This window comes from Vigna unguiculata, chromosome 5, assembly GCF_004118075.2.
Source record: "Vigna unguiculata cultivar IT97K-499-35 chromosome 5, ASM411807v1, whole genome shotgun sequence".
Lineage (NCBI taxonomy): Eukaryota > Viridiplantae > Streptophyta > Magnoliopsida > Fabales > Fabaceae > Vigna > Vigna unguiculata.
Window position 1 is genome coordinate 15,185,154 of NC_040283.1, and position 72,089 is coordinate 15,257,242.

The following is a 72,089-nucleotide window of genomic DNA, read 5'->3' on the forward strand; positions in this document are numbered from 1 at the left end:
TTCTCGAATATTCTCCTCTGAATCTTAGCTTCCTATAGGGAGGTCAGTCCTAGGGTGACATCCTCACAAATCTTGAACCATCAACCAACTACCCTCAATGGCGTCAGTCCTAGGGAGACATCCTTCTGGATTCTTGTAATGACCTCGACTAAGTGGAGTGTAACATCCCCTCAAGATATTACTGATTTAGAATATATAAAACAATTAAAAAATATAATATTGCCGCATTTATGAATAACCTCATTTCCCAAAAACGCGGGAAATTTAAAATTTATTAAATGATCGGATAAAGTTTATAAACATCCACTCCATAAACCAAAATAACAATGTTATAATTTCACCCATTAGGGTTTACAACAGTTTCCAAAAGCAAATAAAGAAAATATAAGAAGTTCCCCCAGTAGAACCCCACTCGCGACTAAGCATCACCGGCTCCACCTGCATCAACATCCTCTGCTCACGTGTACCGCGTACACGATCATCGCCAAACACAAGCAGATAGGGTGAGCTTATGAAAACAACATACATCATAACAGATATCATATAACCAATTAACAGATATAAGCTCCACAAGTATCAAAGTACCATTTCTTCATCAATTCTCTAACGTCTGGCCACAACCAGACCATTCGGGTTCTACCTCTTCTAGTGTTTACCCCAAGGTAATTTGCTGTCAAACCTATCGGCCACAACCGACAGAGCATGTGCGAGAACCAATGCCACGGATCACACACCGTAACGCCAGGTGGAGTTCCCAATTACGAACATAGTCCGTAATGTCTCAAGACTACCAAACTCGTCAGCCACAACCAACACACTCACACCCACAACACTCGCCAACCCGAGCTCAACTCAAGGGTTCCTCGTGTTCATCCGCCATCCCGAGCTCAACTCGAGGGATGCCATTCCGAGCTCAACTCGAGGAATGTACGTGCTTAACCCCTATCCCGAGCTCAACTCAAGGGATACGTTCCGAGATCAACTCAAGGAACCCAACAATCTTACCTTTGAAGCACCACCAAAAGCCTTGTAGAACACCGTATAAAGTCCAATAACTAGGACTTACAACATCCAAATCGCCTAGCAGGGGACACGTACCGCTAGGCGCCACAGCTTCCAGACCTCCTGGCGGGACTTTCCACACCGCCAGGTGGACGCTATTCCAGGAGCCACTGTTCGTGTCGTTATCGCCTGGCGGGACCTTCCCCTCCGCCAGGCGCCTCCTGCACCATCAACCCACTGGTTTCCCGCTGTCGCCTGGCGGACCTAGCTCTGCTGCCAGGCGCCATAACAGTACTTGTACAGTATTGGTTTTGGGTCAGGTATTCTTCGTACCATACTCACAAACCTACTCTCAATCCAATTGCGCTCGTAACTGAGTGCCAAATATCGTATATTGAATGAACATATACAACTATTCCCCTATGCCACACTCCCCACGAAAATTATTCCCCGCCAAGAGACTCCCCAATTGTTGGGGGTCCTCCATATCCTTCCAAACCAATACTCATGTATGTAGTTTATTAAGGTCCTGACAGTATTGGGGTATTTTATGAGCTAACATGCTTTCCATATTTCTAATTACCATTCTCTCACTACTCTATACACCCAATATTCAGTTTATAGATAGATTGTAAATACCCTTACCTTAGTTGGGTCACTATATACTAACGTCCTCAACTCCCCCTTTAACCTTTTCAAATTTTCCATTTCCTTCCCTCACTGAACATCAGAACACCCTAAGCCTAACACCGCAGTAGTGACCACTCAGCACACTGCTGCTGCGATGGCGCCTGGCGGTAGGCACCGTGCCGCCAGGCGGTACAATTATTTCTGGTAGAATTCCCAAACTCGCAGCCCCCGCGATGCTTCCCACACTTCCTTCCGAGATTCCCCATTCATCTATCTCAATCAAAATTTCCAGACACGTGATAAATACGACACACAATTCACCTTAACCTCTCACAAAATCAGCACACAGGGTTTAACACCTATTACAACCAGTTCCATCTAAGAAGCAACCCAATATGAACCCTAAGGTTCACCCGCACTGTTCCATCAATTTTTACTCATCACTTGTACTGGTTTTCAAACGATAAGACTCTATATCATCTCTAAATCATGAACCCTTGACTTCCATCCGATCAGAATCACTCCAGATCACACAAAACCTCAAAACCGAGCCAATTCTAATCGCGTCGCCTGACGGGTATGCCTGACCGCCAAGCAGTTCATCATAAAACCCAGAAACTGGGTACAAGTTTGTAGCGCCTGGCGGTACAGGGGTTCACCGCCAGGCGGTTCCTCATGGAACCCAGAAAATGCAGTAAAATAACATGTGCCGCCTGGCGGCTATGAACAGCCCGCCAGGCGATTTCTGGAAATTTTCTAGAAACCCGAAAATTCATTCAATTTACCCAAAATATACATCCAAAAATTCATGCTTTCACACAAGATAAATTAATACATGCAAAGAATCGGGTTCAGCTCCCCTAACCTGGTTTTTTCTCCGCTTAAAGCTTGATGATTTAGTGTCCTCCCTTCACCAATTGGCTCCTTAGCCTTCTCTCTCAATGCAACCCCAAAGATCACCCTCAAAACTCACAGACACTCCAAATTTCGTGCTCTCTCTCACTGGTGTATTTTCAGCTTGCCAAACCTTTGCTCTTTACCCACTTTTTCCTTTTTAAAGTGTGCCTAAACCTAGGTTATTAACCTAAAACGAAATTACCACTTAATGGTGGTTAATTCCCATTCATTGCCCCTTTATGGTCTGTTTCACAGCCACCCTTATTCTGCCCTTTCACTAGGATGTTCCTCAACTCTTCATATTCAAGCCAAAGAAAAAATATCCAAAAATTAAAGTTTAATATGAGTTCTCCATGACTCGAACCCACAACCATGCAATTCCACAAATCAATATCAAACCACTTAACCAATTCAGATTTCATGCTAACAATCATAATTCAATTGTCATAATTATTACACCACCAGGTTAGGCTATATTAAAATAACAATGAATAATACACAAAATGGCATACATAGGACTTGAACCCAAGCCCTCTCACACAAACCAAAGTACTCTCAACCATATGAGCTAGCACTTTGCCACATCATTCTCCTCATAATTTAATTTCATAATTAATTCTCCCACCCGCATTTATTAATTAATTATTTATTTAATTAATTAAATTTCACGGGTCTTACATGGAGACATGATTTCTGACTTGAATTTTCGCTCGATTCCTTGGCTTATTGAATACCTCGGTTTATTGGAGATCTTCTCCATCCAGGAGGACACAAGTATGTTTAAGTTAGCTTAGAATTTCATAAAACAACAATTAGCACTTAGAGAACTTAACCACTTAGGGAATGTTTTTACTTTTACAAAACGCACTGTGATAATCGATTATCACTTATGTTATGAAAATCGATTATCATAAATACTTTCAGTTTTCACAAAAATCTCTGGAATAATCTATTATCCCAGTGGATAATCAATTATCAGGATAATGTTTTTAGAAAATGCTCTGGAACAATCAATTATTATAAGTGATAATTGATTATCTCTGGTAGTTGTAACTTGTCTTTTCAGCTTCTTGATCTATTTTTCGGAAATCTATTTATAGAGCTCTAATCCAATTTCGAAAACAACTTTTTCGAGTATGAGGATTTTAGTGTTGTGATTGCAAAGAAACTATCTGAGTATTTTTGAAAAGGGGATTTGAAAAACCTAGTGTGGGTAGATGATAACTTTCACCAATTGGGTTCTTGGGAGTTTGAGTTGTTTGTCTTTCAGGAGAGTTATTCATCCTCTCTGTGATTTAGAGGAAGTGTTATTCATCTCTTGTGTCTTCAACAAAGATGTTTTCAAAACCCTTTATCTCTCTTATCTGATTGTACTGTGTGGTTTATTTTAGTTTTTGTTTATGATATTAACAACTAGATGTAAGGTCTTTTGATCTGAACCAATGTAAATAATCGGTGTCAATCTTCTTCATTACTCTCTTTATTAATTTGTAGTTGCTTTAAAGAAAAAATCTTTAATTTTTAAACAGTAAATTTTGAGATGTATTAATTTTTATTAATTAAACCAATTAACCAACTCTTAGTTTTTTTCCACACGATAATATTTCGGCGTGCGATTCTAACATCATACTTCACTTCTTGAAGACCTTTTAACATGTATAGGATATGTAGGCCATAGAATATAAAACAGACAGAGATTTATGGATACGAAATTACATACTTGTTTCAAAGTTGTATATGGAATAGTGATATGTGTGATTTTGTTCTGGGAAACTGTTTTCAATCTCTCATGAGCTGGTTAGAACAAAAATCTGATCATTTTTTCTGTACAACAAAAGAGGAACAACTGTGAAATGGTGCCTTTTGCATCATTCCAACCCACTCTCAAGGTTCTTTAAAGCCTATGATATGACAACTGAGCATGTCCTCTAGCCAGGACTCGATCAAACACACTAAAAAAACTGAACATATGAAACTGTTAGCAAAGACACTCTATCTCTGAAAATATGATTTATTTTACTTGTGTATTTCATATAAGCAAGACACTACAATTTATAGGACTTACATTTGGCTTTTCATCTGCAAGCCATAATGTCTCCAATTATTATAAAAACATAACACTAATCACCATTAACATCCAAAACATAACACATAAAACTTTTGACCTTTCCTCTCCTAAAACATCACAAATTTAACCACTCATAAAGTCTGCTCAATAACTCCTAATTTAAGTTTATCCTAACAAAATTCCCCCGTAAACTTAAATACTTCTTCCATCCTTCATTCCGATTAGATTTTTATAGTTATTGAACAACACAGTTGGCAATGGCTTTGTAAATAAGTCTGCAATTTGATCTCTGCTTCCCACGTGCACCATCTCTACATTACCTTCCTTCACCTGTTCTCGGATGGAATGAAATTTCACATCAATGTGCTTACTCCTTCCATGGTTGACTGGATTCTTTGCCAACTTAATAGCCGACTTGTTATCTACTCGAATTACAGTCCCTCCTTTTTGTTTCATCTCCAGTTTGCTTAGAATATTGCTAAGTCATATTGCATGACATACACTCAAGCCATGTAGACAACGTCACTATAGGTTGCTTCTTTGAGAGCCAAGTAAACGCCGTGTTGCTCATGAAAAATACATACCCGGATGTGCTTTTCCGGTCATCTACATCTCCGCACCAATCACTGTCCGAGTACCCTACTAATCGGTAATCGTCCGACCTAGTGTAGTATAATCTGAGTGATGTTGTTCCCCGCACATACCTCAACATTCTTTTCAGTGCTCTCCAATGTGTGTAGATCGGCTCCTCCATGTATCGACTAACTATACCAACACTTAGTAACAAATCTGGCCTTGTACTCGTCAAGTAACGAAGACTTCCAACCAAGCTTCTGTATTTGTTGGCATCTATGTGATCTCCTCCATCAAACTTTGAAAGTTTTGTACCTGGTTCCATTGGGGTTGAAACCGGGCTGCACCTCACCATCTTGAATTTACTCAGAATGTCCTCGGCATACCTTTCTTGAGACACAAAGATGCCTGTCTCAAGTTGTTTGACTTCCAGCCCGAGAAAGTATCTCATGTGTCCCAAGTCTGTCATTTCAAACTCTTTCTCCATGGTTCTTTTGAACTTCTTGATTAATTCTGCATCATTACCCATGAACACAAGGTCATCAACATAAAGAGCTATAAACATTATCCTACCTCCATGCTTCTTTATATATAGTGCGTGTTCAACCGGGTATTGTTCATATTTATTTTCCACGAAATAAGTGTGGATTCAGTCATTCCACGCCCTTGGAGCTTGTTTCAGGCCATAAAGAGCCTTCTTCAACCTCAACACCTTCTTTTTTTCACCTCTCCTCATGTAGCCGAGTGGTTGCTCAATGTAGACCTCTTCCTTTAACACACCATTTAGAAAAGCCGACTTTACGTCCATTTGGAAAATGGGCCATTTGTTCTGAGCTGCTATAGAAATTAGTAGACGAACAGTCTCCATCCTAGTAACAGGTGCAAACACCTCGGCATAGTCAACTCCTTCCCTCTGTCTATAGCCTTTTGCCACCAATCGAGCTTTATATCACTCTATCTCACCTTGTGCGTTCATTTTCTTCTTGAAAACCCACTTTACTCCAATGGGCCGAGCTCCTTGTGGTAACTTAGATAGTTCCCACGTGTTGTTACGTTCTATAGCAGCAATCTCCTCGTCCATTGCCTTCTTCCATTTCTCATCCACCACGGCTTCTTCAAATCTAACATCTTCCGATTCTGCCAAAAGACACACAACATGTACCTCGTTAGTTGTATTATATATGTCTTGTAGGCTCTGAGTTCTGGGCTGAAATGGTTCTTCTTCCTCGTCAGAGACCTCCTGTTGTCTTGCTGGTACATTGTCCAAATTTCTTCTTTCACTTGTCGAGCTTCCAAAGGTAGTTTCCGAGCTTCCACTTGTCGTTGCTATGCTCTTAACTGTCACTGTCGAGTTGTTCCATTCGTTCTCCTCATCTATTACAACATCTCGACTCACAAGAACTTTGTTTGTTATTGGATTAAACAATTTATAGCCCTTTGTTTTTTCATCATATCCAATAAAAACAAGTTTCTTACTCCTGTCCTCGAGCTTGGTTCTTTGTTGTGCTGGAACATGAGCATATGCTACACTGCCAAATACCTTCAAGTGAGATACACATGGTTTCTTTCCACTCCATGCTTCATGTGGTGTCTGTCCATTGAGTTTTGCATGAGGACACCTATTCTGCACATATACTGCACACTGCACTACTTCAGCCCAAAATTCTTTTGACATATTCTTACCTTTCAACATTGCTCGAACCATGTTGAGAATTGTCTGATTCTTCCTTTCAACAACTCCATTCTGTTGTGGTGAGTATGAAGCTGTCAAAAATCTTCTAATGCCAAGCTCCTCACAGTACCTCATGAACTCGGCTGATGTGTATTCACCTCCTCTATCTGACCGAACAACTTTAATTTTTGTGCCCGTTTCATTCTCAATCATTACTTTAAATTTCTTAAACACTCAAAATACTTCAGATTTCTCCTTCAAAAAATAAACCCATGTCTTTCGAGAGAAATCATCAATAAATGTTAAAAAGTACCTCTTACCACTGAAAGATACAGGAGTAATTGGTCCACAAACATCTGTATGCACCAGACCGAGTTGTTCCTTCACCTGATACTCAACTGTCTTTGGAAACGAGGCTCTCTGGTGCTTGTCGAGTACACAATCTTCACAGAAATTCTTTTTAAATTCTATGTTTGGCAATCCACGCACCATTTCTTCTTGTACTAGCTCAGTCAACCCTCCAAAGTGCAAATGGCTGAATCGAAAATGCCACTTCATTGCTTCATCCTTGACGTCGAGTTTTAAACACCTCAGCTCTAGTTTATACATTCTGTTTTGTTTCATTTCTACTCGGGTAATAAGGTGTCTGAGTTTATCCCTCAACTCCAGCACTCGATCTTTCATGATGACTGAGTACCCCTTTTCCATTAACTGCCACATACTCAATATGTTGGTTTTGAGGTCGGGTACATAGTACACATCCCGAATTGTCCCAATTCGTCCATTCTTTTGAGAAAAACATATCGTACCTCGTCCTTTTACCATCACCTTGGAAGCGTCTCCAAATGACACATGTCCAGCTTCAATTTTGGAGAGCTCATCAAACATATTTTCATCTTCGCACATATGGTTACTAGCTCCAATGTCTAGATACCAGATCGAGTTGTTTTGGACTCGCAAACCAAACTCAGTGTTTGTGCTAGAGTTCGGACCAAGCTCGATATCCGAGCTCCTTGTCAACAACATCTCATCCTCATCAGTTTCCTCCCTTGCCAAATTCTTCATATCATGTGCCGAGCTCGCTTCGCTACTAGCCATCAACAATATTCCAGCTTGTTCTTCAACCTCTTTTGTAAGAAGATTGGTTGATTCATTTCTCCTATTTTGGGACCGACAATCCTTTGCAAAATGACCGGTCTTACCACAGTTATAACACTTGATCGATCTACACTCATTTGCATAGTTACCGGACTTGCCGCACTTGTAGCACTCACCATTGTTTCCTGACCGACCTCCTCAGCCTCCACCTCGACCTCGGCCTCGCCAATTTTGCAGGCTGGGAGCGCCATCTTCGTAATCATCTCGACCTTGACCACTACGTCCTCGACCTCTGCCTCCAGGACCTCGGTTTTGACTCCCATGATCTCTTCCTCCTCTGCCCCGAGTGTTCTGAGTTCCAAACGCCTTTTTCTCCTTGAAATTTGTCCTTGCTTGGAGAGCTTGGCCAAGGTAGTCCTCCTTCGTCTTTCTTCTTCTTTGTTCATAGGCTTCTAGAGACCCAATAAGTTCCTCCACCGTGAGCTTTGAGAGTTCTTTGGATTCCTCTATAGCACACACAATGTTGTCGAAGTCAATTGTCATTGACCTCAAAATTTTCTCCACAACTCAGTTTGCAGGCAACGACTCCCCATTTTTGCCAAGTTGGTTTGCCACAGTCTCCACCCGAGATATGAACTCGGTTACCCCTTCATTCTCCTTCATCAGCAACCTCTCAAACTCTCCTCTAAGAGCTTGAAGACGAACCTGTTTCACACGGTCATCTCCCTTATATGTTTTCTCCAAGATCTCCCACGCCTCTTTTGAAGTCGTAGTGTTTGCTAACTTCTCAAGGCCTGCATCGTCCACAGCTCGGTACAATGCATACATAGCTTTCCTATCTTTGACTCATGTTTTTTTCAACGCAGCAATCTGGGCAACTGTCTGTTTATCAAAATCCTCCGGCTCTTCGAAGCCACCTTGAACTACATCCCACACGTCTTGGGATCCGAGGTAGGCCTTCATCTGCATGCTCCACTTATCGTAGTCGGATTTTTGTGTCAGCTGGGGTAAGGACATATTGTTGGCCATCACTCACACTTTTTCCACTCTCAGACACTCAAGCTAACTGGCTCTGATACCACTTTGTTAGCAAAGACACTCTATCTCTGAAAATATGATTTATTTTACTTGTGTATTTCATATAAGCAAGACACTACAATTTATAGGACTTACATTTGGCTTTTCATCTACAAGCCATAATGTCTCCAATTATTATAAAAACATAACACTAATCACCATTAACATCCAAAACATAACACATAAAACTTTTGACCTTTCCTCTCCTAAAACATCACAAATGTAACCACTCATAAAGTCTGCTCAATAACTCCTAATTTAAGTTTATCCTAACAGAAACTACTAAAACCAAGTAACAGACTCTGAAATAATTCAAAAGGATAACAATAGTAGCAGCATTCATATGCACAACAGCTAGCAAAAAGTCAACTTCTGCTTTGAAACTGCAAGTCATGATATTTAGAAGGCATTTACAAAATTCAACATCAAAGGTTTGAGGATGCTAGTGTCTCTATACTATATATATAAGCTTATAGAAGGCACGCAATAGAAGCCATTTAGAAGAAGGCATGAAGATAGGAATTTGATTTCATTTGTTGGTGATCAATGAATGCATATGTAAACAAAGGTGTGATACATATAAGCTTAAAAAAACTGATAGACATTTGTACATTCGTGGTCAAATGAAAATTTTCTTTTCCTATACTATTTTTAATTAGCCAAACTTCTATACTGAAAAGTTCTCTCTAAGTAGCTCTAGCAATGCATACCTTTGGACAAAAAAGCAGGTATACCTACAATATTACAATTTTCAGCTCTGTTTTTAGTACTAACATAATCACCATTTTTCCTCTGTACAACTTTCTGGGAGCTCTTGGTTTTCTATCTGCCATGTATGTCCGAAATACTGATAGAGTTGAGGGAGTTCAAGTCATATCCTCTTACATAGGAAAGTGAACTTAACATATTTTCCCTCAGGATGAATGCAGGTTTCCTTGGAGGAGGAAGATCCGGAATCTCACTGTTTAGCATAGAAATTACAGTAGCCATATTTGGCCTATCTGCTGCATATTCTTGGACACATAGAAGTCCTATATGTATGCACCTATAAAAATATTTATGAAGCTTAGGATCATATATTCCTTGATTTATTAGTGAGGGAACGTTGTCTTCTGTCCACTGTATCCAGGCCTGCAACGAAATTTAAAACATTTGAAAGTTTTATCAGAAGAAGGATACAGAACTCCTATGGTGAACTTCAAAAGAATTTTGCTGACTTACAAATCCTAAAAGGGTAAGATAATTTTCTTCATCATAAAAGCTTGAATTTCGTCTTCCACTAACAATCTCAAGTACCAAAACCCCAAAACTGAACACATCTGATTTTTCAGAGAACAGTCCTTGCATTGCATACTCAGGAGACATATAGCCACTGCATTGAAATGTACCACAATTAATGCAATTCTAAGTGTACGAATATAATCATGAAGAAAGAGGCGTGCTTACTATGTTCCCACGATTCTCTTAGTGTTTGCCTCATCCTCATTCCCACCAAAGATTCTAGCCATACCAAAGTCAGATATCTTTGGATTTAGCTCCACATCCAACAAGATATTACTTGCCTTCAAGTCCCTGTGGATGATTTTTAGCCTGGAGTCTCTGTGAAGATAAAGCATTCCTCGAGCAACTCCTTCTATTATGCTAAAGCGTTTTCTCCAATGAAGAACCTTATCTTTTGATGGATCTAGAGAATTAAATTGAAGAATTGTATGAATTTCTAACAATTGTTGATGGATGCTAGCTAAGGGTATCAAAGAACTAACCAAAGATATATTTGTCCAAACTGTTATTTGGCATGTACTCATAAATCAGCATTTTTTCCTCCCCTTCAATACAACAACCAAGAAGTCTCACAAGATTGCGGTGTTGAAGCTTGGAAATGACTACAACTTCATTCATGAACTCTTCTAAACCTTGTCCAGAGGCTCTAGAAAGTCTTTTAACTGCAATTTCCCTGCCATCGTTCAATTGCCCCTAATGCATAATAATGAGAAAAATGAAACAATTGACAATTTTTTCAGATATATGAGGAAGCCAAATGTTAAGTACCTTGTAGACCGGACCAAAACCACCCTCTCCTAGTTTGTTCGATGCGTGAAATTTGTTTGTGGCGGTTACCAGATTTTCAAATCTAATTGTTAAAAGCTCCTGGAGTTTGACTTGTGAGAGATCACCAAATGCATTGTCATTTATATATTCTTGAGGTGCTCCACCTCCATTAAACTGAAGGAATCTTTTGATGATCTCTACTGATTTATTACAGTGGCACAAATTAGCAACAACATACACAGATATAAGTTAGCAATGATCTAAAATTGTTAATCAAAAAAGAAAAAAAATTGTGAACTCAATTGAGTAATTTAGACGCATAATGATGATAAATTACCGTGGCCAGTAGAAATCCTTTTCCACATGATGTATGCACAAATGAGAATTAAGGTAGTTCCTACTGTCCCTGTAACAATAATGATGATTGTCCTGTTTCTCTCTTTCTCTGCTGCATTTGGGAAAAATGAAAATCGGAAATTTAGTCCTGTCGCTGTAGAAAGGTTTTCAGATCAAGAAAGTTAATACAGATTATTGTGCAGATAACAGCTGGCATTATAGAATGTATACCAAGTTCTGTGTAGGCTACTCGTACATGTAGATCAAGTCCTCCGTTTGAGAATTGTGTTATGTCAATTAGATTCTCAGTCCAAGACATACAACCAATATCAGCATCATATGAGTATGCAATGCATGAACAATTTTCCAAACATCGGCTTCTGCACATGTCTGGTTGAAGTCTGAGGGATGACCCATCTGCAAAATCTGGAACTTTGACCATTTTCATTTCCAAAAATCCATCTTCTGTATGATCTGCACTTTTGTTTTGGTTGCTGTCTCTTTCACACTGCAGAGGTGTTCTCCTGAAACATCCACTAGTCCAGTTTTTTCTATTCCATTCCTCTTTGTTTCTTGGCTCAAACCCTTTCAAACAGCTGCATGTAGGTGAGCTTTCAGAATTACAAACTGCAAAAGGTCCACACACACCATAAACATCACACTCAAATTGATGACTATTCCATGTGACTACCCATTCTTTCCTCTCCCCATCCCACCATCTCTCTTCATAATTGCCCGCTGAATTCACAATATAGATTGTGAAGCCAATCTCTTGTACTCCCTTGTAATGGAATTCAACATTTCCTTCCCCGTCATCTCCAACATGTCCCCCTTCCAGATAATACGTTTTCATATAGGGCATCCCAGTAAAGATCTTTTTATTCCATTGACCCGTGCGCCAGAAGGGACGAGTTTCATTCCACATGAACACTTCAGGTATACTAAGACGTTCAACACTTATAGAAAAGCTACCAGTGGATGGATCAGAAGGGCTTCTCCATGATGTTAGTTTTACTTTTTCACCAGTTACTTTGTTAGTTGAAATCTTCATATTGGTTAACAAAGCATTTGAGGGATGCTGGAAACTCTCCCATATAATTGTTCCTGATGAGTTCTCCCGAAGCACAAGGTTCCCAGAATCCAAGAGTTTAGAAGTAGTGTTGGATCCAACGTTTGACACATTTGTTGACCAAATTACATGATTCTGACCATTCAACACCTCAAGGTCGCCATCTTTAGATATGGTAACAACTCCAGAAGAATCATTCAGTGGTTTGTTTCTGTTAGCCACCCATACGACAGTGAATTTGGGTTGCCACCAAATTCCCACATAACGTTTTGTGGAGTTATGAGGGGTGAAGAATCCCAAGGTGTAGTTGCCACCAGAGGAGGTTATAGTTTCATTGTCCTTGATGAACTGAGATGATGTGATGGTGTCTGTGGCACAAACAATATCTGAAAAAAGAAAACATGTTATGATGAAAGCGAAGAACATGTTTTTGTAGTTGGTGTAATCCATTACAGATAGTGATTATTTCTTGTCCATAAGGTGAATTTTAAGGCATTTGTAAGTGACCTTTCTCTACTTCATTCTTAACTGTCATTTCTTATCATAAAAATCAACACGGTTTGGTGCTACTTTTTGGAGCACTGATTAATCAACAGTCTTGTACGTGTTTTTATTTCTTTCACACATTATGATATTTTTTCTGCATTTCTGGGAAGTTGTCAAATAGCACTTTCGTAATTATTTCTCTTAAGTTGTTTCTGTGGCACTTGCGTGGGCCAGCTTTCTAATTTGTCTTCAAACAAATCAGAGATTAAAAACAAAGGGAACGTCTTCATTGCAAATTCTTAGTATTCTGGTATTGTGACCGTTGGGAAGAAAATAAGGCTATAATAGTAATAACATGTTTAAATGGTTAAGGAAATGACTTTATTTTTATTTTTTTAAATTGTTGAAAATTTGATGGTAATGTCAATGGTGTAATGAATATGATTTAAATATTCTACAGTAAACAGTACACTTTATTATACATTCTTTCTCTTTAAGATGTCTCATATCTCATATATGTCAATTTAAATACATTTCAATTATATTTGACAAAATATAATGTCAAACTGCATAAATATTAATATTAAATGAAAATCTTTCTTATGAAGTTAAGACATTTTATTTACTCTGTTCTTTATTGAAATTAAAATCATATCACATTAATATAATTAAATTTGTACAAGGAAAATTGTTAGGTATGGAGCTCCCTTTAAGTTTTGAAGCTCACTTAATGTTTCACTTAATTTGGTGAAGAAAGTACGGAAAAGCATGAGAAAGACACATAAAGGAGAGTCGTATTCATTTATGTTGTGTTCACTAGCACCGATTTTATCTCCAAAGAAAATTGCGCTTTTAAATTTCTAAAAATTACGCTTTTAAAATTATGCTGGCTTTTAAAATTATGCTTACAATAATAATTAATACTCAAATTTCTAAATTGTTTACAAAAAAAATTTACAATATGCAAATATATTGTATTTTAATTATGTTTTTAAATAAAATAATTACTTTTTTCAATTTATTTATTTAAATATTTTTTATAAAATAAATCTAACTCATTTAAATACAATTTTAGATTACTTTCAACATCAAGGATAATTTGGTAATCTTTTTTATTCTTTCACATAAACTTAATCTTTAATATATTACATCAATCAAATCACTCACAAACTTCACCTTTAGATCCACTCACTTTCACTTCCAAATCCCATAAAAATAACAACACAAACTTCACTATCTAATCACTTCCAATCCATAATCTCCCTCTCTCCCAAGTCAATCTTCACAAGTGAATACACCATTAGAGAACACTAACACATTGAGAGAGAAGAAGATAGAAAACTATTAAAAATTTTTCACAAAGGTACGACTGTAAAATCAATACTACATATTCGTTCATCATGTTCTTCATTTTGACTGTTCTAATTGTTGATACGAAGTCTAAGTTGGGGGAAATTCAGTTCGCACTACAGTTGTGTATTTAGGTTTTCTTTATTTTCCTTGTTTTCTATTTGTAAACTTTGTTGCTTTGTTATTTTGCTGGGTGTTAGCACTATTTTGTGTAGTTAATTAAGACTCTTTTGTACTCTTTGTTGATCATAATGGAACTATTTATTTGATTTGGACAACTCGTGATTTTACCCTTACTACGAAGGGTTATGTTAAAAATCTTGGTGTCTTTATTGTGATTTTTGTGATTTATTGTTTTTGTTCATTGGTAGTTGTTCCTCATAGATTCTTGCAAGTTAGGAGAAATTATATTCGTTGCATTCCTTGGTATTTTAGTTGTGTTATTGTTTTCCCCATCAAAGTGACATCAGAGCTTTTGGTTTATAGTTATATTTATTTGCTTAAGTGATGGAGACAAATACAAAGATGGTTATCTTAAATGGTAAAAATTATTATTTGTTGAAGGACAAGATGAAATACTTGTTGTTTGTGAAGATATTGCATCTTTCGGTCTTTGCTACACAAAAGTTGGATTTTATGTCTCATGAAGAATGAGCTTTAAGCACCAAAATGTTGTGGTTTTATTCGACAATATGTAAAAGAAAATGTTTATAATCACATTGCAAACGTGATACATTCTAGAACTTTGTAGGAGAAAATTGAGTCATTGTATGCTTCTAAGTAGGCAAATAATAAACTATATTTGTTGAATTGCTTAATAAATTTGAGGTACAAAGAGAATTCTTCCATTTTAGATCATTTGAATGAGTTTCAAGGACTCTTAGATCAATTGTTAAAAATGGATTTGATAATGAAGTTTTGAGACTTTGGCTACTAAATACTCTATCGAAGTTCTAAAAAATATTCTGGGTTTTAATTACAAACTCAACCTCGAATGACATTATTTTTTTCCAAATCAAAAGAACGATGCTCTTATTGAAGAGATAAAAACTAGAAAGAAAACTAAATATTATAAGGATTGGAACCACAAAGTTGCACGTCAAATGTCCGAGATACAGAAAAAAAGAAGAATCTACCGGTGAAGGAAGGAAAACAATAGAGATACTAAAGAGAATTTTTCTTTCATATTAATGACTTTTCTTAATTAAGGTTCGTCAAATCAAATTTTAAGAAACTGCACCCTTAATTTAGAAACTAATAACATTAGAGGTTTAAAATAAGAAGTCAATGGAAATAAATACCACATTGAAATTAATTAAATAAAAATATAGAACAACATAACTAGATAGAAAAATGCCAAATAAACAACCACCTAATAAACCACTTCAATATTCCGGTCTCTATACTCAGAATTGCAGGCAGAAGACAAAGTTTCCTTCGAGTGTTTGGAATGAAATTAATACCAAATTAAAGAAATCAAAGAAACTTGTTTTCATCTTTACACTAGGTTTTTCCAAATCATAAAGAATATTTAACTACAACAAAGTGATTTTGATAAAAGGGACAACAATCAATTTTGCTATACATTCTCGAACTTTATAAATCTAAAAGTATAAATTGGATAAGATAAAAATAGAAATTTGAGGAACATAAAAAAAGAAAAATCATAAAATCATTATTTTAAAATTTTGAATTCAAAATTGTGTCAATATATGTTTATTAATTCGGATTAGATTTATATATAATTTCTCTTTGATAAATTCTTCATAAAAAAACTCATCACATTAATCTCAATACCTCGTCCCACCATTTATTTCGGAGCTAAACTTAATAATATCACATGAACCCAACATCTAAGTGGGTCAGTTATATATATATATATATATATATATATATATATATATATATATATATATATATATATATATATATATATATATATATATATATATATATATATATAAAGTAATTACTGATATAAAATATAAGTATACTAACGTGTTGTAACCCACATCTAAGTAGACCAGTTAGAAGGATCCATTGGTGGACTCAGGTAATTATTGAGAAGTATATAATATCAATTTTCAAGTGCATAAGTATGTTAATTATGTTTTTTTATCCTTATACTTTGAACCGAAATTGAAACTTGCTCTATTAAAAATTTGGATACATTTCAGTTTCGATACTTTAAAAACGAATGATATAACCATTCTAATCTAATTAAATTAAATTAGTGGCTTAATTACTGTTTTAGTCCTCTAATTTGTTAGCAAATTTCAAAATGGTCCTTCTATTATTCAAAGTCTCAATTTAGTCCTCAAGTTTTCAAAAGTGACTCAATTTAGTCTTCAAAGTTAATACCGCGTCAAAATGAATAACAGAACAGTGACATGGTTGTTTTACTCTGTCTCACTTCGAATTACGTGGCCCGTTACACTGTGCTTATGTGGAAGGTGAATTGGGTTGAATGTAATTAGGGTTACTAATATTGGAATTGGGATTAGGGGTGAAAAAGATTTGTCGAGGCATTGTGTTGGTGTGAGGAATTGGGATCAACATCAATTTCGTTCTTGGGGTTATCATCTGTAATCGAAATCGAGGCATTGCGTTGGTGTGAGGAATTGGGATCAACATCAATTTCGTTCTTGGGGTTATCATCTGTAATCGAAATCGTGGAGCATATTCCAGATGAGTTGTGCTTCGAATTTTATGGCTTGTGTTTTAGGGTTTTGTGGATTTTGGGTTTTGGGTACAACAACCTCTCCACATTAACAAATGGGAGACACACCCAACCCTTCCACCCACCACCAAGAGAAGACACACCACGAATTTCATTGTGTGAACAAATGCAAGATTTACAGGAGTTGGCTTCGGACATGTCTCTCAACAACAAAATCTGGGGCCAAAACAATTAGAAGAATGTTGTGCAGCAACGTAGCGGAGGAGAAGAATGAATTTAGGATGTTGGGAAAAATTTAGGGTTTCATGATTCCTATTTCTAAACAAAGTTGAACCTTTTCAACATATGACACTATCAGTACAATTGTGCCACCTCACTACTGTTTGAACGACGTTTGTTTAAATTAAATGGAGAGGACTAAATTGAGTCACTTTTCAAAAGTTGAGGACTAAATTGAGACTCCGAATAATAGTAGGACCATTTTGAAATTTGCTAACAAATTAGAGGACTAAAACAGTAATTAAGCCTAAATTATTTTGATGTGTCAAACGTGTGTTTTTTACATATTAAAACAAAAACGTGTCAAATGATAAAAATAACTCATATTTTAACATAAAATGTATTTGACATATAAAAAAAATTAAATTTAACATAATTGAATTAAAAATACTATATTTATTTATTTTTAAAATTTGAAAACCAAAACATATGAAAATTTAAAAAATAAATGAATTACAATTTTACCTCAAAGTCTATTTTACCTCAAAGTCACGACTAAAAACGTATTTAATTCATTATTTTTTAATATGAAATAAAGAGTTGTTCATAATCTATTACGCTTCATATTTGAAGCTATCTTGTCATTGTTCTATTGTAAATTGTTTAGGATTATCTTTGTGATACTCTTGAACTACTTTTTAAGCTGAAGAAAAAAAACACAATTTAGAAAAATAAATTTTCTAGTAACTTGCACTGTAATAGTTCATTAAAAAGAAATCAGTTTGTGAACGGAGAATACTCTCCATGCGACACTTTTATACCTGGGACTACAATTGTAATTCTTTTCAAGTTATCTCTGAATAGATATGCAATATTGACTATTTATATTAACACGCTCAACAAACAAAAAGGAATATCTCCGGCAAAGAAGTATCAATATAGTTTCAGCTATAAAAGCCTAAAGTTTGACAAAGTTATTTAAGCATTTAATTTAATTTTTTTGTTATTTCTCTTTTCTTGTTTTTCTGTATTTTCGTCTTTCAACCCCGGGTCAAATAGATTACTCATCTACAGCAACCATTTAAGATACTTTAATATGAATAAATGAGGAAAAATCTGTTAGCAGCCTTTCATTCTAAACACGTTTCTGTATCCATCTAGAGAATTGGTTGAAAAATAGTTACTGAAAGATTAATATTAGTTTGACAAGTGTCAATTAACTTTCGTGGAAGGATACTTAGTTTAACAGGGAAGAGTCAAACGTTAAAAGGAGGACTGAGTTCATATAATGTGCAGCTCTTATTCTGTAATCGGAATAATGGGTTTCAACAGCCATGCAAACTTGTTCTTTGTTTTGTTCATGCTGTGTTTTTATGTGTTGGACGTTTGTATTGCCATAGACAGCATCACATCATCACAATCCATCAAGGACCCAGAAACTCTAATCTCCCAAGATGGTAACTTCACTTTGGGGTTCTTCATTCCTCCAAACTCCACAAACACTTACGTTGGAATTTGGTGGAAGTCTCAATCCACAGTCGTATGGGTTGCTAACAGAAATCAACCACTCAATGATTCTTCAGGAGTTGTTACCTTTTCTGAAGATGGCAATCTTGTGGTGCTGAATGGACAGAATCAAGTTCTTTGGTCGTCAACATTTGAGTCAAACACATCAACCACCAATACAAGTGCACATATTTCAGACGAGGGGAAGCTAGAACTCACAGAAACCACAACGGGGAACAGCTTATGGGATAGTTTTCAACAACCTTCAGATACATTACTGCCCCAAATGAAAATTTCAAGCAATAGAACAGGTAGGGGAGTAAGACTTACATCATGGAAGAACCCTTCTAATCCCTCTGTTGGGAACTTCTCTTTAGGTGTTGTTGAAAGCGGAAAAATCGTTCAAGTCTTCATCTGGAATGAAACTCGACCATACTGGCGCACTGGGCCCTGGAGTGGTGGGATCTTTACAGGGGTAGAGCAGATGGCTAGTGCATATCTAAATAGTTTTACGGTTGTAGATGGTGAAGTCTCTTATAACCCAAGTGCATCTGAATTCGGAATCTACATTCTGAATTCTCAAGGTCAGTTTGAAGAAAAAAGTTGGGATGATGAGAAGAAAGAACTAGAAGTTTCGTGGACGAGTAAACAATCGGATTGTGATGTTTATGGTGTATGCGGGTCGTTCGCAATCTGCGATGCACAGAGTCAAGGAACAAATGGCTCACCAATATGCAGCTGTTTGAAAGGGTTTGAGCCAAACAACAAAGAGGAATGGGATGCACAAAACTGGACTAGTGGATGTTTCAGGAGTACACCCTTGCAGTGTGAAAGAGCCAAAGGTCAAAACACAACTATGGATACAAATGAAGATGAATTTTTGGAACTGCAAATGGTGAAAGTTCCAGATTTTTCTGAATGGTCTAGTGCTGAGCCAGAGACATGCAGAAACCAATGCTTGGAAAATTGCTCTTGTGTTGCGTATTCTCACGATGATGGGATTGGTTGTATGTCTTGGACTGACAATCTACTAGACATCCAACAACTCTCAAATCGAGGACTTCGTCTATATGTTCGTGTAGACTCTTCTGAACTTGAACACGGTATGCTACGTCTGCTTAAGCATTTTAAACATAGTTTCTTTTGTACGGAATTCCCTATATTTAAGCTTGATATTTTTCCTTAACAGATGAAGGGAAAAAGACAACAATTATCATTTCAGTAACAGTGATAATAGGAATTGTGATCATGGTCACTTGTGCATGTATAATGTGGAGGAGGACTTCCTGTCGGCCAAGTAAGACACCATCTTCAGAATTTAGCCTATAATTTAGTTTTGTTTCTATTCGTAAAGGAGCTAAGCTTACATTTTCTTTATCACTCTAGCTAAAACATGGTACTCCATCAAATCAGCTATGAAAAGGGGCAAGAAAGGTTTTTTATATTTCAAGAATGATGAACCATTCGAACAAACAGGCAACAAAGTATTTGAAGAACTGTCACGAGTTAAACTACAGGAGCTGCTCCTGTTTGATTTCGAAAAGCTTGCAACAGCCACGAACAACTTCCACCAGTCCAACCAGCTTGGGCAGGGTGGTTTTGGTCCTGTGTACAAGGTACCTTTAAACAAAGTTATCATATTTGAATCCATTAGTTGTTTTAAGTTGTGCTCATTGATTTTTTTTTTCTTCAGGGGAAACTGCAAGATGGACAAGAAATAGCAGTTAAAAGACTTTCTAGAGCATCTGGACAAGGTCAAGAAGAATTCATGAATGAAGTAGTGGTCATTTCCAAGCTTCAACACCGTAATCTTGTAAGACTTTTTGGCTGCTGCATTGAAGGTGACGAAAAGATGTTGATCTATGAATACTTGCCAAATAAAAGCTTGGATGTGTTAATCTTTGGTTAGTATTTTTCTAATAACTAATTCCATACTAATTGTTTCTGTTTACTTAGGACACAATTGTTTAAGATATAAACATTCATTTCATAACTAGGGAGTTTTCTTTGCAAGCATGCTAATCCAGGGCCTTTAAAAGACTCAGCTTCATTACTTCCATTTCTAAGATTGTGTTCTTAACAGTATAATTCTACCATAATCTTTTAGATCCATCAAAAAGTAAACTCGTAGATTGGAGGAAGCGGTGCAGCATAATAGAAGGAATAGCTCGAGGATTGCTATATCTTCACAGGGACTCCAGACTAAGAATCATACACAGAGATTTGAAGACAAGTAATATCTTGTTAGATGAAGACCTAAATCCAAAAATATCAGACTTTGGTATGGCTAGAATCTTTGGAGGAACAGAAGATCACGCTAATACTAATAGGATTGTTGGGACATAGTAAGTATATTTTCTTTATCCATTATTTGAAGAAAATTATTGGAGAATCACGGTTGACATTTTAATGCAGTGGCTACATGTCCCCTGAATATGCAATGCAAGGACTGTTTTCAGAGAAATCGGATGTGTTTAGCTTTGGTGTTTTGCTGCTAGAGATTGTTAGTGGAAGAAGAAACTCAAGCTTTTATGATGATGAGCATTCTCTTACCCTTTTAGGATTTGTAAGTCAACAATTTCTAACTCAATTATAGGAATCTTTGCGAAAAGCTAATTGTTTTTGTTTTCATTTCAGACCTGGGCACAGTGGAAAGAAGGCAATATATTATCTTTAATAGATTCAGAAATATATGATCCTAATGATGATGAAGATATGTTAAGGGTCACTCACATAGGACTTTTATGTGTACAAGAAGTTGCTTCAGACAGACCCACAATGGCAACAGTAGTTTCTATGCTTAACAGTGATGTTGTGTTTCTTCCTCCTCCAAGTCAACCTGCATTCATCCGGGTGCAAAATGTGGTTAATTCAGAGCCGTCTGAAGAAAATCAAAGAGTTTGTTCCATGAATATTATTAGTATTACCGAAATCCGTGGTAGGTAGCAAAAGAAGACTATGAAAGATAACTCTTGAAATTGATTACGTGACAGAGAAGATTATGTGACTATGCAGATAAGTAGTACGTCAGCCATGCAGAGATTAACAAGGATTGTATAATGTTGGGTTACATTATAATTTATTTGCCATTATTTGGATAAGTTTTTAATAAATTGTTTGACACCATAGTCTCTCAATTGGATCTACCAACACATAATGTTCTTAGATGTTTTCTTGGAGGATTAAAGCATGACATTCAAGTGTTAGTGAGAAAGTTCCAACCTACTACTACAATGATGGCATTTTGACTTCCCAAATCAAAATGGTGGTCCAGCTAAGCCTAATCCTTTTAAGGTATCTCATACCTTCATCATCCAATTATCATATTTCCATTATGAAATCAATAATGGATTTCACAAAGAGGAAGGTGAAGGAAAATTAACACCTACTTATATTAATGAAAGAAGGGGACTTATGTTATTTTGTGATTGCACTTATGATCATAGGTTAACTCATAAGAAAATTCAGTTACAGAAGATGATGAGGAGGGTGAAGAGACTTTACAACCAGAGACATTAACTACTAGTGATCACAAGCTTAAGAATCATGAGAGTCGTTGGTAGCTACAAAGTGAAAAATTTTGCGTATACTTATTGGCAGAGGCAATACACATAATTTCTTAGGTATTCAAGTAGCTAAGAAATTAGGTTATAAAATGGAAGCTTTTGAATTCTTTACAAGTTAGTATGGCTAATGGATAAACTCTTAAGATTGAAACCAATGTAAGAAAATTTAATTGGACTCTACAACACAACAATTTTCAAGCGAATATACACATTGATTCCTTTGGGATATTGTGACATGTTAGGGATTAATATGGACTATAAACTGTGATAATGATTCAAATAACATGACATTAGATCTGAGAGATAAAGTGTCTTTCACGTTCAACTAATATAATCCTTAAACCAGTAACGGAGACTTAGAAGATAAAAACATCGAATAAGGGTAGGCAAAAAATCCAATTTTCATGATTCAATCCATTTTTTTCTGATCCAATCCATGTAATATCCATTTTATTAAAAATTCAATCCATTTAAAATCCATTTTATTGGATCCGGATATCAATCTGATCTACATCTTATATATTTTATGGACTGGATATCCATTCTCTAAATCTAGATTTTCAAAATGGATAATCCAAAATATCCAATCCAAATTTTCAATTTATATTTTTTGTTAGGTTAGGCTAAAGGTTGAGACGGACTAGCTCAAATTTAGTTGTATTTGACTGAGTTGGCATGACCCTATACAAAATTTGTCCGAATTTGGCCGAATTTAGTCAAGTCGGTCTCGATTGAAATTTGGTCCAGCCGGTCCTGGACAAAATTTAGAAGTATTCGATCGAGTTGACCCCGACCCAAATTTGACTGCATTGGGCTGAGTCGACCCAGACAAAATTTGACTGTATTCAGTCGAGACAACCACGACAAAAATTTGGTTGTATTCAACCTAGTTGGCTCCGGTCAAAATTTGGTCGAATTCAATCAAGTTGGCCTCGATTGCGATTTGGCCAAGTTGGCCTTGGCCCAAGTTTGGCCGTATTCGACTAAGACAACCTAGGATGAAATTTGGTCGTATTCAAATGAGTCAGTCACGATCGAAATTTGGTCGTATTCAAACGAGTCAACCACAACCAAAATTTAGCCGAATTCAGTCGAGTCAGTTTTGGTCAAAATTCGATCGTGTTGGCCTCGATCAAAATTTGGACGATTTAGTCCTGACTCGAAGTTGGTAGTATTCAGCAGAGTCGATCACGACCGAAATTTGGTCGTATTCAGACGAGTCGGTCCAGACCTAAATTTGGCTTAATTCAGTCGAGTTGGCCATGACCAAAATTTGGTTGAGTCGGTTCTAGCTCAAATTTAGCCGTATTCGATCGAGTAAGTCCCAAACGAAATTTGACTATATTCAATTGAGTCGGTCGTGATCGAAAATTGGTCATATTAAGCCGAGTTGGTCCCGGCCGACGAATTTAGTGGAGTCAACCCTGACCGAAATATGATTGATCAGACACTAGCCCAAATGTGGCCATATTTGGCCAAGTCGGCTTTGGCCAAAATTTGTTCGTATTAGGCAAAATCGACCCTGGCCAAAATTCGACCGAATCCAGTTAAGTCGATCTCGACTAAAATTTTGCCGAGTCGACCTTGACCCAAATTTGGTCACGTAGTCCCCGACTGAAATTCGTTCGAATTTGGTCGAGTTGACCCCGGCCAAAATTTGGCCGAATTCGACCAAGTCAAGCTCGACCAAAATTGGGATCGACCAAAATTTGGTCGGCCCCGACCAAAAGTCAGCCCCCATGTTGAAATTTGGTCTCGTTGGCCCCGACAAAAAATCTATCAAATTCTATGGTGTCGGCCCTATGGACGCAAGTTTTAGAAAATTCAATTTAAATTTATTTTATGAAAAATGGATTTTGAATTTTGAACTTGATCCAAATATTTGGATCTGAATTTAAACGTGATCCAAATATTTGGATCTAGATTTTAAAAGAATCCAATTTACTTTTTCTGAAAAAAATGGATTTGGATCAAAAATCTAATCTAATTATTTGGATCCAAAATGAATGTAGATTGGATCATTAAAAATTCAATCCATGATCACCTCTGTCGGAGATTTATCATGGATAAAATGATAAAATGACAAACAGACTGTGTAGTACGCATATCAACCCAAAAAGGTTATGGGATTGCTAGCATTCAAAAAATGTGCAACGAAATTATGCCCCACATCGATTGGGTACCTGTGCAGACCCAACATCTAGTACATAAATATGAAGAAACTGTGTCTCTGTAAACTTGTCTTAAACTAATGAGTAAGGAAAACAAAGCAAGCAGTGGGAGCTGCTTGCAGCACTCATTTTCACGTGCATGAATTTGTTGAGGGGTTATAGGCTGGCCTTGAGCTGATGCTGTTTATTTATGCAGAACTCTCAAAGGTGGGCCTCCCAATTTCAAAATCCCTAGAATAATACCAATTAAAAATGTTATAACATTATTGTGATTATGTGAATTTAATAAATTTCTAGTTATCAATTCTTAATTGTGATAAGTCTAGGAAGCTAAAAGGAATGAGAAAATGAAGGAAAGGGAGGAATGAGAAGATGACGGAAGGGGACAACAAATATGAAGAAATAGGAGGAATTATTTGAATAAAATAAATACATTTCTCTAAGATGACCCAATTCACAAATGATGAAGAAATAGGAGGAATTATTTGAATAAAATAAAGGTATAATTATTCGCAACGTACCCATTTTCGTTCCAATGTGTCCAAATGGTACCCGCTTTTAACTTTGCATCTATTTAGTACCCAAATTAGTTAATTTGCATCAATGTGGTCCATCCCGTTAAATTTTCAAAAACGCCGTTAACAGAACAATGATCTGGCATTGTAGAACGGATACGTGTCAATGAGAATAATTGTACAGTGGCAATGGGTGGGTAACGTGTCATGCCCTATTTCAATTGATTTTCCACACTGAAAAAACCCTAATTTCCCATTCCCATGTTCATCGTCTTCTTCGTTGTTCGATTGGTGCAGTGACCGTGAAGCTTATTTGCTACAATGGTCAAGTCGCTGGCGAATAGGGAAATGTTGCGTGGTTTTAGTCATCCATGGTCGTCTTGTTCGTGTGGGTCACATAATCACAATGTTTCTTCTCCTGGTACTATATCTGGGTCAGTGAGTGGAACACCACATTGCCATTGTAGGGAGATTGCAGTGTTAAGAGTTGCAAGAATAGCGAAGAATTGTGGGAAACAATTTTGGGGGTGCCCTCACTACAAGGTTTGATATGTGACTTTTATTTTCGTTTGGTTTGAGTTTTGTTGTGGAAAATCATGTTTGCTTTGTTTTTTGTTAATAGCGGAGTGTTGGTGAAGATTTCAAAGCCTGCAACTACTTCAAAGAATACGTCAACTAGAGAAAGATTTGATTGATTCCGAGAAGTGGCTGATGTACTTGTTTAGGATAATAGGGTTGTTGGGTTTAATTGTGATCCTTCTTCTGTTTGTATTGTTAAAAAAATAGGATGGTTTAACTTTTTGGTTTGATGTTCTTGTTTTGTTAAATCCGTGAAGGTTTAACTGTTTCAATGGTTAAATATGGTTTGTATTTGGGTATGTACTTTATGTTCGATGAAGTTGTAATGAATGATTATTAAATGAATTGGAAGTGAAATTGTTGGTGATGAAAAGTGTGTTCAAATTGTGGTCATACCTTTTTAAAGTTAATCTCCTGTAAATAATTGGATGAATATACAAGCTGAACCATAACAGTAAAGATGGATGAAAATGCATTCATTAAACTAGAACTGAATATCATGTGCTGAGTACATAACCTGGGCATATCAAAATAATTTGTCTTTCAAAATAAGCCCAATATAAACCAACTAGTCAATTACAAATTACAGTTTAAAAAACAAAAAGAATGTCCAAATTCTTCAAGACAAAACATTCAGTTTCTTGATCATGGCTTCCATACTGGGCCCCTTTTAAAAGCCAATTTTGGTCTCTGATTTGTACGTGGAGGTGGTGCCTGAATTTGTTGTTGTGGTCTAGGAGGAGCTTGTGTTCGGGGCTGAATTGGAGTCTCATTTGGTGCTTCAGCTGTGGACTGACTTGGTTCTTGTGGTCCAGGAGGAGCTTCTGTTGGGGGCTGAATTGGAGTCTCATTTGGTGCTTCAGCTATGGACTGGATTGGGGGTTGCGTTCCAGGACTCTTAGTTAGTGGCTGTGATTGCTGAATTGGTTGTTCTGTTCCAGGTCCTTGTGTTGGTGGCTGTGATTGCTGACTGCTCCCAGTTGGTGGCTGAGTTTGGGGATTAGTTGGTGGTTGACCTCCATCCTCCTCACTTTGAACCTGTACACCCTCATCAACCTCTCCTCCATCATCCTCATTTTGAACCTGGACACCCTCCCTCACATCACCCTCTTCCACAACAGGATGATATTCTAACAGATTCACTACCTCAACTTCATCTACTTTGTGAACCACATACAGATGTACTTGACCATTAAGAGTGGCAATATTCACCATATGACATGCCCCTCGGTCATCAGACAACAACTCCAATCTACCCTCCAAAACAGATCCTCCACCCACTGCATACCACATCTCTTTCACATTTGCATAACCCATCTCCTTCAGAATACCCAAAATCTCGAAATAGCTCCATCTATCTGGGTCACATGCCAAAATACTTAATTGTCCAACATATTGCAGTGACCCATTGCTCTCAAACCTCCCACCATGATGAAAAACAACTTCAAAATGGTCGTCCATACCAACAATAACATATAAATACTACCCTGCGAAATACCATTTTACCCAAACAAAGCAACACAAATTACAATTTCATACCACTATAACACCGACAAAAGCATGAAAATAGACAAAAGCATAATGGGCGACCACTGCTCGTGCCCACAAACACACTTCATGGACCACCACCGTCAAAGGAATCATAAAAAAGGACAACCACCGTCAAACAAATCATAAAAAATTGAAACAACACCGCATAAAATAATTAAATTAATCAAACCCTAAACCCCACCATTCCAAAAACAATTAATTCAATGAAAGACAAATTAAAATCATTCGCGCACTTGGAATCCGAAATACTTGCCACTTTAATGTCAATTACAGCTTCAATTTCCTCCACAACGCTCGAAATCGCCAATTTGAATTGAACCCTAACTTCACGACAACGCCTCTCACTTGAACACCAACTTCTAATTCGTTCCCAAATCGCGTCCCCTTTTAATTTTCAATTTCATTTTTCGAGACACTGTTCCACATCACACACCTGATAATGCCACGTAATATTTTTTTCCCACTTAAGTAGTCAACATGGTCAGACGTTAAGTCATTTAACAGAGTCAACTAAAAGGGACCAAATTGATGCAAATTAACTAATTTGGGTACTAAATAGATGCAAAGTTAAAAGCGGGTACCATTTAGACACATTGGAACGAAACTGGGTACGTTACGAATAATTATACCTAAAATAAATACATTTTTAAGAGGAACAAATTCACAAATGTATCGAGTGTTCTTTGAAATAGGAAGACACTTAAATATTTAAATAATTTTGTATAAATACAAAAAAAGAAATAAAATTTCTTGAGAGTTGTGCATATTCATTCTCACAATCGTCGTCACACATTCTTCAAATATGATATTAACAAACAATGGTGTATTCATAATTAATATCAAACTACAAGGAGGGAAACTAAGCATTGATTAAATTATGTGCCAGAACGAATGACACAATTAGAGTTGTTAACCATCTGGCCTAGTATGACCCACGGGTTGGTCACTTAGTGAGTCATGTAATGTTCCTACTGAAAATTACTTAATTTAAATAAATAATAACAAGATATTTAAGTCTCGCATGAACCTATCTGTTCATGGCACAATATCTCCTGATCCAAGTCTCGCATCACTACGTACAAACAACACACGCAAACCACTGTCTGCAGCGCTATCGTCTGACACTGCCTAAGTATAACATCCTGGTCGGATATTACTATTTTAAATAAAATAAAATGCATTTAATAACCAAAGCTCTTTCCCAAAATGCGGGAAAATTTCAAACTTTATTAAAAGCACTAAAAGACAAAATCAATAAATGTGTTCAACGCCTACAAATATAAAACAATTTATAGTAACTAATTACAAAAGTAATCCATAAAATCCATAAAATAATTTCATGTAAAAATTCCCATGTTGACCCCACTCTGACTCTAAGTATCCATATGCTCACCTGCATCAACATTAGAGATGGCAAATAAACCCGTCCCCGTGGATTATAGGTAACTTAAGGAGAAGCAATTTAAGCATAAGGTGAATTAAATTTAAATGCATACATATTAATATGGTTTTGCTCCCAAACGGTTATATTTGATTAATTTGTTGGCTAATAGCTGAAATGATCATGTATTCATCATTCATCATCAGCAATGGTTTCCCTTTCTACGGGTAAGTGCACCAGTAGTGATGGTCATGCATCCAACAAGAGAATAAGGTCCTGCACTAATCTATCTCAGCCATTTAATCTAAGCATCAGTGATAACTTAAAGCGTTTATATATTATTAAATAAAGTAGGATGATAAAAGGAACAATGTTAATTCCAAATGCTGTCAAAATTAGTGAAAATAAGAAATGAATAGACTCTAATATCTTACGTTAGGTTGTGGCCTATATAGAGAAGTTAGTAGGTCGTTAAACCATGGATCAACAAGATGGAATGCAGTATGAGCCTGAAAAGCAAATTATAAGAAAAGAGATTTGCAAACAATATCAGTTGTTGCCATTATTGATGAGTTACATACTCACCAACCTTGATTTCCTGCAAAATGATTTAGTCCATAAAACTAATCATGCATTTTCACTTTCATATTTACATTTAAGCTTAATGCAAACACTGGTTCAAAACCATTACCTTCTTCATGTACTTTTCTACAAGCCAAGGCACTTGTGATTGACTCTTGAAGCCACCAAAAGTTGTTCCCTTCCATACATGCCTAGTCACCAGCTGGAAAGGCCGAGTACATATTTCCTAACCTGATGTTGCAACCTCCACAATAACTTATGTCCCCCAACCCTGTAATTTTTAAACAACCTTGAACTTAGATCCTTAAACTTAACTTTTTTAATACTTTCTGCTATCAATGTTCAACTAACTTTGTTAATTTTAGATGTTTTAATACTGTCACTAATTTCAGTTTGATAATCTAAAGCTGTAAGCACTAAAATTGTTTCACCAAGCCCAAAATATGTGTCAGAAACATCTTCACTTTTTTAATTTCGGTTAACAACTCTAAAATCAACTTTGATTGTTAGGCAACTATCAGAAGTTATAATCAACAATTTTTTTGTAGTGGAAATGGGCATGCTATAAAATCTTAAAGAACTTTCAATAGAAGGGCAAATGAACAAGAAAAAAGATGTTAGGGACCAACCATCCATGATATGGAACAAGAACTGAGGAATGCCAGATGTGTCCCACCAAGTTGTTCAGCAAAGAGCTGTTTGAAAAGCTTCCATGGCTACTATTCAATGCAGAAAGAAAAACTTTACCATATAGAAAACACAAACATCCTAAACAATGTGTGAGACTCATAACAAAAGTAACACATCCTAAACAATGGACATTAGAACATTGTTAACAATCTTGTTGAAATGTTAGTCAGATAGAAAAATAGAATGTCCATGATCATATTTCGGTTTCCTTATGTTTTACTACATACGAAAATCATCTTGGCCAATAAAAAGTTAAAAGAGAACTAAAACTCTAATTTATCCTACATTTTTATATTGTTAACGTTGAAACATTTTGAGACATACATCATGGGATTTCCCATACAAGATTAAAAGGCATTAAAGATCTAGATTGTGTATCACTTAATTGCCTCAATAAATTGAAACCAAGAAACACAAATACTTAGTCTCCACTGTTGTATCTTGAAATTCATAAATTTATTACAACATAGAATATATAGGACTATACAATATAAGTAAAACAAAAACCATAATCTTTAAAAGACTCTGGATGCAAAATACATTTTGCATCCTAGACTTTAAATTCTGCTGAGGTACTCACCTGATAAATCCAAGAGCTAAATTTTTGATGAACTTCATCAACTAGTGCTCTACAGATTGCCTTGGTGGGCACTTGTGCATCAAATAAATCAAAAAACAAATATAGAGACTATAAATGTAGTATTAGAAATATAAAAATCATAGAAGGAAATTGAAAGGTATGTAGTAAGACAACTAGAAAATAGCAAACCATGATACTTTGTTAGAAATTTTTGTGAATATCTCGTCCATTTAGAGTTCATATAAAGAATTCTATTTTATATAAAACTAATCTCAGATGTTACTAGATTCATGGAAAGAACTTACTGATCTTGAAATGATAGCTGGAGGGGATCCATTAGGCCAGAATACATATGTAGTAGAAGCCTGTGGAAGAAATCACATCATTGACACATACATTGTACTAATTTAATTTGTTATTGGAATGAGTTATATGTGCAAATAAATCACACACCTGATCTAGAATACAGATAGCTTTGCTGAATAGGTATATCAACCTAGGAAAATTTTTAAAATAGCGAAATACTCTCCATCACACCCTTAGAAATATGTCAGGATATGAATAAAACTAAAATATAAGTGAGAAAATATATCAAAGAAACAGCAAAGGATATAAGAAGAACCCCAGTCCATACCCACACTTCAATGGAAGAAAATGGAGATGGCTCTCCATAGGCTCAGCATCTATCAATTCTGTCTTCAGACCTTTCCTCACACCTATAGCTGTCAAACCAGTGACACGACGTGTAGTTAGCCATCCTCCAACTGCACAAGTTCAACAAGTCTCATCTCTCATCATGAAATCGGAACATTTAGACTCTATTTACATAAACTTCTCCATAAAAATTTATAGGTGAAAACATTAATAAGACAAAATGAATTGAGTTCAAAATCAACTTGAGGTGCCACCACTCTGATAGACAATGCGGTGCAACCATCAGAATTATTAATCGAACTTGGCACTGTGTCTATGCATTTCTTCAATTGACTAGATAATAGAGAAAAAAATGTTAGGTCAGATTACTTGAATATCCCCAAGAAGAAAACCCATAATCTCTTCGGTTTCAGTGGACAATACACTAGTGAGGCAACTTAACCACACTTCTTCTGACATTTTCACGCTCATTAAAGACATTTTCGATTCAATTGATTCTTTCTTCTCTTCAATACTTGTAGACCCACCGATTAGATGAAGGAGAGATGCTTGGTGCTGACAGAGGAAGAAGCGCCAATAGACAGATGGTGGTGGTGAAGAGACGAAGTGTTACATAGACAGGAAGGCGATTGTGGTGATGATGGAGGCGATGGTGATGACAACGGAGGCGTTGGTGGTGATGACGGAAGCGGTGGTGGTGACGACGAAGGTACCGAAGAAGGCATTCGGAATTTGAAAGTCTTAGAAAACTTAGAAACATTAAGAGGAGTCAAATTTCGCAAAAGAAAACTAATAAAAAATTAATTTTTTTAGCAGCTTTTAAAGAAAGAAAGAAATATTAGCGGTTTATTTTTCCTGCCACGATCATGTAATTTTGTAACGTTTTTTCGAACCACTAAAAATTAACTACCACTAATGGATTAATTTTTTGTAGTGTAGCTTTTTTTCTTATTGTTTGGAGGTGTTGTTTACTACGAACATGCACGGGTATGTGTGGGTGAAGTGAACCAATGGTGTTGTGGTGTTATTTAATGACATTTTGCATCAGTGTAAGTGAAGTGAACCGGTGTTGGTGAGTGGTTGTGAGGGGTGGCGCACCAGTTATATAACCAGTGCGGTGATGTGTATGTGTGGCACTAGTTACGTAACCGGTGTTGGTGCAATGAAAAGAGTGACACCGGTTATGTAATTGGTGTTGTGTGTGTGGTGATTTTTTTAACTTGTTTCGTGTTCTTGCAGGTTGACCGGAGTTCATTAGGTGCTTCATAGTTGGTCAAGGTGGTGGCCCAGAGTTCATAAGATCCTCCATAGGAGGTAAAGGTGGTGGCCCTTGTTGACAGTGTTCGTTGGTCGTGGATGTCGTTGGAGTCAAGCTTGAAGATTTGCGTAAGTTTGGTAAAGTAAGTTACTTAGTGAAGGTTCTGCGCTAGTAAGATGGAGTGCTTGTGTGTGATGGTTTATGCAATACCTTCTCCATTTTGTGGCTTACATAGGGTGTTTTTGTTCGCACTTGAAAAAATATAAGTGGTTATTGTAATCATGATGGTGTTTCGAGGAGACCAGATTCAAATTATGTTTGTCTTCTCTGTATATTGTTTTGGTTTGCATCTACAATGTTGGGATTCATATACTGCACACCTCATTTAATTTTATAACTTTTTTCCCATTCATACAAAATTAAATTTTTTTATTTTTTTTTTAAATTCGTATTATTTATTTGTAATTATTTTTATAACATCAAATTGCAAAATCATTCTCTTTTTTCATCAAGGATATTTTGGTAACTTTCAAAAACTATCTATTTTCACAATTTATTTGATCTATCACATCAATCAAATCTCTCACTAACTTTCATCAAATTCATCTCCAAATTCACTCACTTTACTTTCTAAATATACTAAAAAAACACATATATGTCCATACAAATTCATCATCACACTCTCCCTCAAATTCATCTACACAAAAGAACGCACCCTAAGTAAGCATAATATATTAGTATCCAAAACGTGTTTGGCTTCAACTAATCCAAACCCTCAATGTGAAGCGCGTATGATTGACAATGAGATTTCACTATTAAAGGAGAACCTAATTGAATAATCAATAAGGCCTTCATCCCAAAAGTCTATTAGTTAATACCATTAAATAAACTTTTGAATAGCAAACAACGTAAAAAACCCACACCATAAAAATCTCTCAACTTAAGAAATCACCTTCCTTAACTCAATTGTGTTGCAACTTTCAACGGTACCATTCGAATGAAACAAATTGTAGCATACTTGCAATTATGCACGACTTCAAAGGGAAAATGAGTTTGTGTGCATGATTGCAGAAGAAACGCACTATGTTTATTATTGAGATGAAAAATAGAGAACATGGGATGCAAATGAAGAGAAGACGAACGAGTAAGAGATGAATAACAAGGGCAAGAAGGAAGGAACGTGAGATGAATAAAATGGGCACAAAATTATTTTTAATGAATAGGTGTAAAATTATTTATTCTTTTAAAATAGGTTTAATTAATCTTTTAATCTTTATTTTTATCCAAAAATACCAAATTTGTCTCTCAATTTTTTTAATTTTAATCTGATCCTGATTTTTTTGAAGAATTAATGCAATGTGGTTCTTTTTATTAAATTTCTTGAAACAAATCAATGATTTTTCATCAAAATTGAAGTTGTTAATAATGATTATTTGTTTTATTGATGTAATTAACATGATCATATTGCCAATTTTGATAAAAAATCATTGATTCGCTTCAAAAAATTTAACAAAAAGAACATAATTACATCATTTTTTTTTAAATCACGACCAAATTGAAACTTAAAAGAAAAGTGGAGGACTAATTTGACACTCTTAAACAAAAATAGGGACCAAAAGAGTAATTAAACCTTTAAAATAATAATAAACAATAGATGGCGTTTTTTACTTACACGCTATCTATGGATATTACAATACATGACACTTAAATCTACAAATGCTCTTTGATGGCCTTCCTAAAATTATTATTTTTTTACAAAATATAAATCAACTATAAATAGTACTTTTCTTGACTGATGAAATGCTATCTGTGTAGTCATTTTTTAGCGCTTATTTCATAAAGCATTTATCTTTTGATTTCGTGTTTTTTATTTAGAGCACTTATTTAATTAAGCGTTATCTAAAGGGTATTGTCTATGTTTATTGATAATTTTGACGTAGTGCGAACTTGGAATGATAGTGAGGAATAAGTTATTGATTGTTAACATGTCAAAAATAGTGTGAGATGGATGAAGTATTTTAATTTCTTAACCTGTTTAGGTTTGTTCTACATAATCGATAGTCTAAACGAGTTAATTATGAAACGAGATGGACTGACTTGTATAGCTCATAACAACAAAAAATTCATAAATTTTAATTTTTAAGTAAGTTAAAACCCTTTTTTTTGTTTTATTGTTCTTTTAACGACTATACCCTTTTAGTAGCTTAAAAAATAATTTATTTTTATATTTCTTTGTTCTTAAAATATTTAACTTAGACAAGTTTATTAGATGTAAATATTAACCTTATGTTTACTTTGTTTATTTCAATTATTATTATTATTATTAATGAGAGACTCGTGGGGTATAACGAATATGCGAAACATTAAAATAAGATTATTGTTGCATCATCTTTATCCACTTTTTTTTCGAAATTTTTCTTATGCGAGTTGGTCCATAGCTCCACAGGTCAATTATTATATGAAATGGGTTAACCTAACCTACTTCTTTTAGTTCAAATGAAATGAGTCAAAATAGGACGAGCCAAAATGGGATGGATAAACATGCATTATCATCCCTATAATTAAAAACCATTTTTGACTTTACCAATTAAATATGGATCCCTTAAAAAACGACTACAAACTAAAATGTGTGTCGGTGGTGAAATATGTGGTGTGGAAACAAATTCAAATATTCAAACTTAATATAAAATAGGTTAAAATCAATTCGAAAGAATTTAGAGCATGATAAAAAAAATTATATTTCAAATCTAATCTAAAAAAATTATTATAGAGGTGTCAAAGTAAGCCAATCTGGCTCACATGAGTTAGGTAATCACATATTGAGCTAAAAATGAGTCAATTAAATTCCATTCATTTTTTGTGAGCCTAAAATTTTATAATACGACTCGACCCACCACAAGTTAGTGGATTAGTAGGTTGACCCACTTAGGTATGTTTTGTTCTTCCAATTTATTTTATATATTTATTATAGAACAATTAAATGTTAGGGATCACAATCATGCACACGAGCAATTATAAGACAAAAGTAAAATAACAAGAATACAAAGGATGTATGTGGTTTAAGTCAAAATTACTTCCAAGACTGCACTAGATGGTATTTCAAATTTGATTAATTAGGTTTACAATTACATGAAAATTTATAAAAATAGAGCAAGTAAATGGGTCAGACTCAATAAACCTTTAAAACTCCACATACTCAACAATCTCCCACTTGCAGACTAATCACATCAACTGCACTCCAAAATAAATTTTGTAAACCTCAAAGACCTCCAAACTAGTGTGATGCCTTCTCAACAATTAACACAAAGGCCAGTGGAAGCTACACAAAGCTTCAACTTCTCAGTAGTAACCACCTTGGTTAACATATCTGTAGGATTCTCTAACCTAGGGATCTTCTCCAAGAACAAAAGGACTATAACTAATTAACCCTCTTATGAAGTGGTATCTCAATTGGATGTTATTTGTCTTTGCATGGGACACAACATTTTAAGCAAGATGAATGACATTCTGACTGTCATAATAGAGAGTACTGATACACTGCATCTTCAACCAAATCATTTCCTTACATGCTTCTGAAATAGCCATGTACCCTTCTTTTGTGGTTGAAAGTGCAACACCTTTTTGAAGTCAAGACATCCAACTAATTGTTGTGCCACCAACTGTGAAAATAAATCTTGTAGTACTCTTCCTTGTGTTTGAACAACCTCTCAAATCTGCATCAAAATATTCTTCAAAAATAACATCATTCTTACTAAAACATAATGTAGTTTTAGAAGTACCTTTCAAGTTGTGTTGCAACCGCTTGACAACTTGTAACATCCCGACTGGATATTACAGGTTTAAATAATAAAATAAAATAAGAAAATAAAATCTCATTAATTATGAATCCATTTCCCAAAAACACGATAAATTTTAATCTTTTATTTCACCATGACAGTAACTGAAATCCAAAACGAGTAAATATCCATTACAAAATTAAGGTCTGATAATGAAAGAGTTTACAAATGACTTAAAATCATAAAACATAAATCCATGATGACATATCCCTAGTCTAGCCCCGCTTCGGCGCTACGCCTCACCAGATCCACCTGCAACATCATTTGCTCACGTATACCGCATATACGATCATTGCCACACACAAACAGATAGGGTGAGCTAACAAAATAAACATATTTACAATACAGTTAGATTATTACAACACAATCATACCAAAGGAATTCCATCCTATGATTTCATAACGCATGGCCACAACCATGTTAACTGTGTTCTACGTCTTCGAGTGAGTACTCCAAGGTGTCTTGCTACCATACCTATCGACCACAACCGATAGAGCACGTGTGAAAAACCATGCTACGGATCATACACCGTAACGCTAGGTGAAGTTCCCAAATACGAACATAGTTCGTAATGTCCCAAGACTACCAAACTCGTTAGTTAATTACTGAGGAAGACAATCTGTAACATCCCTACTGGATATTACGAGTTTAATTAATATAAAAAAAATACATAACTTCATTTAATAAAACATCATTTCCCAAAAACACGGGAAATTTAAAACTTTTATTTACTCCAATAATAATCCATAATCCATGGAATAAAAAAAAATACTATTATAATTATCCAAAGGTCTAGTAATATCAATAGTTACAACTTATTTAAAATCATAAAACAATATAAAAACTCCGAGAAAATTCCCAAGCTAGCCCACGCTCTGAGCCTATGCCTTACCAGAACCACCTGCAATATCATCTACTCTCGTGTACCGCGTACACGATCATCGCCAAACACAAGCAGATAGGGTGAGCTAATATCAAACATGGCCACCTACAATTCCCTTCCTTTATCCCACATGGTCACAACCATGTTTTGATATCATAAGCACATCAAAGGAAAACCACCCTTTGATCTCACATGGCTACAACCATGATTTGATATCCAAAAACATCAAAGGAATCTCATCCTTTCCTTCCACATGGCATGGACCATGTTGACCGTGTTCTACATCTTCTTGTGAGTACACGATCATCGCCAAACACAAACAGATAGGGTAAGCTAATATCAAACATGGCCACCTGCAATTCCCTTCCTTTATCCCACATGGTCACAACCATGTTTTGATATCATAAGCACATCAAAGGAAAACCACCCTTTGATCTCACATGGCCACAACCATGATTTGATATCTAGAAACATCAAAGGAATCTCATTCTTTCCTTCCACATGGCCACGACCATGTTGATCGTGTTCTACATCTTCTTGTGAGTACCTTAAGATGTCTTGCTGCCACACCTATCGGCCACAACCGATAGAGCACGTGCGGGAAACCATGCTACGTGTAAGACCCGTGAAATTTAATTAATTAAATAAATAATTAATTAATAAATGCGGGTAGGCGAATTAATTATGACATTAATTATGAGTGGAATGACGTGGAAAAGTGTTAGCTCATGTGGTTGAGAGCACTTTGATTGTGTGAGAGAACTTGGGTTCGAGTCCTATGTATGCCATTTTGTGTGTTATTCATTGTTATTTTAATATTGCCTAACCCGGTGGTGTAATAATATGACAATTGAATTAGGATTGTTAGCATGAAATCTGAATTGGTTAAGTGGTTTGATATTGATTTGGGGAATTTCATGGTTGTGGGTTTGAGTCTTGGAGAACTCATATTAAACTTTAATTTTTGATATTTTTGGCTTTGGTTTGAATTTGAAGAGTTGAGAAACATCCTAGTGGAAGGGCAGAATAGATGTGGCTGTGAAGCAGACCATAAAGGGACAATGAATGGGAGTTAACCACCATTAAGTGGTAATCTCGTTTTAGGTTAATAACCCAAGCCCACCTTTTTCTAAAATCTCAACGTGGGATAGAGGGGGTTTAGAACCCTCGCGTTAGGCTTTCGAGTTCCCTGTTTGAGAGAGCTCCTTTACCTGGGCTCTCGACGCTTATAGGCTTGTGGTATAGTTCGTACTCGTAGGTTTAGGCACACTTTAAAAAGGAAAAAGTGGGTAAAGAGCAAAGTTTTGGCAACTGAAAATACACCAGTGAGAGAGAGCACGAAATTTGGATTGTCTGTGAGTTTTGAGGGTGATCTTTGGGGTTGCATTGAGAGAGAAGGCTAAGGAGCCAATTGGTGAAGGGAGGACACTAAATCGTCAAGCTTTAAGAGGAGAAAAACCAGGTTAGGGGAGTTTACCGTGATTAAATTGATGTTTGGTGTGAACTGTGTGAAAATAATATTTAAATTATGCATGCACTGTGTTTATTCTGAGCTTCTGTTGAATTATGGAAATTTTCCAGAAACCGCCTGGCAGGCTATGTATAGCCTGCCAGGCGGCTTATCTATTTTTGTGCATATTGTTGTGTTTCTAGGTGCAGCGCCTGGCGGTGAATCCCTGTACCGCCAGGCGACTCAAAGTATGTGACTATTCTGGGTGTTTTTGCATGAATCGCCTGGCGGGATTGGTTGTGACCGCCAGGCGGCGCGGGTTTGATACTCGTTTTAGGGTTTTCCTGTGTGTTTGGCGTGAATTATTCGGAGGGAAAGCAAGGGGTGGGTCTTAGGAGATGATCTGGTGCGAAAATGTCGTGATTTTGAGTGTGATTAAGAGCGAAATTCGATGAAACAGTGATATGGTGGTTTAGGGTTAGATAAATGGAGTTTTGCTGCCGGGAGGCTTACGGGTGTGTAAAAAGGCTTTGGAGACTTTGCTAATGGATGTGTGTGTAAACTGAATGTGGGCATGGGATATTCATTGGCTTGGATAGTGTACATTTGCGAGAATGAGTAATGGATGGAGTTGTTGGTATGGTGGTTCTGGCAAATTACCAGAAGAGTAAGCACCGCCTGGCGGCACGGGGCTTGCCGCCAGGCACCAGTGCAGTGGTGGTACCGCTGCGTGTTTGGGCGACGTGCTCTGGCTTAAGTCTAGTTTCAGACTAATTGGGAGTAGAAGATTGGAGTTGCGCGGCTTGGTAAGGATGGGTGGGAAGGTTCTTGAGCATGAATTAGAGAGGGGTGAGAGTAGTTGGGGAATAAGAGTATTAGTAACTACATGTCTTGCTATTATTATATCATAATATGCACTGGTGCAGAATTCCCATTTTACCTCGCCTTATATGCCTCGGTTGGCCAGGAACCGAAGCATATAATGGCGCGGTGGCATTTTTGCAATTAGCGCCAAGTTTTAGGCCTCGGGTCTCCAAATACCCGGAGCCAAAGAGAGGTATAGGCCGCGGTTCGCTCAAAACCGGTGCCAAAGAAGGGTATAGGCCACGGTCCAGTAGGACCCGAAGCCAAAAAGTGGTTGGAAGTCAAGGTATAGGCCTCGGTCCAAGGAGACCCGGTGCCAAAAGGGGGTCAATGGCTTCGGTTCCTCTAACAACCGAAGCCATAGGGTTTATTTAGGGTTTGAAATTCGCGAACCCTTCTTCCTTCCCGCGCCAGCGCCTCCATAGGGTTCCTCTCTCTGTCGCTCTCTCTCGCGCTCTCTCTCGCGCGGTCTCAATTTTTTTCCGGCAATTGTAGTTCGAGCTCCACCGTTGCAGCGTCGTTCCAGCATTCTTCCGGCGGCATTCCGACAACACCAGCAGCGTTCTGGAAGCGTCCCGACGATGGCAGCAAGGGCCTTAACCCTGGGCCTTCAGAGCGTAAGTCTTCTCACACTCTCTCCATTCCCATTTTGTTTTCCCCAAAAAATAAACCACTGAATTGAATCAATTTTCCCACCAAAAACAGACGCAAAGTTCTTCATTCTCTTCATTCATTCACTCAACTTTTCAATTTCTCCATTGAAATCGTTTCCGCCATGAAATTCAAGGCTTTCGTCACCGACAACGGCGTCGACCGCTGCTGGATCTGATACTTGGGTCTAATACACTGGCAGTCTGGTGATATGCTCTCCAACTTGATTCTCTACCAACATGGTTTAATGCCAATGAAGGCAAATGATCTCTATCCCAAGCATGGAAGCGATTAGGTATAAGAGATTCTTCTGGAAAATTGTGTGCTACAGAACCTGGGATGCATAAATTATAAAAGGGGTTACCTGTGACCAACAAGGAAGGGATGCATAAAAGATCCAGATCTGGGGACCTCTGAAACACCCCTGGTTGGCTTTGACTACCAGCTGATACTGAACGTGAGAAAATATTTATCACTTATGGCCTCGGTCCTAACTGACCCGAGGCAGAAAGCTGTGCATATGGCACCGGTTTTAAAACAACCGAGGCATAAAACTGGGTCTATGGCTTCGGGTGATAACCGAGGCATAAAACTGGGTCTTTTGGCCTCGCCCCAATATGCCTCGGTTCCAGACCCGAGGCAAAATGTGAAAAATAACCGGGGCAGAAAGCCCTTACTGCACTGGTGATGGAATGTGGCTTGGAATGAATTGGGCACCAGAGGATTAAAGACTGGAATAACTGTTGTGAGAGAATATAACTTCAGATTAGTAGGGGAAATGGGAATAAATAAAGAGGGGCTACAATGACTAGAACTAAAGTTGAGTAATTAGCAAGGTGGAAATCATTGTAATGTGGTAGTGCTGAATAAGGTGGAATATGAGAGGAACCAAGTCATACTGTGGGTGGTCAGAAATGAATGAATAGGAGTGAATTGGATAGTAAGTTAGTCACTGTGTAGGTAATACCATAAACTGGAGAAAATAGCTTAATCCATGAGGGTTAATTATTAGTTCCATTGGTGCAGAGTGGTAAGGAAAATCAGTACAATAGCATCACTGGGATGACGCCTGCCGGGGACTGGTAGACCGCCAGGCGAGAGCCACAAGGTTCGCGAGGTCTGGTACGAGTCCGCCTGGCGGTGGATGGAGTTGCGCCAGGCGGTTATGTGGTGTTTTGTGAGGATTGAGCGTGGATGCGCCTGGCGGTGTGGACTGTTTCCACCAGGCGGTGTTTTCAGCTGATGAGGATTTTCAGGCGCTAGGCGATTTGGCTGCTGTAAGTCCTAGTTATTGGACTTTGTAGGGTGTTCTACTAGGCTTTTAGTGGTGCTTTAAAGGTAAGATTGCTGGGTTCCTTGAGTTGAGCTCGGAACGTATCCCTTAAGTTGAGCTCGGGATAGGGGGTAAGCACGTACATTCCTCGAGTTGAGCTCGGAATGGCATCCCTCGAGTTGAGCTCGAGATGGCGGATGAACACGAGGAACCCTTGAGTTGAGCTCGGGTTGGCGAGTGTTGCCGGTGTGAGTGTGCTGGTTGTGGCCAGTACGGATAGGTCCAGTTAGATTACCCTCCTCAGTTATTGACTGACGAGTTTGGTAGTCTTGGGACATTACGGACTATGTTTGTAATTGGGAACTCCACCTGGCGTTACGGTGTGTGATCTGTGGCATTGGTTCCCGCACGTGCTCTGTCGGTTGTGGCCGATAGGTTTGGCAGCAAATTACCTTGAGGTAATCACTAGAAGAGGTAGAACCCGAATGGTCTGGTTGTGGCCAGATGTTAGATAATTGGTTAAGAGATAGTACTTTGATATATGTGGAGCTTATATATGTTAAATTGATTATATGATATCTATGCTGATGTATGTTGTTTTCATAAGCTCACCCTATCTGCTTGTGTTTGGCGATGATCGTGTACGCGGTACACGTGAGCAGAGGATGTTGATGCAGGTGGAGCCGGTGATGCTTAGTCGCGAGTGGGGATTCTACTGGGGAAACTTCTTATATTTACTTTATTTGGTTTTGGAAACTGTTGTAAACCCTGATGGGTGAAACTATAACATTGTTGCTTTGGTTTATGGAATAGATGTTTATAAACTTTATGCGAGCATTTAATAAATTTTAAATTTCCCGCGTTTTTGGGAAATGAGGTTATTCATAAATGCGATGACTTTATATATTTAATTGTTTTATTTATTTAAACCAGTAATATCCTGACGGCATGTTACACTACGGATCACACATCGTAACGCCAAGTGGAGTTCCCAATACGAACATAGTCCGTAACGTTCCAAGACTACCAAACTCAGCAACTATTTACTAAGGAGGGCAATCTATTTGGACCCATCCGTACTGGCCACAACCAGCACACTCTTACTGGCAACACTCGCTAACCCGAGCCACAACTCATGAGTTCCTCGTGTTCATCCGCTATCTCGAGCCACTACTCAAGGGATGTCATTCCGAGCCACAACTTAGAGAATGCCACATGCTTAACCCCTATCTCGAGCCACAACTCAAGGGATACGTTCCAAGCTACAAGTCAAGGAACACCAGCAAGCCCACCTTTGAGATATATTAGAAGCCTTATAGACCACGCATCACAATTCAAACACCAACCAATCCAATACAGCATAATCGATTGTCTTGAAACACACAATTCCTCCATCCTTCGCTTAAGCCTGAAGCCTTTGCCTAAGTACCCAAGCCTACCTCGCTTAAGCTAGGTTACCTCGCCTGAGCGAGCACCTCGCACAAAACAAACCTCGAAATCTCGCTTGGGTGAGCGTTACTCGCCTGGCGCAGCACTTTAGGCGCCAGCCGCATCAGGCCTCCAGACCGCTTGGCGGGGGACGCGTACCTCCAGGCGCTTGGCGCCTCAGAAACACCCACGCTGCAGTTCTCGCCTGGCAAAACCACTCTCACCGCCAGGCGCACGCGGTCCAGGAACCCACTATTTTCGCATCTATTGCCTAGCAGATCCCACTCTGCCGCTAGGCGCTGCATCAGTATAGCAAGGATTTCTGGTTTAGGTTCTCCATCTCTGATGGCACACTTTCAATAGATAATAACAGCAACTATAAACTTTACCAGTTTAACTTATCAACTCCCAAGTGATTTAACCTTACTACCCAATCTTTTTCTTTTACTACCATTTAGATTCAGAACCCACGATTTCAAATAAGGAAACTAACACAAATCTAACCTGACCATATCACAATATACCATTAGAAAGTTTATATCTCATACACTATATTATGTACTCCAATTTTTGCCTAAGTCTCTGCCAACTTCCATACAACATATCCATCATACTTCAACAACATCCACACTACAATTCCAACTAGAGCCAGTCCCCATATCTTACCACTCTACATTTCAGTTTGCCTCCTCACCAACCCAATCTCATGGTTTTATTAACATGAAATCCACTATTATAGCATTCAAACCTGGCCAAGACAATTTATAGCTTAGTGGTCATACATAACCTTGTTGCACTCATTTCCTATACTTTTAGCCTTCAACCATCATATCTAAAATTTCCCCTTGGCACTCACACACACCACTTTACCTCTCCATCTTCCCTGCTCACCGTAACACATGAATCCAATTCTCTAATATGGCGCCTGGCGGCAGCCAAGGTGCCGCCAGGCGGTTCCTATAGTTTCTAGGAACCCTAAATTCCTCCAGGCCTTGTGAACCCTAACCCATGCACACAACTCTGGTTTCAATCAATTTCACAGCTCCATAGCATACGATTCTCATTCCAAATGCATTCATTCACTCTTTCCAATGCGACTAAACTACCAATTTATCATTAGGATAACAAAACCCCAATTTCCAACCCTAAGAATATCTTCCCACTATTCCATTCAATCATGTCCTCAAATATATGAAAGTGAATGTTATTTGACATAAAAAACATCCTTTACAATTACAGTTAGCTTTCCCTCCGATTAGAATTTTCCCAAAACCCAGAAAACCCCAAAATTGTGCCAATATGGCTCGCGTCGCCTGGTGGTTATTCATCACCGCCAGACAGATCAAACAAAAACCCAGAACTGGTGCATCAGTCACGCGTTGCCTGGTAGTTGGGAGTTTACCGCCAAGCGGTTTCTCTTCAGGAACCCTAAATCAACATAAAAATGATGAGTCACCTAGCGGCCATTCATCACTCGCCAGGCGGTTTCTGGAAAAATTCCAAAAATGCGAAATTCACACAAATTTAGACAGTTTATATGCATCCATTCATCATACAGTTCATGCAATTATACAATACATAATAAAAGTACGGTTCCAGCTTCCCTAACCTGGTTTCCTTAGCTTAAATTCAAGTTGTTGTGAATTCCCTCTTGATCACCAATGATCTTCCTTTGACCTTATCCCAAAATAGCTCCTTTCTTCACTCAATCCTCACAGCAACTCTCTAATTTCGTTCTCTGTTCTGCAAGCACAATGGTAGCCACCAAAACAATCTCCCTCTCCCTTAATTGGTCACTAATTGTCGTCTTAATTGGCAATGATGATAAAAAACGAAAATTGGTTTAATGTGGTTGCTAATTGCCATTCAAGGGTTCATTATGAGCAGTTTTTCTAGCCCCTCTTGACTGTTAGGGTTTTCTTTGCCCTTTCCCATTCATGCCAAATGAAATTTTTGCAAAAAATAAAACTCAATTTGATTCTACTAAAGTTTGAACACACAACCAATCAATCTGAAAGCAATTGTATAACATATTCAACCAACTCATGTTTCGTGATAATTCTCATAATTCTATAATTATATTACCACTCCACATGATCAAGCATAACTATAAAAATAATTATAATTTAAATAGCACATAAACGACATACATAGGACTTAAACTCAAGTTCTTTCACACAATGAAGTACTCTCAACCAATTGAGCTAGTACTTTTCCACGTCATACAAGTTAGATTTTAATGTCATAAAGGCTCTCACTACCCACATTTATTAATTATTTATTTATTTAATTAATTAAATTCCACGGGTCTTACACAACTTCCCAATGCTTCCTTCCTAAATTATACATGAATCTGATAACAACTCCAACTAGATGAGCAATGTCTGGTCTAATGCATACCAAGACATACATTAAGCTACCAACTACAAATGCATAAGCAATCTTATCCATTTCTTTGTTGTCTTCATCTATTTTAGGTGATTGATCTTTTTTTAGATTAAAGTGAACTCCCAAAGGTGTACTTATGATCTTGGCATCTTGTATATTGAATTTCTCTAACACTTTCCAATATACTTCTCTTGAGAATATTAGAAAACCATCAAATTTGTTTTTGTTGATGTTCATGCCCAAAATCTATTTTGCAACACCCAAACCTTTCATCTCAAACTCTTTAGCCAAATATGTATTCAATCTATTAATTTCATCCATATTAAAGCCTACAACTAACATGTCATCAACATACAATAATAATATAATATAGGATGGACCAAAATCTTTCATATAACAACATTGATCCATGGCACACATCTTGTGCCATTTCCTATTCAAAAAACTATTAAACTTCAAGTACCACTGTCTTGGTGCTTGCTTCAACCCATACAAACTCTTGGTCAACTTGCAAACCATGTATATGTTCTCATCAAGGTCGCCAAGTGAGAATGTTGTCCTTGTAAGACCCTAGAAAATTAAATAATTATTTAATAAATGCGGGTAGTAGAAGCCTTTATGGCATTTAATGTTATTTATTATGACGTGGAAAAGTACTAGCTTAAATGGTTGGGAGTAATTGATTGTGTGAGAGGACTTGAGTTCGAGTCCTATGTATGCCAATTTTAGGATATTTTATTATGTGCATTATTTTAAGGTTATGATTGAATGTGAGAAGTGATAATGTAATCCTAAAATTTTAGGAATTGTTATGAAACATGAATTGGTTGTGCATAATGGTCTTTGAAAGGCAATTATAGAAATTTAAAAAAGACATTTTCGTTTTTACCATTAACCATAGTTAAGTTCATATAAGAGGGGCAAAATAAGACAATAGAAGGGTTTTTGAGACTAAAAAACCTAGAGTGCTAGAAGGGGTACGGATTTTACAAGAGAGGAGAGTTGGTCTGGGTTGAAAGGAGAGCTATATTTTTTGGGAAAGTCAAGGCGGGTTCCTGGGCATCACGAAGCTAAAGTAAGAGTCAATTGGAGCAAGGATTTTCAGGTTAGGGGAGTTCTTTTGCATGTATTTTACATGATTATTGAGAATTTTCGTGTATTCTGTAATATGCATGATTAAATGTACCTTTGCCATGAAATTTTCATGTCAACATGTTGTGAATTTGGGGGATTGATTATTTTGATATTGTATAAGTAAACCCTTATGAGATTCTATGCAAATAATGGTTTTTTTTGTATTATATGTGGATTTTGGTTCAACTTTGAATTTTGGTAGTCCTTTTGGTGTCCAAATTACGTTTTTATTTGTTTATGCTCTATGAGGGATTGCTTGGTAATGTTGAAAGTCAGAATTGGGCAAATGGTTTGGTGTCTACGTGCAGGACAGAGAGAATGTCTGCTATTCTCGCTCAAGCGAGCAAGGCTCGCCTAGGTGAGAATGGCAAAAACTCAAAGCCCTGGTTTTTGTTTGAGTATCTCACTCAGGCGAGAGCATCTCGCCTAAGCGAGAAATCGAGAAGTTGCAAAGTTGTGCTCGAGGGTCTCGCTCAGGCAAGGAGCTCATGGTTTGGGCGACAGAGCACCTCGCTCAGGCGAGAGGTACTCGCTTGAGCGAGAAATCATGACCTAATGAGTGTGTTTCTGCTAACTCGCCGTCTAGGCGAGAGACCTGGATTTTTTTTAGCGTAGGATAATCTCGCCCAAGCGAGATGGGCTCGCCTAAGCGAGACTTCACAAGTAAGCCATTGTAGCACGCTCACTCAGGCGAGAGAGGTTATCCTAAGTGAGACAGGCTTGGTCGCTTTAGCTAAGGCTTCTAACCCAAGCGAGTTTAGTGCAGTTTGTGTGTAATGTTTGTACGCATTGATGCGGACGTGGATCAGGAGATGTTGTGCCATGAGCGGGTAGGTTCATGGATGATGGTGAACACGTGATGGTATGAGCGAGGAGGTTCATATCCAGTTACTCTCATGTTGGGATACGAGTGAGGTAGGTTCGTATGTTCTGGGCTCACATTTGAGAGATGTTGCGTGCGGGGAAGTACGTAGAGGTAGGACCACGAGCGGACAAGTCCATAGAGTAGGACTATGAGCGGGGAAGTTCATAGAGGTAGGACCACGAGCGGGAAGGTTCGTGTGAGCATCATACATCCTGAGTCCATGGTTAACCTTGTTATGTGAATTGAAGGTTGAAAGACTTGGGGTATTAAGAACTTGGCCAAGGTCTAACTATGATAATATAACTAGGTGTATTTATAGTGTTTAATTGATGTGCTTTCTTTTATTATTGAGCCCACCCTTTTTGTTTGTGCTTGGCGATGATCGTGTAATTCTTTACACGGGAGCAGTTAATGATGTAGGTGATGCTGCCAACACTTGAGACGGAGAGAGGGGCTAGCTTGGGTTGGAGCTAGGGATTTATTATGTTACTGCTATTTTATTGGATTTTAGAAAATTGTAATAACTTTATTTACTATTATTAAATAGCTTTGGCGCGTTTAAAGATATTTTGAATTTTTCCCACGTTTGGGAATAATAAAAGGTTTGACATTTGATGTTCTTTTCTTATTTCTTTATTTTAAATAGGTAATTTCCAGTAGGGATGTTACAGTCTTCACATCTAACTGTTCTAGATGTAGATCCTTTGCAGCCACAATGCTTAACACAAGTATAATGGTAGTCATTTGAACTATAGAGAAAATCTCATTGTATTCAATACATCTTTTCTGTTGAAATCCTTTCACTACTAACCTTGCCTTCTAGCTCTTGCTACCATCATGTTCTTCCTTGACCCTAAACACCCACATGTTCTGCAACGCCTTCTTTCCTATTGGTTGATCTGCTAAACACCAACATGACTCGAATATGACTCGATATCCCTGAACATCCAACATGCCTACAATGATTAACATTCTCTTGAGTCTTGGAACATATCTAACATCCTTTAAGGTCCAGACTATACTAGTAGAAGTTCTAAGATTTTTATCTTCCATGCCTAAAATGCCTAAAGTTTTATCACTTGCTACACGAACTTTGCTAAAATTTTCAGTTTTGAAAATTTTCATTAAGTCTTTCAAGGATAAGCATGGAAAGATGCACTAGAATCCATGATTCAGGATTCAAACTTGCTCTCAACACAACATATCAATGCATTATCCATGTCTTCTTGTGCTGCATTCAACGGGTTCTCATGCTCTTTTCTTTAGTAGAAGTAGGGGCAGTACATTGATTTCTAATGTGACCATTCTGTTGACAATTCCAATAGGTAATATCCTTATGAGTTTTGGACTATCCTCGCTTCTTGGACTTTGATATGTCATGCCTAGAACCTTGCCCTCTTTCGGTGCTTAATAAATTAGTGTAGAGATGACAAATAAACACGTCCCTTTGGATATTACCGAACCCATCCCCATTTTGATAGGAAGTCTCTACATTAATTAGGTGTAGGTATAGGTATAGGTATGAGGAATACACGACTTTTTCAATTAATCAGTTTAAAAAGAAACAATGCAAGTTTTGGAATTTTTCTGTTAATCTTTGAAAATTTCAAAAAGAACTCGTAGTGTACTCCATTAATTATTATCGAGAGATTTTACTAGATTAGGCCTATAAGTTTTCCTCGATATTAAGGTTTTCCTACATTTAAAAGTGTTTCTACTTATTTCTCTCTTTTCTATTTTGAAAATCCTACTATTTTACATATTATTTATATAAGGAAGATTTTATCTTGAGTTTTGTTTCTACTTGTTATTTTTGTTATCTTCCTATTAGATTGATTTCTATCCTCATCGATTAAAATATCATAAATTTATCTTTGCCTATCATATTTTCTAATCTAATATATTTGACTCAAGTTGTAATTGATTTCACTTCCCATATTCAATAAAGTATAAATGGTGATTACATCCACTTGATTTTAATTTAAAACTACTCTTTTATATATATAAAATTTAAGCTACTTTTAAAATACGCAAATCAATTTTATTTAATTTAAACTTATATTTATAAATATATATGTGAAAACAAATACAAAATATCATAATTAAATTTTGATTACTTAATTTTTCTATAAATTAATCAGTCTTTTAGTGTAATGTTATTTTTATCTTCTATTTTTTTCTTATTTTTCTTATGTCATATAATGCTACATTAATATTTATCTTTTTCTCCCATTAACTCCTACTTTGGTAGAGTATTAGGAAAGCAGGGAATTAGAGTTGGTAGTTTAGATTAAGAAAGAGACAAGAAGAAGAAAATTATAGCATCTCCTCCTTATTTCATACCTTTTTTTTTTTATTTGTTTCGTTCTTTCTATCAAATTTTATAATTTTCAAAACATTTTTTCTTAACCTCTACCAAATATTTATACATTTAATTTATTTTTTGTATTTAATCTCTCTTTTCTTTTCTTTTTTTCTGTATTTTCGTCTTTCAACCATTTTAACTATTAATAAATGAGAAGAAATTTGTGAACAACCTCTAATTCTAAACTTGAGTTGAAAAATTGTTTCTTGAAAGATTGACATTAGTTTGAAAGTGTCCATTAACTTTCGTGAAAATAAGCTAGAAATTTCATTTGCTTAAGGAGCATTAAAATATGTTCATACTTGTGGAACATTACGAATTTGAGTCAAATTAGATTACATAAAATCCAGTTTTTAAGTGTAGGTTAAATTGAATCAGTTTACCTAATTTTTCAGTTAAATGAATTCAAATTAGATGAAATGTGAACAATAATTTTTTTATTATAATTATTGTTTATTTGTATGTATTACGTAAATTGATAAATTATTTTTTTAAGAATTAAAATATTATTTAATGATATTTTAATAGTTAAATTTTTAATTAACTTGTTTGTTTAATTATATAAATTGACATTTTAATTTTTAACTATTATATTTATAATAATATTTAATGAAGTAGATGAACATGTTAATCATACTACTACAAATAAATGAGTAAAAAAAAATTTAAAAATAAAAATAAAAATTATACTATAATAAAAGAAATCTATATTTATTATACTATAATAAATGTATAAAAGAAATTAAAAAAAGAAAAAAAAAAACTCATCCATCTTAACTAAGTCGTCTCCGTTACAAAATTGTTTACTTTGACTCATTGGTCCACCTTGACATTTCCGGAGGTGGATAAAGTTTAGTTTAACATGGAAGAGTCAAATCTTAAAAAAGAGGAGTAGCCATTGACTTCATATAACGAGTAGATCTTATTCTATAATGGGAATAATGGGTTTCAGTAGCTACCCAAACCTGTCCTTTGTTTTGTTCATGCTGTGTTCTTATGTGTTGGACGTTGGTATTGCCACACAAATCATCACTTCATCACAATCCATCAAGGACTCAGAAACTCTAAGCTCCAAAGATGGTAACTTCACTTTGGGGTTCTTCACCCCTCCAAACTCCACACACCGCTACGTTGGAATTTGGTGGAAGTCTCAATCCACTGTCGTATGGGTTGCTAACAGAAATCAACCACTCAATGATTCTTCAGGAGTTATTACCTTTTCTGAAGATGGCAATCTTGTGGTGCTGAATGGACAGAATCAAGTTCTTTGGTCCACATTTGTGTCAAACACATCAACAACCAATACAAGTGCACAGATTTCAGACGAGGGGAAGCTAGAACTCACAGAAACCACAACGGGCAAGAGCTTATGGGATAGTTTTCAACAGCCTTCAGATACAATACTTCCCCAACTCAAAATTTCAAGCAATAGAACAGGTAGGGGAGTAAGACTTACATCATGGAAGAACCCTTCTAATCCCTCTGTTGGGAACTTCTCTTTGGGTGTTGTTGAACGCGGGAAAATCGTTGAAGTGTTCATTTGGAATGAAACTCGACCATACTGGCGCAGTGGTCCCTGGAGCGATGGGGTCTTTACAGGGGTAGACCATACGGTTAGTGCGTATCGAAATAGTTTTTCTCTTGTAGATGGTGAAATCTATTATAACCCACAAAGTGTATCTGAATTTGATATCTACGTTCTGAATTCTCAAGGCCAAGGTGAAAAAAAATATTGGGATGATGAGAAGAAAGAGCTACAAGTTTTGTGGACGAGTAAACAATCGGATTGTGATGTTTATGGTGTGTGCGGGTCGTTCGCAATCTGTGATGCAGAGAGTCAAGGAACAAATGGCTCACCGATATGCAGCTGTTTGAAAGGGTTTGTGCCAAACAACAAAGAGGAATGGGATGCACAAAACTGGACTAGTGGATGCTTTAGGAGCACACCTTTGCAGTGTGAAAGAGTGAAAGATCAAAACACAACTATAGATACAAATGAAGATCAATTTTTGGAACTGCAAATGGTGAAAGTTCCAGATTTTTCTGAATGGTCTAGGGGTGAGCCAGAGACATGCAGAAGCCAATGCTTGGAAAATTGCTCTTGTGTTGCGTATTCTCATGATGGTGGGATTGGTTGTATGTCTTGGACTGACAATTTACTAGACATCAAACAACTCTCTGATCGAGGACTTCATATATATGTTCGTCTAGACTCTTCTGAACTTGAACATGGTATGCTTCGTCTGCTCAAGCATTTTAAACATAGTTTCTTTTGTACGGAATTCCCTATATTTTTAGATTAATACTTTTCCTTAACAGATGAAGGGAAAAATACAACAATTATCATTTCAGTAACAGTGATAATAGGAATTGTGATCATTGTCACTTGTGCATGTGTAATGTGGAGGAGGAGTTACTGTCGGCCAAGTAAGACACCATCTTCCGAATTTAGCCTATAATTTAGTTTTGTTTCTATTCGTAAAGGAGCTAAGGCTGCATTTTCTTTATCTATCTAGCTAAAATATGGTCCTCAATCAAGTCAGCAATGAAAAGAGGCAAGAAAGGTTTCTTATGTTTCAAGAATGATGAACCATTAGAACAAACAGGCAACAAAGTATTTGAACAACTGTCACGAGTTAAACTACAGGAGCTGCTCCTGTTTGATTTCGAAAAGCTTGCAAAAGCCACAAACAACTTCCACCAGACAAACAAACTTGGGCAGGGTGGTTTTGGTCCTGTGTACAAGGTACCTTGAAACAATGTTATCATATTTGAATCCATTAATTGTTTATTGTTGTCCTCACAACTTTTTTTTTTTTTTTGCAGGGGAAACTGCAAGATGGACAAGAAATAGCAGTTAAAAGACTTTCTAGAGCCTCTGGACAAGGTCTAGAAGAATTCATGAACGAAATAGTCGTGATTTCCAAGCTTCAGCACCGCAATCTTGTAAGACTTCTTGGCTGCTGTATTGAAGGTGACGAAAAGATGTTACTGTATGAATACATGCCAAACAAAAGTATGGATGTGCTTATTTTTGGTTAGTTCTATGATTCCTTCTCATATATATCAAATTCTGTACTTCTATGATTCTCTTTGTTTAGCACACAAATAATGTAAACAATCATTTCATAACCAACAAGTTTTCTTTAAACCATGCTAATGAGTGGTTTAGATGACCCTGTTATTTCATCTTTTAATGTTATGTTCACAAGAGTATAATGCTGCCATTACTTTTTAGATCCAACAAAACATAAACACCTAGATTGGAGGAAGCGCTGCTCTATAATAGAAGGAATAGCTCGAGGTTTGCTTTATCTTCATAGAGACTCCAGACTAAAAATCATACACAGAGATTTGAAGGCAAGTAATATCTTGTTAGATGATGAACTCAATCCAAAAATATCAGACTTTGGTATGGCTAGAATCTTTGGAAGAACTGAAGATCGCGCTAACACTAATAGGATTGTTGGAACATAGTAAGTATATTTTCTTTATCCATTATCTGAAGAAAAATATTGGAATGTTGCTGCTAGAATTCATGAAATGAATGCAGTGGCTACATGTCCCCTGAATATGCAATGCAAGGACTGTTCTCAGAGAAATCGGATGTGTTTAGCTTTGGTGTTTTGCTGCTAGAGATTGTTAGTGGAAGAAGAAACTCAAGCTTTTACGATGATGAGCATTCTCTTACCCTTTTAGGATTTGTAAGTCACAATAATTTCTAACTCAATAATAGGAATCTTTGCCAAGAGCTAATTGTTTTTGTTTTCATTTCAGACCTGGGCACAGTGGAAAGAAGGCAATACATTATCTTTAATAGATTCAGAAATATATGATCCTAACGATGATGAAGATATGTTAAGGGTCATTCACATAGGACTTTTATGCGTACAAGAACTTGCTTCAGACAGACCCACAATGGCAACAGTAGTTTCTATGCTTAACAGTGATGTTGTCTTTCTTCCTCCTCCAAGTCAACCTGCATTCATTCTGGTGCAAAATGTGGTTAATTCAGAGCCGTCTGAAGAAAATCAAAGACTTTGTTCCGTGAATACAATTAGTATTACAGAAATCTATGGTAGGTAGTTGACACGTTATCGTATATCAATCAATTTTTATTATATATTAAAAGTATTTTATTTAATAGTTTAAATTTTATTTATTTTATTTTATTTCTACTTAAAATAGAATATATTTATTTTAATTAATATATACCTTAAAAAATAAAATTATCATTTCAAATGTGTTCACTTAAATTTATAAGTAAAAGTGAAAATAATATCGTAAAACCAATATAGATGGTTGTACTTTTATATTTTCACATTAATCTAAAAGTGTGTTGTTTAAAATGTATGACCACACTTCTATAAATGTTACTTAAAAGAATAAGCAATACAAAAGTAATTGTTGCATTAAGGAGTTGTCAAAATGTTGCCTATACTATGATAATTTAGGCAACAATTTCTTCATTGTTGCATAATAGGTAAAAGATTTACAATTTCATGGTCTAAAAAAAAAAAAATTAAAATACCTTTTTGGTCCCAATTTTCGTCAAGTTTTTTCAAATAAGTCCTAATTTTGGTTTTGTGTTCAAATAGGTCCCAATTTTCGTCAATTTTGTTCAATTGAGTCCTTTTTTGCTAACACCGTTTAAATCATTAATGGCCATGAACAGTGACTGTCACGTGTCACTTCGTGGTTTTTTCGAATTATTTTTATTTTTATTTTTATTTTATTTTAATTTTTAAATTTTTTTTTTTAAATGTACACGTGTCAACCAAGGAGTGTGCCACATGTCACTTCGTGGTTTTTTTGAATTTTTTTTAAAATTTTTTAAAATTTTTTTTAAATGTCCACATGTCAACCCAATAGCATGCCACGTGTCAAAGTCAATGTTCTAAATTCAATTTGGTTCCTATATTTGTTATTTTTGTTCAATTAGGTCCCAATTTTTGTTAACATTAACCAATTTGGTCTCTCTCCAAATTAAAATGAAATTTAATTTTTATATTAAAATTCACATTTTTTATTAAATATTTTTATATAATATATTAAAATTCACATCATTATAACTTTGATATAAAAATTAAATTTGGTCACATCTTCGATAGGGACTAAATTGGTTAATGTTAACAAAAATCGGGACCTGATTGAACAAAAACAACAAATATAGGGACCAAATTGAATATAGAATATTGACTTTGACACGTGGCACCCTACTAGGTTGACACGTGGACATTTAAAAAAATTCAAAAAAAAATAAAATAAAAAATTCAAAAAAAATCACGAAGTGACACGTGGCACACTCTTGGGTTGACACGTGTACATTTAAAAAAAACCACGAAGTGACACGTGGCAGTTACTGTTCATGGCCGTAAATGATTTAAACGGTGTTAGCAAAAAAGGACCCAATTGAACAAAATTGACGAAAATTGAGACCTATTTGAACACAAAACCAAAATTAGGACTTATTTGAAAAAACTTGACGAAAATTGGGACCAAAAAGGTATTTTAACCAAAAAAAAAATTGTTGTCTATAGTATAGGCCACGACCACTTACGCAATGACTGCTAATTCGTTGTCTAAAGTTTAGACAACGATTTAGTTTAGGCAATGGTTTTTTAGCTTTAGGTCGTAGTTTTTCACTATTGTCTCAAGTCATTTTTGTTGTAGTTTGCACAATATGTTAGTTCAAGAGAAAACCAGACTCAAGAATTTAGAAAATCACTTTGTTCATTATGTGAGGAGTCAAGGAACTGGAAAGAAATTTGTAAAGAAACATGAAAATGGTAAAGGACCATTAAATATTGACGAGTCCTTAACCAAAATCCAGAAGGAAAATGATAAATGACATTTCTACGAAAAGTTTGGACATTTCTAGAAGAACTGCATAAAACGTAGAGCTTGGTTCGAAAAAAAAAAGGTAAGCATAATGGTTAGGTATGTTTTGTATCAAACTTAACTGAAATTCTCCATAATAATTGATGGATTGATTATGGGTGTACATAAAGTTGTTCCCTTGACAAATGTCATTTCTGCGAGAAGTTTGGACATTTCTAAAAGGATTGCATAAAGTGTAGAGTTTGGTTAAAAAAGAAAGATAAGGATAAAACTTACATATGTTTTGTATCAAACTTAACTGAAATTCTCCATAATAATTTATGGATTGATTATGGGTGTATGTAAATTTGTTGTTCCCTATGTTGTAGAATCACACAACAATAAAGAAGAACAACAAATTAAGGATCTCGGAACAATGAGCTGGTAGTAGAATAATCATGTGGTTTATCTACAAGATTCTGAATATGATTTAAGTATTGATAATGATCTAATCATTTTCAAAAGCTATTAATGGTGATAATTCTGATAATGGTTAAATACTATGAAAGATTACCTTAAATCAATGACACAAAATGACATGTGACCTTGTGGAATTGCTAGAAGGATGTAAGAGAGTTCTATGTAAATGAGTCTTTAAGACTAAACGTGACTATCATGGCAATATCGAACATTATAAGGCCTAACTAGTTGCCAAATGTTTTACTCATAAAGATGATATTGACTATAAGGAAACATTTCGCTTGTTTCTAAGAAAGATTCTTTTAGAATTTCATGGCAATAGTAGCTCATTATGATTTTGAGTTGCATCAAATGAATGTTAAAACTGTCTTTCTGAATGAGGATTTAAAAGAGAATGTTTATATGGACCAACTAGTTGGGTTCACTGAAGAAGGAAAGGAATTCATGGTGTGTAAACTTAAGAAATCAATATATGGACTTAAGCAAGCTTTTCAACAATGGTATCTTAAGTTCAATGATATTATAATGTCCTTTGGATTTATGTGACACTACGAGGTTTTTGATGTATAAGTTTCTGAAATTTGTGTTTTCTTCTTTATGTTTATGCTTGCAAATTATGATGAAGAAAACAAATTATGTTACTTTTATTGAAATGATACTATGTTTGAATCTATTATGAACTTCTCATTGTAAAGTCATATTAAGGAGAAAAAGATGATACAATAGTACATGGGTTGGAACATGTCAACTAAATGACGTGCAACCATCATGACTTGTTATTTTTGTATCTTTGATTATGAATAATGACGAAACCAGTTTACATAAAGTCCTTTAATGCACATTATGTTTATGTATTAAATCACCTAATGTTATGACACCATATGAGTCAAATGAGAGAATGTTGGAATTAATTCTATTATGTGACTCATTTTAAATATTATGATGGACTCATATGTGATTTGATAAAATATAAGGACATATCGGTTATTATGGGAAGTTATAGTAAAATAAAATAAATATAAAATAAAGTCTAGTCCAACTTGATGGATTTTGGTTTATAAAAGGAGATTAGGGTTCTATCTTTAACCATAAGATTCTTTCACTATAAGCTATAAAAAAAGAGTGTGTGAGAGGAAAAAGAAAGGTAAAGAGATAGATTGAGAAAAAGATAATGAAGGGAAAGAATAGAGCATTCTCATTGGATCTCTCATAAATCCAGGTTAATATCATATTATGATTTATATGTGTGAATATGTGAGAATCATGAATCTTTAGATCTTACAATAATTTTCTGGAATGATTTATGATCATACGAAAAACTACAAATTAATTTACAGACTAGTCTTAATTGAAGAAAAAATAGTTCTTGAATTGTGTTGACAATATAGACATTTAAATATAAGTTTCCAATGGAAGGCCTCATGGTAAATTGAATGGCTTAGTTAATTTTTCAAAATTTGACCTGAGAGCATGTTATCATCAAGTAAGAATAGACACACATAACAATGCTTTCAAAACTCATAGCGGTCATTACGTGTATTTGGTTATGTTATTTGGGCTTACCAATGCCTCTCTAACTTTCCAAAGATTAATGAATTCTATTTTGATTAAAATTCTAAGAAAATTCTTGTTACTTATTGATGCATTATCTAGACTTGAAGATAATTAATCACTAGGGGCTACCAAACACTTCTCAAGTAATGGATTTCATGTTTCTCAATTAAAGAAATAATTGATGATTCTTGATGTAAAGGAATCAGAATTCATTCTTGACAGAACCTTTGTAAAAAAGAGGGGATAAGTAGTGACAAGTACTGTTGTAGTGGAAAATTCAGTGCTCCAAAGATGCAACTTGGAAGTATTAGTATGATATTCTAAAAAAAATAAAATCACATTTTTGTAATACTTGAGGAAAAAGACTTTTTCAGAGAAAAAATTGTTAAAGTATGCATTTTTAATAGTTAGTTAAGTAGCCATAATTAAATTATTTGACTGATGACAACTAACTATATATATAAATAGTTAAATTGGGCATGAGAAAAAAAGACTTTAACTTTGGATTGACAATTATAATTTTTTTTTCTTTGTATTCTCTATATCAAGAAAGTTTCAAGATCCTTTCTATAATATAGAACTTCCTACAATTTAATGTTCTTTGATTTTTTTTAACTAGCTTTCTATATATTATTTTAGGTTTGATAGACTTTTAGGTGATAATAAATTAACTTTGAATTGTATGTAACTTTTAAGTTGTATCTCTTAAATTACATTTATCCTAATGAGTCGTAAAAAAAAAAAATAGAAACAAGGACTGATAACTTATGTCTGTAATTTGTCAACAGAAAGGGAAAATTAAAATATTACTAGAAAAGAGGAAATAAAAAACATTAAAAATGTGTTATAGCATTAAGACAATGACAACCACATCATTAACTCTGGAAAAAGAAAATAACATGCTAAAGAAAAATGACAATTTCAAGTGACACTTAACCTGTATTATCATAGTTAAGATTGTACAAAGACTGGAATAAATATTTGATGTGTATTGAAATGTAAACTTTTGTCAAAGTATTATATTCTTTTCCTTAATACATCAAAAAATGTAAAATTTGTATATTATTTTGTCTTACTCACCTCTTATTATATTTATAATATATTTATGAACGTACGAGCTCATGCACAAATTAAAATTAATGAGAAAATAATTTAATATTATTATTAACAACTTTTTCATCTCAAACAAATCTGTTAAAAAGACAATAAATTATTGCAAGTAAAATTATACTAATCATTTAAAAAAAAAACTTGAAGATCATTTTTTTCAATTAACTACAAATAAATATAAAAGTTGATTACGCAGAAGAAACAAAAAACAAAAAGCTAAATTTAAACTTGTATTTGCAGGCAAAAAAAAATATAAAAAAATACATAAGATACGAGATTAAAGTTTGGTTTAATTTATTAATAAATTGATCAATCTTTCTACTTTTTTTTTTCACGGTAGTTAATCATTTTGAACCCTCAATAAAAAATATAATAATATAATAGTATATAATAATGATTATTTATTATATAAATAACTACAAATAATAATAAATATTAAAAATAAAAGATGTTTATTGGAGGTTCTATGATAAAACACTATGTGCATTATAGACTGAAGAGTAAAGTACAACCCTATTGTTACGCTTAAAGTCAAAGTCATTGTTTTATCTACAAAATTATATAAGTCACACTTAAAACGCATGTTCCATGTTCAACTTTCTCATGGATCATATATTTTCTTTGACTTAATTATACATATAGTAAGGCACAACAAAGTTTCTTTTAAGGATTAGACTTAAGTATGTATAGTAAATATTTTAATTTGAAATACATTGATTATACACGTGAAATACATTGATTATAAGAAAGAAAGGATGGAAAAAAAAATCTGTTTTGTCTGAACCGATCCATTTGATTTAAACTTATCTATTAAAAGTTCATTTTTTTAAATCTGGATTTTAGGTTAGATCCATATTTCTTAACTTTTCAAAACAGATTTTTTATTTTACTTTTATGAATTTAAAATTTTGAATAGCCTAAATTTATTATTTGGTTCGGACTAAGATCCACACATATCTGAACTACTTCATTTAATAACCAAATTATAAAAACTCTTACCCAATTCAAAATTCTAAAAATTTCGACATCATTTAACGATATATAATTTAATACAACCACCACCATGAAAAAGTACATTAAAGTTTTATTCTTTTTTCTTCTAAAATAAACAAGAATAAATTAAAAAATATTAGCCAATTATGAAATATTCATTATTAATATACAGGTAAATTTCTTTTGCATAATAATCGATATACGTTTCATAATCTAGTAATAGATTTATTTAGGTGATGGAAGTGTGACAATCTTCTTTACTAATTTGAATTCTTCAAATATAAAGATTCGTATAGTTGAGTTTTATTGCCACCAGTAGTTGAATCTTATTATTTAGAAATTTAGGTGTTTCCAATAAAAAATCAATGCTAAATCAAACATTTTATTCACGTGCTCAAATGTGTGGATGTAAGAGATGGCCTTTGATGTGCAAAACATATTTAAATTATTTTAAATCAAGAGCAAGTGTTTTAAGAAAATGAACACTAAAAATCTTTTTTTTTTCTTCTATTCATATAGTATCATAGGCTTTCATTATATGGTAAAGGTTAAATTACTATTTTAGTTCTCTAGTTTGTTAGCTATTTTCAAAATTGTCCTTCAATGTCTCAATTTAGTTCTCATGTTTTTAAAAGTGACTCAATTTAGTCCTTTCCGTTTAAGTTAAACAAATGTCGTTCAAACAGTACTGTGGTGGCAAAATTCTACTGATACGTGTCAACGTTTTTAAGAAGCAGGAGCAATTGACGTGGCATAAGTAGAAAATGAGTAACTTTGTTTAAAAATGTGAATCATGAAACCCTAAATGTTGGCAAGGATCCTTTCTAAATTCATTCTTCCCCTCTGGTTCGTTGTTGCAAAAAATTCTTGTAAAGCATTAAGTCACCAAGATCCTTTAGTTTAAAAGTGTTTTGAAGGTAATTTTTAATAGAATGAATACAATTTATGTTAGGACTAGGAAGAAAAATATCATCCACATATACAAGAATAATAATGAAATTAGTGCCAATTTCTCTTGTAAAAAGAAAATAACCATATTTTTATTGACAAAAACTGAAAGAAATAAGAGTATTGTGAAACTTATGAAACCAATTCCTTGAGACTTGTTTTAAACCATATATAGACTTATGCAAACAACAAACTAAAGGGACATTGGATGTAGGAGTAAAATTATGAATATAACCTAGAGAAATGGTCATAAAAATTTTCTTCATTAAGATTTCCACATAGAAAAGCAATATTAATGTTTAGTAGAGTGAGATGGCAATTAGGAGAAAAGGGAAGGGATAAAGAAGACATAAGGTATTTTTGGCAACAAGAGGAAATGTTTCTTGAAAATCTATTCCATATTGTTAGGTAAACCTGCGAGTCACTAATCTAGCTTTGTGTTTAGCTTTGGTAGCCCATGCTAAAATTCAATGGAGACACCCTCCCCGAAATTCGGCAGAGTCGCCTTAGACCAAAATTCGATCAAGTCCGCCCTGACCGAAATTTGACTGAGTTTTCCTTGGCCGAAATTCAATCAAGTCAATGTTGCTGTCGAAATTCGACTGAGGCGGTCTAAGCCAAAATTTGACTAACTCAGCCTTGGCCGAAATTTGACAAAGTCGGCCTAAAAAAAATCATTTAACTCAATCCAGACCTAAATTCGACCATGTTAGTATCATCCAAAATTTGGCAAAGACGGCCTAGGTAAAAATTTGGCTGACTCGACCCCGGTAGAAAGTCATCCAAGTTAGGCCTGACCGAAATTCGACCGAGTCACCCTTGGTCCAAATTTCGCTAGGTCACCCTGAACTGAAATTCGATCAAGTCGTCCTTGGGAGAAATTCGACTGTGGTGTCCCCAACTAAAATTCGATTAAGTCAGCCCTGACTGAAATTTGACCGAGTTGCCCCCGACCAAAATCGACCGAGTTTGTTTATGCTGGAATTCTAAAGAATCGATTCTGACTAAAATTCAACCAAGTTGACCCGGATCCAAATTCAGTTTAGTTCGCCCTAACCGAAATCACTCAAGTCGACCCGACTAAAGGTCTATTGAGGAAGTACTACTGGTACTTGACCGAAACAACCCTTACTGAATGTTGATCGAGTTGGTCTTAGGCAAGGTTGGCCGAGTTGGCCCGACGAACAAACTTTGGTTGAGTAGGCTTCAACCGAATGTCAAATCAAGTCAACTAGGACTCAAGGTCGAGTCGAATTAGACTATGTCAAAGGGTTTGACTGAGTCAATCTAAGTTGAAGGGTCAAGACGAATCAACCAAACCCATATCTAATGAATCTAATAGTTAAATATATTAGATTATTTGATTAAATTTATTCTTATTGACAAAGTAGATTAAATACAATTTTAATCCAATTTAAACTTGAAAAAAATTCAAATTTAATTGATTCAGTTAAAATGCATATTCATTTTAATAGATCAACTAAATTTAGATTATAGATTCAATCCATTTTATTAGATCTAAACTGAATATTAATAAATTCAATCCATATCCATCCTAGCACCGCCTTCTCCTTTTTGCCTTCCATTGCCAAGATATTGGTTCCTCTCCTCTTTCTTGACTTTCACCGGTAACACCAATATTGCATCGTCCTCCTCTTTGGCTTCCACCACAATCGCTTCGACTACCATAATTGATATTGCCTCCTTCAACATCACCACCTCTTTCCCCTTTACTACCTTCTTCTATGCTCCTATCACATTCGTAATTCCACTTCGACTTTTAACGAAAATACAAAACGCATTGAAATCATGCTTTCATAGCACGATTTTATATATATTCTTAAAATCAAAGTCGTACTCTTAAATATTACTTCATTTTGAAGTCTCTCCAGCTTCATAATTCTTCGTTTATGCACGTTCTCCCATCTCCTCCATTAACTAGTTGTGGTCATGGAATCACGATTGTAGAGTTGTCACATCGTGTGTCATATTTAAAAAATAATAATAATTAATCTTTTAGTTACAATATTTTATATTAGAAATTTTTATTACAAAGAATGAATTTATTTTTATAAATACTATTAAGTCCAAAATGATAAATAAATTACATTTCAAAATTTTTTATCATGAAATCTATAAAAAAAATTACTTCTCAAAATAACGACATATGTTATCAGAAAGACAAAATAAAAAGTAATCTTGAAAGACTTGGATCCTATAAGTAAAAGGTATTTTAGCACAAGGATAAGAGTTGTTTGACGTGGCACGCTATAATCCGCAACAAAATATCACGTTTTTATTCTGTCTGGAAACAATAGTTTCTTATTAACTTTGGACTTTTCATACTTAAGAAGAACATGTTTATATTAAAATGCTCACTTTTCGTAGGGTGTAGTACAAGAAAAACTGCCACTTATTCCATGACTATTGGTTTCTTTCCCTAGGGGTAATTTGGGATTTTGGTTGACCTTAACATTCTCTAGCCATGGAGGTGAAAAGCACAAACCAGATAGAAGCAGCCATGGATTCCGATTATGACAGAAAAGCTGAAATCAAAGCATTTGATGAGACAAAAACTGGGGTCAAAGGTCTCGTAGATTCTGGGGTCAAAAAAGTCCCTCGTATGTTCCATTCCGGTATTGACATAACTGAAAACATAGTCACTGACTCAAAGCTGAGTGTTCCTGTCATAGACCTGCAAAACATACACACCAACCCTGATCTGCGAAAAGAAGCTGTCACAAAAATTCGCAGTGCATGCCAGGAGTGGGGTTTTTTCCAAGTGATCAATCATGGAATTCCAATTCCTGTTATGGATGAAATGATTGATGGAATCAGAAGGTTTCATGAACAAGATGCTGATGTAAGGAAACAGTTTTACTCTCGATATTTGAAGGACAAAATTCTATACTTTTCCAACGCCAGCCTGTACATGGACAAATTTACTAACTGGAGAGACACAGTTGGATGTTCTATGGCTCCCAATCCACCCAAACCCGAAGAATTGCCTGAAGTTTTTAGGTAATGAACTAACACAGTTTTTAGATTTTTCAGTGGTTTAATGGTTGCCCTTTTTCTTTCTATTCTTAGTTCAGTATCTAGGTGCATTCTTTGGATGGAGAACTAGTTTTCAAGTGACTGAAAAATTCATGTCTGATACATTTTCCATGTACTTGCAGAGACATAATTACTGAATATTCCAAGGAAGCAATGGCACTGGGTTATACAATTTTTGAGTTGTTGTCTGAAGCTCTTGGCCTTAATTCATCGTATCTCAAAGACTTGAATTGTGCAGAAGGACTTTTCATTCAGGGCCATTACTATCCACCTTGTCCTCAACCTGAATTAACTTTGGGAACCTCCAAGCACACTGATATGGCCTTCATTACAATACTTCTACAAGACCAACTGGGTGGTCTTCAGATTCTTCATGACAATCAATGGTTAAATGTTCCTCCTGTGGATCGAGGTCTTGTTGTAAACGTAGGAGATGTTCTACAAGTAAGTATCTTTGACTTATAATGATTAACGTGGGAAAACCATGTTTTATTTTCTAGTTATACAAGTGATTTAGAATGCAATCAACCTGTTAATTACAGTCTGTGAGGAGTATATTTGTTAATTTTGTAGCTTTGATTTCAGCTTATAACAAATGACAAGTTTTCGAGTGTTTATCACCGGGTCTTGGCAAACCGTGGAGGACCAAGAGTTTCAGTGGCTACCTTCTTTTCAAATTCACACGATCCAGAAAAGGGTATAACAAAGGTTTATGGTCCAATTAAAGAGTTATTGTCAGAGGAAAATCCACCGATCTATAGGAACAGTTCCATAGGAGAGATCATGGCTCACCATTTTGCTAAGGGGCTTGATGGGAACCATGCTTTGAACCCTTTTAGGTTGTGAAGTGAACAGATTTCGACCAAGAAAAGAAAATAAGTTTGATGAAATTCAAGTACTCCAGAATCTCATGGAGATGGTTGTATAATGTGTTATTTGTATTTGCTTTCGGTGTCTTAATTTTCCATTACAAGTTACATATCTGTAAAAGTTCTGTTGCATATAGAATAAGATAAATTATGTTTACTTTTGCTTAATTCATGGTTTACATTCAAAATATAACCCCTCCCTTCACATGTTAATAAAGTAAGAAAGCTAGGAGAAGAATAGTGTTTGTATATATATATATATATATATATATATATATATATATATATATATATATATATATATATATATATATATATATATTAGGGGTAGCAAAACGTGTCAGCTCGGCCTATTTTGGCCCGATCCATTTGTGACCTGTAAAAAACGGGTCAGGTCGGACTGGCTGTTAAACAGAAACGGGCTAAGAATCACAACCCGTCTTGTATTGGACAGGCTAACGGGTCGGGCCGGGTTGGTCCGTCCACTTTTTTTCTTTTTTTAAAACTTTTTTAATTTATTTTTAATTTTTTAATTTTTTAACTTTTAAAATTGGTTTATAGTTACATATAAATTATTATTAAAGGCATATTTAATCAAATCAAATACTTTTAAAATTTTTAATTGATTAGTTAATGTTTTTAATTAGATAAATTAAAATAATTATTAGATTTACATATTAAATTATTCAGTTATAACTAATAATTGAAACTTAATTTGTAGGTGTTAATGATTTAAATTATAATACTATTATATATTTACATATTTAAAAAATATAATATAAAAAATTAATCTTTTTAATTATTTTTATTTTATTTTATTTTTTTAAAACAGACCAACAGGCTAGGACGGGCTGGCCCGACAAGTTGACGAGCTGGACTGGACGGGTCAATACGGATTGACGGGTTGAAATCTTCATCCCAATCCGTCCCTTTTGCCACCCGTAATATATATTTATATATATTTATATATTTATATATATTTATATATATATATATATATATATTAAAAATTAGTTATCTGATAAATTATAGAGATTTTGGTTGAGTTTTTGAAAACTATTTAATTATATTTGATTTTCACTATTATTAAGTTGATTCTTTCAACTTATCCTTTAAAATACTTTTAGATTTCGTTTTTTTATTATTCAAGTTACTTTCTAATATAGCAATTAATCTCTTTCTAAAATATAACATATATTCTTATTAGAGATAAGATAAAGAACTTAATGCATTATTTATGAACACACTAAATCATGTTATATATATATATATATATATATATATATATATATATATATATATATATATATATATATATATATATATATATATAGAAGTAATACAAGAAACAAAATAAAACTTAAACCAAAATATTTACTTATTACGGCACTGAATTTGTAAAAGAAAAAAAGATTAGGTACTCAAAATAAAACTGGTTTCATATATTAAGAACTTCAAATTTATTTACGGGGAAAACTATATAATTTATTATGAATGGATTTTCTGTAAAAATTTTCTGCCATCAAATAATTATAAAAAAGAAAATATCATCATTAAGAAAATAACTAGGAAAGTCAACAAATTTATCATTCTTGATATTTTGCAATTTGATGACCCTGTTTAGAAAATAAAATATATATGAAATAATGGCAAATTTAGAAAATGAGCTGTTAATATTATAATAAAATAAATATATATTTATAATCATGTGATCATGATATTATTTTAAATGACGATTTTATTATTCTGTCCTTTCTAAAGGTATTCTAATATATGGTCCTGAAATATATTAGTTATAGATTATATGAGTTAGATATGATTTTTTTAATAGCATTCGGTTCATATTTTTAATTATTTAGAATTTGTACAACTTGTGGGTTATTATTTGGTTGGTATCGTTTATGTTATAAAAGTTTATTTTTAGAGATAGTCAAAAAAAATTGGTATTCACGAGTATTTTTGGATAAAATCTGTAATGGGTTAGAAATGGACATTGTAAATAAATATCTGTGGATAACATGTACAAGTATCTTTAGTACCCGTATGTTAATGGGGCGGATACGGGTATCATAGTATCCGTACTCGTGGATACTCGTACCCACTATACTTTAATTTAAATTAAAAAGATATAAAAAAGCATGATTAAAATATTAACATATTGATTTTGAATGAGTTATTCTTTTATCAATTAGTTTTAAAAAAAAAATATTTCTTTGTAAATTGTCATTCAACACTATTTAAATTGATTACTTGGACTTTGTTTAAAATTTATGAATGTTATGTATTGTATTTTATTTGAATTTATGATTAAAATATGTTGTTAAATTTTTATTTTTATATTTTTTTTAAATACCCGCGGGTACCCGTGGATACCCGTGGATATTAAAAACTTATGCGGGTACCTGCATAACGGATACCCGACGGATATGGGTATGGGTACGAGACGAATATTTATCTAACGGGTAGGGTATAGGAAAGCTACTACTTGTACCCTATCTGTCCTGTTGACATCCCTACTTATTCCTCTTTATTTGTATATTATCAATGAAAAATATTAATGTTTACCTTTTTGTTTCTCAATACTCCAAAGACTAGTATGTATGTTTTGGAATCGACATAAATACAAATTGTATAGAAAGTTTTCACTTTCTATGTCGATTAAGGCGAAAATTGGCACAAAAAGTCATATATGCCGAAACGGGAAATCCCTAAATTGTTATCATACGTACCAATCTGCCATCTCTACCCATTGTTAGTTCCCACAGTCCCTCTGGTATGTAAGATTAGGGCAACGAGAAAGGAGAAGTAGGGAAGCAACCATGGAAGTGAATTTGACACTTCCCATTTACGTATCGAGCTGAAACCCTTTTCAGAGAAGCGATTACATGTTGTAGACAAGGTGTAGTTCGCCGATGTGGTAAAACAACGGCAATTGGAAGCTTTTCAAGTCCTTGTGTAATTAACAGAATTAGAATTATATTTGAGAAGCTTTAAATGAACCGTTGATAGTTATAAAAGTACTTGCTTAAATGGTTGAGAGTACTTAATTATGTGAGAGAACTTGAGTTCAAGTCTAAGTATACCATTTATGTGTTATTTAATTGTTTATTATTTTAACAATATGCTTGATCATGTTGAAGGATAATATAATTTTAGGATTATAAGAATTATCATGAAACATCAGTTGGTTGGATGATTGTGCATTAATTAGAAATTGGCATGGTTATGAGTTTGATTCTTGGTAGATTCAAATTAAACTCTATTTTTTCTAAAATTAGTTTTTGAATGAATATGAAAAGCCAGAAACCCTAGCAGCCTTAGGAGCAGCCAATGAGGCTAGAAACATAACCACTAAATTATGTATTGAATGAAAATTAAGGTCATGTTAATGCCAATTTTCGTTTTGGCCATTAACCTTAATTATGAACCAATTAAAGTGACTAATTAAGGGTGAGAGAAGGGTTTTGTTGAGGCTGCCATTATTATGAAATTTTGAGAGAGAGAGAGAGAGAGAGAGAATTCAGAGTGGAATTGGATTGTGAGTGAAGCATAGAGGCTAATTGGAGAGAACCAATGCAAACCATTTGGGAGCAAGAAAGAATTAAAGAATATTCAAGTTTAAGCAAGAAAGTCCAGGTTAGAGGAGCTGAGCACGTTAATGTTTATTTTTGTGAATAATTGCATGATGTATGGTATGAAATGCATGAATGTTTCCTATATTTGTTGAATTTTCGTGTTTGTGGAAAATTTCCAGAAATCGCCTGACGGGTTACTCATAGCCGCCAACGACGCATACCAATTCTATGCATTCTTGATTCTTGAACATGAACCACCTGGCAGTAAGCTGTAATATCCCGGTAGGATATTACTTAGAAATAAATAAAATAAACGAGACATAAATAAATTCCTCATTTATTAATAAACTATTTTCCTAAAAATGTGGGAAATTTAAAACCTTAAACTTCCACCATAAAATATTAAGAGTCATAATAGTCCAAAATCCCTTTTACAATTTAAAGATCCAGAAAAACAGTAAAATTCGATAATTAAAATTACATAGAAATTATATAACAAGATTTATAATATTCCCATGCCATGGTTCCCACTCTCCGCCACTATGTGGATCCAGGCTCACCTGCAACATCATCTGCTCCCGGATAACAAGTTACCCGATCATCGCCACACACAAACAGTTAGGGTGAGCTATGCACACAGATATAAATAAATATGAATTACTCCCACCCGATAATTCCCAAACATTTAATCATCATTTACAATAAAATATCCATTCCCCACTCATAACACTATGAGTTCATGCATGCACTCTCAATTACTGGGACTTTATGTGCTTCCACGACCCTCCTCGCTCATGGTCCAACCTACAAGCCTATCCCGCTTGTAGTCTTGCTTCACGGACTCCTTCGTCCGTCATCCGAACTCCTCGCTCGAATTCGGACACGCATACCCGCCTTTCTTACTATGAACTCCCTCGGTCATATGATTTGTATGCATATGTTTTATTCTATTAGCTCACCCTATCTACTTGTGTTTGACGATGATCATGTATGCGGTACACGGGAGCAGATAATGTTATAGGTGGATCTGGTGAGGCCTAAAGACGGAGCGGGGATAGACCGGGATTATCATAGTTTTGATGATTTTACTATGTTTTGATTAAATTGTAAACTTTATCAGACATGGATATTTTATGTGAATTTTATGAGCACAGACTTATGGTTATAAAGTTTATTATATGATAATTGGAATAAAGTTTTAAATTTCCTACCATTTTGGGAAATGATATTTTAATAAATGAAGTTATTTATTAATTTTTTATTTTATTATTTAAATTCGTAATATCCGGTCGGATGTTACACACGTTAGAGGCCACCCACTTGTATCCAGCCCTTGCCGGCAAATCGCTCTCGGCCACCTCCTCTGCCGGATCCACCCTAGTCTCAAGAATAACTTCCATCGAAATCCCTCTCTCTCAGGTGAGATGGTCACTACCCTCATACCCTGACTCTCCATTCCCACTACCCAAACCAGACGTAGACGTACTATTGCTATCACTAGACATACCTTATACAAGAGAAAGATGACGACAAAAAGAGGATATATGTTGGACAAACACAAATGCAAGTGAGTCACTTTTCTCATAATTATGCAAATGAAGCAGAATATGCTATTCTTGCCATCAACCAGTATTTATAAGACAAATTGCACTCCCAAAAAGTTTTCCCGCTCAAATGTTAAGAATACGAAACGTCGCAACTAATGGTGATCATACAACTCCCTTCGAGGAAACCCCTGACAACATAAGTCTTTTCACCTGCTCCAACTTACTTCTGACAAAGTCTTCTCAACGTTTCCACTTCTCAAAACTGGGGGACTACCATACACCAAGGAATACCAAGAAAAGGGTAATTTTTCTTGCAAAAAACATGAAACGCAAACCTTTGACAAGATTTATCTTGCCAAAGGCTGGGGGACTGGTATACTACACTAGGCGAATAGGGTCGACATCACTAGCTACCAAACCCCAACCGCCAACGTATAACCTTAGCACAAAAATGAATATTGGTTAACTACACAAAAAGACGACACATATATAACGACTAAAGCTGCCTACTTCAAACAACGCACATGAGTATGGGCCGCCTACTCCAAACTTAGGAGATAACAGCTGGACTTCTGGTACCAAGTCACAAACCTGGTGTTTGGGCCTGGGCCAAGCCCATGCAGCCCAAACGGTAGCCCAATACAGTAAAGAAAGGGCCAACCCATAAAGCAGGGTCAAACATAATTAATAACTCTATAAATACATGTGGACCCCAACAATTAAAGGTACGCAATTCATTAATTCACTAATTTGTGATTTGACTTGAGAGAGCTTTTGCTGACTTGATCGTCAGAGTCTTTTTCGCTGGCAGTCCCAAAAACTGCCCAGTCCGCCTACTTTACCAGGATGTATCTAGATGAAGAGTAGAAGAATACCCATCCTGAAGATTTGACAGTTGGGTAAGATTTAATTTGTACTCCCTGATATTCTGTTATTATTTCCGCAGGAACACACATACACACACACACACACAAATATATATATATATATATATATATATATATATATATATATATATATATATATATATATATATATATATATTTGGCTTTCAAATTCAAGTTAGTATTTGATTTCCATGCTTAATACTTGATGTGGATTGTTCCCATGTTTGATTTGTGATTCTTGAGGTGTTAGGAGATATCTTTAAAATCTAGACATGAAATTGAATACCTAATGGATGCTTGCATCTAGGAATAAAACTTGGTTCATTAGTAATCTTAGACTATTAAAATTAATGCATGATTTTACTTGTTGAGGATTCAAGGGATTGAAATTTGATGAGTTATCATAGGCTCAAAGGCCCTAGGAATAAAATTTGAGTATTCTTGTGAGTTGATTTTAACATGAGTATGGAATTGAGATAATTTATAATGTATGAGAATGAAGTGATTAAAGTCAAATATTAACAAATTGTAAATACACCATATTAATTTTTTGTTGCACAACAACTGTTTGATAAATATACAAACAAAAGTTTTCACTGTATTTTTGGAAATTTTGCAGTATACCCTGAGTTATTGAATGTGAGAGCTGCCATATGTTGAACAACTCCATTAAGAGAGAACAATATTTAGCACTTGTTACTAATATTACTAATATTAAGAGAGAATTAAATGTATTTTAGTACAAACTTTTAACATATTACGAATATTTTTTTAAGGTACATTTTTGAAGAACATGTGTTTCAACAAATTAATTTCAAAGGAGTTTTAGTATTATAAAACAGAATATACAAAAATACATTTTTTGACGAGTTAAAATTACTTTATGCATAAATTAAAAAATATAATTTATATAAATTGTTTTTACTGAATAACTTGTGTATATATTAATTTTAATTTATTAGAAAACTTACTTTTTAAGATTCTTTTAAGAAAAGTTTATTTGAAGATATCTTGTATCAAGATAAAGTGTGTCCAACATCATTATTATCTTATTTGACATTAAATATTGTTAGTTTATTACACATGCCACAAAAACAATCACGTTTTTATTCTGTCTTTGAAAACTTTGGTTCATCGTTATTTCTATTATTCTGTCCCTTTCACCAAACTTTGTTACTTGTAGAATGATACTTCTTTGTGTTCTTATTTATTTAGTATAAGGTAAATTTTATAAGAAATTATTATTTTTGTTAAAATAATTTTTCGGTTACAATATATTTCTCATTTGTATTTTGAATATTTGATAACTTTTTTTAAATGGAATATTAGTAAATTATAAAAATTTTAGTTAAATTTAAAAATAATACTTATTTATATATTTTTTCCTTAATATTATTATGCTGTCTATCTTAATTTCTCTCTATAATATTAAAAAAAAGTAATATCTCTACAAATTCAATTAAATTAATTATTATTGTTGGTACGAGTGATTATAAGGTGTCTTATATTTTATTAAAGACAAAAGAAATAAATAATTAACTAACCATTCTTTGAACAGAATTTGTTTTTTTAAAAAAAGGTTTTATATTAGTGAAGATTAGTTGATATTCATTTGTAAATAATTTCTTTATTTCTTTAAATTATTATTTTTAACTTGTGTCTAAAGTTTATGAAAAGCTGACTTTTTTGTTTTTTTATCTTCCCCGGTTTACATTTGATAATGATGAAGTTTGTTCAAACTACTATGTATGATTCTTTCCCCTTGTTGACTACCATAATCTCTTCCTTTTCTCAGTTCTGCAACTTGTGTTTGAGGTAGTCAACGCTGTTCTTGTAGTTGTTCTATCTGGATATGGTGATCGAAAACTCAAAC

The 72,089-nt window shown here is 35.0% G+C and overlaps 6 protein-coding genes, 1 long non-coding RNA gene and 1 other non-coding gene across 34 annotated transcripts in view; 6 read left to right on the top strand and 2 right to left on the bottom strand.

The window, feature by feature from the left end:
• Positions 1-9,527: 9,527 nt before the first annotated feature.
• Positions 9,528-12,955, bottom strand: LOC114184881 (G-type lectin S-receptor-like serine/threonine-protein kinase At1g11300). Of its 3 annotated transcripts, none has more exons than XM_028072264.1 (7): positions 11,634-12,955; positions 11,404-11,511; positions 11,067-11,266; positions 10,781-10,991; positions 10,464-10,701; positions 10,239-10,389; positions 9,528-10,148 (listed from the first exon to the last, which is right to left on the bottom strand). In XM_028072264.1, exons 1-7 carry the CDS (start codon positions 12,919-12,921, stop codon positions 9,840-9,842), a joined length of 2,505 nt encoding a protein of 834 aa, XP_027928065.1. In that variant the 5' UTR covers positions 12,922-12,955; the 3' UTR covers positions 9,528-9,839. The 3 variants fall into 3 exon arrangements, with proteins under 3 accessions (XP_027928065.1, XP_027928063.1, XP_027928062.1); XM_028072262.1 differs by having other exon boundaries at positions 11,067-11,263; positions 11,404-11,514; positions 11,634-12,954; XM_028072261.1 differs by having other exon boundaries at positions 11,404-11,514; positions 11,634-12,954.
• A 5,565-nt stretch (positions 12,956-18,520) lies between these two features.
• On the top strand, positions 18,521-21,895 carry LOC114185639 (G-type lectin S-receptor-like serine/threonine-protein kinase At1g11300). Its single transcript, XM_028073492.1, has 7 exons — positions 18,521-19,815; positions 19,902-20,009; positions 20,099-20,328; positions 20,406-20,616; positions 20,820-21,057; positions 21,128-21,278; positions 21,350-21,895. The coding sequence occupies exons 1-7, from the start codon at positions 18,525-18,527 to the stop codon at positions 21,656-21,658; spliced, it is 2,538 nt and encodes an 845-aa protein (XP_027929293.1). The 5' UTR covers positions 18,521-18,524; the 3' UTR covers positions 21,659-21,895.
• Positions 21,896-24,516: 2,621 nt separating this feature from the next.
• LOC114186397 lies at positions 24,517-24,667 on the top strand. Its single transcript, XR_003605056.1, has one exon. It is a non-coding gene; the product is annotated as a U12 minor spliceosomal RNA (small nuclear RNA).
• Positions 24,668-28,289: 3,622 nt separating this feature from the next.
• Positions 28,290-31,769, bottom strand: LOC114185641. 24 transcript variants are annotated; one of them, XR_003604877.1, is made up of 9 exons: positions 30,962-31,769; positions 30,781-30,823; positions 30,633-30,692; positions 30,328-30,398; positions 29,687-29,776; positions 29,167-29,328; positions 29,065-29,073; positions 28,591-28,984; positions 28,290-28,487 (listed from the first exon to the last, which is right to left on the bottom strand). It is a non-coding gene; the product is annotated as an uncharacterized LOC114185641 (long non-coding RNA). The 24 variants fall into 24 exon arrangements; XR_003604874.1 differs by having other exon boundaries at positions 30,328-30,692; XR_003604869.1 differs by having other exon boundaries at positions 29,687-29,773; positions 30,781-31,769.
• An 18,539-nt stretch (positions 31,770-50,308) lies between these two features.
• Positions 50,309-51,679, top strand: LOC114184391 (G-type lectin S-receptor-like serine/threonine-protein kinase At1g11300). The gene has a single exon (XM_028071702.1). The coding sequence runs from the start codon at positions 50,309-50,311 to the stop codon at positions 51,677-51,679; it is 1,371 nt and encodes a 456-aa protein (XP_027927503.1).
• Positions 51,680-51,708: 29 nt separating this feature from the next.
• LOC114185640 (G-type lectin S-receptor-like serine/threonine-protein kinase At1g11330) lies at positions 51,709-53,462 on the top strand. Its single transcript, XM_028073493.1, has 6 exons — positions 51,709-51,803; positions 51,893-52,122; positions 52,203-52,413; positions 52,615-52,852; positions 52,930-53,080; positions 53,154-53,462. Exons 1-6 carry the CDS (start codon positions 51,776-51,778, stop codon positions 53,460-53,462), a joined length of 1,167 nt encoding a protein of 388 aa, XP_027929294.1. The 5' UTR covers positions 51,709-51,775.
• Positions 53,463-62,678: 9,216 nt separating this feature from the next.
• Positions 62,679-64,356, top strand: LOC114185564 (1-aminocyclopropane-1-carboxylate oxidase homolog 1-like). 2 transcript variants are annotated; one of them, XM_028073377.1, is made up of 3 exons: positions 62,679-63,302; positions 63,461-63,782; positions 63,924-64,356. In XM_028073377.1, the coding sequence occupies exons 1-3, from the start codon at positions 62,767-62,769 to the stop codon at positions 64,182-64,184; spliced, it is 1,119 nt and encodes a 372-aa protein (XP_027929178.1). In that variant the 5' UTR covers positions 62,679-62,766; the 3' UTR covers positions 64,185-64,356. The 2 variants fall into 2 exon arrangements, with proteins under 2 accessions (XP_027929178.1, XP_027929179.1); XM_028073378.1 differs by having other exon boundaries at positions 63,912-64,003.
• A 7,564-nt stretch (positions 64,357-71,920) lies between these two features.
• The window catches only part of LOC114184028 (1-aminocyclopropane-1-carboxylate oxidase homolog 1-like), a 2,620-nt gene continuing 2,451 nt past the window's right edge, over positions 71,921-72,089 (top strand). Inside the window, exon 1 of the mRNA XM_028071256.1 lies at positions 71,921-72,089. This exon is cut by the window's right edge and continues 509 nt beyond it. Within this exon, the coding sequence (XP_027927057.1) occupies positions 72,069-72,089 (21 nt within the window). The 5' untranslated portion in view covers positions 71,921-72,068.

Coding starts and splice junctions, on each gene's coding strand:
- LOC114185564 (XM_028073377.1), top strand. CDS start 62,767: ATGGAGGTGAAAAGCACAAACCAGATAGAAGCAGCCATGGATTCCGAT. Junction 63,303..63,460: donor GAATTGCCTGAAGTTTTTAG/GTAATGAACTAA, acceptor ATGTACTTGCAG/AGACATAATTACTGAATATT. Junction 63,783..63,923: donor ACGTAGGAGATGTTCTACAA/GTAAGTATCTTT, acceptor CTTTGATTTCAG/CTTATAACAAATGACAAGTT.
- LOC114184881 (XM_028072261.1), bottom strand. CDS start 12,921: ATGGATTACACCAACTACAAAAACATGTTCTTCGCTTTCATCATAACA. Junction 11,515..11,633: donor AGTAGCCTACACAGAACTTG/GTATACATTCTA, acceptor TCCCAAATGCAG/CAGAGAAAGAGAGAAACAGG. Junction 10,702..10,780: donor TTTGGACAAATATATCTTTG/GTTAGTTCTTTG, acceptor TTAATTCTCTAG/ATCCATCAAAAGATAAGGTT.
- LOC114185639 (XM_028073492.1), top strand. CDS start 18,525: ATGGGTTTCAACAGCCATGCAAACTTGTTCTTTGTTTTGTTCATGCTG. Junction 20,329..20,405: donor GTTTTGGTCCTGTGTACAAG/GTACCTTTAAAC, acceptor TTTTTTCTTCAG/GGGAAACTGCAAGATGGACA. Junction 21,058..21,127: donor AATAGGATTGTTGGGACATA/GTAAGTATATTT, acceptor ATTTTAATGCAG/TGGCTACATGTCCCCTGAAT.
- LOC114185640 (XM_028073493.1), top strand. CDS start 51,776: ATGTGGAGGAGGAGTTACTGTCGGCCAA. Junction 52,123..52,202: donor GTTTTGGTCCTGTGTACAAG/GTACCTTGAAAC, acceptor TTTTTTTTGCAG/GGGAAACTGCAAGATGGACA. Junction 53,081..53,153: donor CTCTTACCCTTTTAGGATTT/GTAAGTCACAAT, acceptor TTTTCATTTCAG/ACCTGGGCACAGTGGAAAGA.
- LOC114184391 (XM_028071702.1), top strand. CDS start 50,309: ATGGGAATAATGGGTTTCAGTAGCTACCCAAACCTGTCCTTTGTTTTG.